General features: G+C 44.1%; 1 protein-coding gene across 1 annotated transcript; it reads right to left on the bottom strand.

Annotated features, from left to right (window-relative positions):
• Window positions 1-17747: 17747 nt before the first annotated feature.
• Window positions 17748-60105, bottom strand: SUSD6 (sushi domain containing 6; the record flags this gene model as incomplete). Its single annotated transcript, XM_084239629.1, has 5 exons — window positions 59932-60105; window positions 23422-23619; window positions 22283-22421; window positions 19672-20099; window positions 17748-17773 (listed from the first exon to the last, which is right to left on the bottom strand). The coding sequence occupies exons 1-5, from the start codon at window positions 60050-60052 to the stop codon at window positions 17748-17750; spliced, it is 912 nt and encodes a 303-aa protein (XP_084095755.1). The 5' UTR covers window positions 60053-60105.
• Window positions 60106-72089: the final 11984 nt, after the last annotated feature.

The following is a 72089-nucleotide window of genomic DNA, read 5'->3' as shown; positions in this document are numbered from 1 at the left end:
AAACTGCACCAAAGTGAGTTCAAACAATTCTGAGAATGTAAAGAACTGATTGTTGTTCCAATTAACATAGCCAAGAGCACTGTGTTCAGCCGGCTTTGTGACTTCGGTGTTGTAGGCAAAGTGTTCTCGAAGCTTCTGTGTATTTTAGGAAGATTCAGCAGTAACTGCAGCAATTGATTGGAACTTAGAACCACGAAAAAGTCCTTCCAGAGAGGAGCAGCATTATCCCTCAGTCCTGCTCCCGGGGTCTGCAGTCGCTGCTTTACGGCCTGCCATAAAATTGCTCTGGGCACAGTCAGCATCTTCCATACCTCTCCCTTCCCCCTAGAGGTTGTTGCCCCTCCTGTTCGGCAGCCCCTCCTAGCTTGTCCTTCTTGCGAGATGTTTCTGGATTGGTCTGACTCTCCCAACATTTCTGCCCTTCCTCCAACTGGTGTCCTGTTTTTGAGTGTCCATCCCTCTGTGCCCATCTCCAGGAGGAATTTTCATGTCATCCTCTAATTCCTTTCTCCTCATTTTTATCTGAAAAACCAGAAAAAGTGATGCCTACTCCATAGGCTTGTTGCAAGGATGTCCCTGCACATGGCGGGTGCTCAGCAAACGGCCAGTGACCACCAGGGGTTAGTCATGGGGGCCCCTGTAGACAATCTCCATCCCTGCCAATCCCTACTTTTCTTCAGCCCCTGCTCAGGTGGGATGAACTTCTGTTCCATTCTGGGGCTTTTTCTAAGGAACTTGGTGGGGAGGTACCAAAGAAGTGTTGGCAGGTGGTCATAGGTCCTCTAAGGGTGGAGGGGCTATTGGACCAGGGTTGTCCTCAAAAGAGCCCATCGGTGGAGTAGAGGAGACCAGTAATTAAAGGGGAATCACATTTTCAGTTTTATGATGTAACAGGCAATGAAATCCATAGGCATTTCGTGAGCCAATTCATACATACTGATTTATTGAGCATCTACTATGTGCACGTCACAGACATGCCCAAGACCACCTTTTGGGGACTGGCCCCTTCAAGCATCTTTCAGAAATACAACATGTGACCTTCTAATGCATCAGGAGCAGATCCAGACTCTACTAAAGCGTTCTGCCTCTCAGACCTCCACAAGGTAGGAGGGGGTGCCATCTCTCTCTCTGAGCTGGGGCAGTGTTGTCCTCTGAACACCCAGCACGCGGGTCTCAGCCGGAGCTATGTGTCTGAGCCTCCTCATCACCTGGACATCACCATCCATCTCCTTGCTGCGAAAATTTTCAAATACTCTCAAGAGTTAAAAGAATAGTACAAAAACATCTGTGTTCCTTCCACGTAAACAATTGTTAACAATTTGTCACATTGTCTTGATTGATTGGCTCTATGTGTGCGTGTGTGTCTCTGAACCATTTGAAGGTAATTTGCACCTTCATGAAACACCCCTAAACACATTAGCATGCATCTCCCAAACGTAAAGACACCCTCCTTTACAACCACTCACCATTATCACACTCAAGAAAATGAACATTTTCTTGAATGTTAATTCCATAATATCACTTCATAACCAGTCCATTTTCAAACCTCTAATTTCCCCCCAATTGTCTGAAAAAGCCCTTCTAGAATCGTCCCCACCCCCACCCCAGCTCAGGAACCCGCCCAGGGTTTTGGTGTTTGTGTCTCAAGTACCTCCAGCTCACCTCTCACCCTCACATGCCATCGTGAGTCTTCCCTGTTTTAGTTTCTGTGAAATAAAATATTGGACACTGATATTTAAATGAACACCAAAAGCACTTTCCAAAAACAAATTAGAATCTGGAGGTAGTCAAAGTTTTGCATTTTCTCTCTGGTTCTCTATGAAGTTGTACAACTAAATTGCAATGTGACTACAACTTTTTGAATGAATACATTCATTTTGAGATTTAGAGTTCTACAACCAAATTGGCAAGTCTTTTATGACACCCAAGAAATGCTAGAATAAATACATGAACGAATGAACCAAACAATTCGTTTGTTTCCCTGCTCTGGACTTATTATCTCTGGAAAAATGAAAGAAGATTCACAGGATCTAGTACAGATCTCACACCTGTTATTATAAGTTCCTACACACACACACACACACACACACACACACACACACACACACACTGGATATGGACCTCTCGGGTTTCACTGAAAAATCCCCATTTCTGTATCTCCGACCAGTTTTTCTTTCTGCCCTGGTAGCACTTGTAGAAACTAACTGCGAAGTGTGTTCTTAGTGCGCCGCCTGGTGGGAGAATGACATTGCATGCAGTCATCCCACATGAGTTCTCCAAAGGTCCTGGAACTGGTATTGCCCCACATTACTTATTATTTTTCAGTGACTGACCATAGTTTTATGATCTTAAACCCATTTCTTTTTTCCCCTATTTATTTATTTATTTATTTATTTATTTATTTGTTTGTTTGTTTGTTTGTTTGTTTGTTTTAAAATAAATTTTATTTTTATATTCACCATACAATTGCAACCCCCTTATTTTGACCCCAATCCCTCCCCTCCCCGCTCCCCACCCCCCACAGAGTGTCTCTGGTTCATAGTTGTTTGTTGATTTTGATTTTTACTTTCTTATAGTTATTCTTTTTCCTGGTCCCTTATTTAAGTTTTCTAGATTCCTGCTATGAGTGAGACCATCCGGTATTTTTCTTTTTCTTTCTGGCTTATTTCGCTGAGCATGATCCCTTCCAGCGCCATCCATGACCTTAAACCCATTTCTAACCTTCAAATTGTTTTAATTTTCATTTGGAAGAAGACCACGTGTCCAAGCAACAAATTATCCAAATGGAGCAAACAAAACCGAGTTTGGCATTCAAATGAAATAAACACACTGAAAATCCAAGCTGGCTCACGTTTATTATCATGCAGGGGACTGTTACGGTGTAGGGCAAGCAATAACTGACAAAACTTCAGGGAGAAATAAGTAAGTCGGTAATTGTAGTTTAAAATATTACCACACTCTTCTGTGGTCAAAGAACAATGTCAGGATCAGAGCAATACAATTAGTAAGAATAGTAAACAGCACTCTGTACCTAGAAAAAAGGCATACGCATTCATTTTGAGATTTGAAACAATAAACCATGAAAGAAGCCTCTACAAAATCCAAAGGATTCTTACGATTCAGTCTCTATTCTTTGATAACAAAGTAATATAGAGATATATTGCTGCACCAATAACAAAAGTAGAGTTTTAAAATCTTAGGACAGGTGAAGATCAATGAAATATTTGGAAGGATGGAAAAAATAACTTCAAAAATAAACCTCTAAAAGAATGGAAATGGAATTTTATGGCTACCCAAAAGGCCAAGGGAAAAATTGAGATAATAGAAAATTGATAACATTTTCAATCCAAAGAAGGTAGAAAAAAGTAAACAGAAAGGACAACAAAGAGATAGCACAAAATAAGGAAGTAGAAATAAGTCTAGATGTATTAATAATTACTTAAAAGGTAAACATAATAAACTCAGATATTAAAATAATTCATCAGATCAAAATCCTGCAAATCCAATAAAATGCTACTGATTAGAGAAGCCTCCAACAAAACCACCAAAAAATTTGAAAATTAAGAGATGAACAATATTTGCAGATGATGTGATAATATACATGGAAAACCCAAAAAACTCCACTAAAAACCATTGTTGGTGGGAATGTAAGCTGGCCCGGCCCCTGTGGGAAACTGTGGCTGTTTTTCAAAATATTAAAAATGAATCTACCATATGACCAAGCAATTCCTCTACATAGCTACCCAAAGTACCCAAAACTCTAATTCAAAGGGAAATATACACGCCTGTGTTTACTGCAGCATTATTTGCAACTATCAACAAAGAGATTCTCCTTAACTATGTTGATGCCCACAGCCACACTACAAGAGCCACACCTAGAGTCACACTGATTGGGTGTCTTGGAATTTATTACTACCAGACAGATTGTATACCTCAGTAAGAAGTACTACCAGCGGCTTGTTCTAGAAGTCATACCTGTGTTAAAGTAGTTGGGAGAAGTTTCAAGGCAACATGGTTTTATTCTACACTAGGTGCTACCAGAAAGTGGAAATGATTGAATATTTAATTTTTATCTAGGTGACTCTCTGGGCCCCTTTTTCATAATTAGTGCTAGTAATGATGACACTTAGAGCATGCTTTACGACCTCCTAGGTGGCCTTCCACCTACAGAATAATATTTATTTTTTTTAAAGATTTATTTATTTATGCATACAAGAACTGGGGTACAGGCCAGAAGAGCAAGGGAGGGAGGGAGTGAGAGGATTCACCAGAGACAGAGTGGGGAGCAGAACAGGCAGATCTATTGAAATACAGCGGGCGAGTCAGAAGAGGTCTGCTGCACCATGTGGGTCACCTCTCTGGCCAGGGATCGAACTCGTGCTGCAGTGGCTGTGGATTGCCTCATACTGTTGACGCTTAACCCCTTGCACCACCAGGGAGGCCCCCAGAATAATATTTAAAGCCAGGAGAATGACCCTCAAAGCTTTTCACCACAGAGGCACATTCTCCAGGCTTGTGTCACTTGGCAGTATGTTCCTGCCTGGACACTCTCTTTTCCAACCACATCAAACTCCCCCAAACATCACAACCTCTCCCACACATCTGGGCCATGGCTCATATTTTTAGCTCTGCGATGAAGGCCCTTTCCGCTTGTCATCTCTTTCCTGCCTGGCAAACGCCCAGGCATCAAGACCCAGCTCAGTGTCCCTTGCACTGCAAAGCTCCAGTCAATTGTTCTGCACCCTCAGCTGCACCCCCTGTGTCATCTCCTCATCACACCTGAAGGCCTCTCTCCTCTCTCTGGTCCTTCCTGCAACCTTCTTTCCTACTTCCATGAAACTCTGAGTCTCTGGGCCAGACTTCTGGGTGCAGAAATCAAGGATGAACCAGGAGGCCACAGATTAGCAAGGCTAATAGCGCCAAACATAAGACCGAAAGGACAGAGCAAGTAGACACTTTTCAGTTCTGTGAGCCCAGCCCCACAGTACAGGCCCAGCACTTTGCAAATACTTGGGAAACATCTGTTGGATGAAAAAAGTCTGTGTGGGCTGAACTGCAGCCCATGAACAAGCCCTATACCCTTTGGAAATAGGGTCTTTGCAGATGTAATTAAGTGCAGATGAAGTCATACTGGATGGGTGGATCTTGATCCAATGACTGGTGTCCTCAGAAACAGATGGACACCTGGACACAGGCACGGAGCAAAGACGACCAAGTGGAGACAGAAGCAGAAATTGGATTGAAGCATCTTTAACTCAAGGATTGTTGCCAACCACGCGCGCGCGCGCGCGCACACACACACACACACACACACACACACTCTCTCTCTCCCACCAGAGGCCACCGCCTCATCCCACACTAGATGGCGCTAGCGGGCTGAGCCATCCCACCTCCCTAGGCTCCGTCGGGGGCGGGTCGGGGTGGGGGTGCCTAAGGGGACTCCGTACAGGGAGTCACTCATGAACTGAGATCCCAAAGCCAAAGAAGAGGCGCCTACTTCTTTAAGTTCTTCCCAGGGGAAATGGTTTTTGTTCTGTCAGAGGGAGAAAATCGGATCCTCCCCTGCTAATTGCCCTGCCTATACCCATCTGCTATTCCTGCTCTGCAATCTCGGAGTTGGCGCAGCCCCGGGAAGGTAGCTTTCCCTCTGGGCCTCTGCTGCAGGAGAGTGGTGGTCCCGAGGCAGGGGAGAATCAGTCCCGTGGGGGAGAAGCTGATCCCCCAGGCCTTTGGGCCAAAGGAGTTTCCATTATGCTTTGGGGTGAGCTGCCACCAGCTTCGGTCCTCGCTGTGAAGATTGTTGCCTCAGCTCAGGGAGTGGCTGTGGGAGGGAATTCAGGGCCAGATCCACCGCTTTCCTGAGGATGCTATATTTGCAGCTCCCATTTTGACATCTCCCCTTAGCAATATCCCAGACATTTCCAATGGCTAATATCAGAGCCGGCATTTTTTTCTCCAGTCTTCCCGTCTCAGACAACCCAGTCCTGAGTCATTTTTGAGACTTCCCTTTTCTGCTATTCCCTATCCATGGCAAAGTTCTGAAGAGTCAGCCTCCAAAGTAAATTCCAGTTTATTATTTCCCTCACCCCCAACCCGCATTTCCCCTGACATCCTCTGGTCCAGGCCACCTCAGGTAGCCTAGGCCAAGCCTCACGACTCAAGCACATCAGCCCTCACTCGGACCTGCTGCATCCTCAGAATCTGCATTTCAGCCAGCTCCGGGGTAACTCATGTAACTGGGAGTTCTCAAGGCATGAGTTTACTCACTTCTCTACAGCCTCTCCCACCTTCCCCCACCCATCCCCAAGAGTAAGCACCCTTCTATCACAACACAATTCAATTGGTAACACCAAAGACTCCAAGAAAGAATTTTCATTTTCTCCCGGAAGGCAGATGACAGTAACAGTACTGTTGATTGACCTCAAGTAAGGCACTGCAGGGAGTTGTGTGTCCCTTCCCAGAAGGCAGATTACTAATTTGTAATTTCAGAAAAGATCAAGTAAATAGGCAGAATTCTTCATGAATATTCCCTCTCTGCCTAGGAAGCATGCATTTAGCTTTGGGGGAAATATTTAATTTGTTGAACAGATAATAATTTCTTTCTTCCCAATTCAAAGTACAAAGAGATGTACTTTGCAAATGACTTGCTCCTGTCACTCTCCCTCCCCAGAGGCACCCAGTGCTGTCCACGTCTGGAGGGACCCTGTGAGCATGGAAGAGCATGTGCAGCACACATTGCTGTTTCTCTCTTTTTTACACATCTGTTCTGTACTTTGTTCCATACATTGATGTGATCTGCAGATTGGCCCAGGCGATTTTATTCTCTTTATTTTTTTTTTTTTTCTGTATCCATTTTATGTTTCGGTGTATTTAAACAGCCATGTCGATCATTTAGGCTCTTTTCACACCTTGGCATTATTAGACAATCACAATGAATACTTTGTACACGTAAGATATCTCCCATATGAGTAAGGATATCTGTAGGAAAAATTCCTGAAAGTAGAATTTCCAGGTCAAATGTGCATTGTACTATTTTTAAATTTAAGTAAATGATTTTCATTTAGAAGCAATCACAAACACACAGAAAGATTCCTGAATCATTTGGGGGGCATGTTGCCCAATTCCATTCAAATAAATGTAGGAAATTGTGTTTCCTACAAAGACATTCTCTTGCATAACCATAGCAGAACCAACAAATCTGGAAACTGACACTGATACCTGATGGCCACCTAACACTCACTGACCTTTCAAGTCTTACCATCATTCCACCACATCTTTAGGGGTAAAGAGAAGCCATGACTTTTTTTTCTCTCCGGAACCAAAGGATTCCTGTCTTTACTTGACTTCATGACATTGACATTTTGGAGATTACAAGCCAGTTATTTTGTAAAATGTCCATTTGGGTTTTATCTCATTATTTTCATGATTAGATTTACGTTCCATTTTGGTGGAAATATCCTGGAAGTGATGCCAGTTCCCTTGTTACAACCTACCGGGTGGTATATGATTTTCATTTGTCCTTCTTGATTAAAGTACTGTCTCCCAGGCTTCTGTTTATCTACGTGGCCTATTTTATTCCGTGGGTTATACTCCACTGCCATTGCTATGTATTTTGATGCCCAGAATGTTCCTTATTTGGTCAGTGGGAGTTCTCTGGGCAGATACCCATCATCCTTTGGGCGCTCTCTGGCTTTCTGGCACAACAAAATGTTCCAGGCTCATCTTGGAATCTTCCTGCTTCAGCTCTGGAATCAGCTATTTCTCTAAGGAGCCCCAGTTCCTTTGAGTGGGAAATAGTATTTAAAAGACAAGATGTGAACTCTAGGTAATGTGGAGGTGTCACTGTCCCAAGACCTCTGGGAAGTAGTAGGCAGTATTTGTGTGTGTGGTGCATACACACATTATATATTACTTCAATATTTATTTATGTAGATCAAAACCCAAGAGGTAGTCATAGTAATGCCAGCAGTTCCAATCTGATACTGCAGGTCTGTTCTGTTTGTTTCATTTTGTTTCCCTTTCTGAACTTTAACTCCGCTCCCATTTAATGACTTTAGAATTGTTCAGTAGGAGAAAGGAAGAGGAACTACATTGTAATCTTGATGGTTGGTGCCAAATTACCTCCCATTAAGAATGTACTAATTTAGAAAAATACCGGATGGTCTCACTCATAGCAGGAATCTAGAAAACTTAAATAAGGGACCAGGAAAAAGAATAACTATAAGAAAGAAAATATCAAAATCAACAAACAACTATGAACCAGAGACACTCTATGAGGGGTGGGGGTGGGGAAAGGAGGGATTGGGGTCAAAATAAGGGGGTTGTAATTGTATGGGAAATATAAAAATAAAATTTAAATTAAAAAAATGAAAAAAATAGAATGTACTAATTTATACTGCCAGTAGATATTTTTGAGATTTTTCTTTTGCGCTTGGTTATTTTTGAATATTTCTAATGAAAAATTAGGGAACTTGATAAGGAAAGTGTGTTAGAGTTGGTTGTAACTATTCATTGGATTCTGCTGGATGGGCCTCAATTTCTGCCCTAAGGAGAACACTAAAAACATCTCTTATTGTTGGAATGACTGCCTGGCTGTTGCTGGCAGACACTTGCTTACAAGAGTGGGTTCTGTTGCCCTCCACAAACAGCAGGCAAATTGACCCTATCCTAGAGGCTTGAGCCATTCCTGTGACTTCTGAAGATGCTCTTGCAGGCAATAGGCAGAAGCAGGCGGTGGAGACCAGGAGGTCAGCGGTTCTCTGTGCTCTGCTTTTTCCTTTCTTTCTTTCTTTCTTTTTTATAATAAATTTTATTTTTATATTCCCCATACAATTGCAACCCCCTTATTTTTAAAGGGAACAGACCCTGAGGCAAGAGGTCTCTCTGGACAATTGTGCATGGGAGTCCTGAAAGCTCTTTCTTGTGATTAAAATAAAGATTTCATCATCCCAGAGGAGAAAGGTATTTCTAATTTTAGCAGATATTAAATCAATTCTATACAAGATTGAAATTGCCCATATCTGACCTCTTGGGTTAACTTGCATAAATGGCAACAATTGATGACTCATGATTCATCCTTTAATATGTTGGTACTTCTGCTCCTCTAGGTCTCAGGGCCTGATAAGTGCTCCTCTTCCCACTTCTCACCTGTGGCTCCACCTATAGCACTGACATTCAATCCATCCTTTCCACGCAAAACAAATGGACCTTCTCAGGGGAATATAGGCTCCCTCCAACGCCCTCCTTCCTCGCACACAGAATTCCTCCTCCCTTGGCTCGCTAGGCCCTTAGCTGATGCTCCACTTGAGCTTTGTTGTTTTTTCTTTAATTAAGTTCTGTCTTAAGTTTTAAGTAGTTGTTTAATTCCTTCTCCTCCATTAGTCTGCAAACTCTAAGAACAAAGACTGAGTCTTATTCACTCCTGCACCCCAGGAATAGTACCAAGTTTTGGGTAAAATGAATCCTAAAAAGGTTGTCAAATGAATTAGTGAATGAACGAACAAATGATTGGAGTAGAAGTGGGAATGGCCATCCCCCAAAGACTACAGCACCAAAAATTCCTCAAGTCAGTGGAGCCCAGGTTTCCAAAGGCTTCAAAAGACCACTCCAGAAGCCACAGCGGGCCCCATGCTCAGCGCCTTTGTGGTGAGCCATGGTCCTGCCTTCTTGTACCCTCATCACTCCAGATGCTTGGTCCCAGCCCCAGGAATCAGGTTGTCTTTGTTTGAGGCCTACTTTCTTCCCCGGTGAAGCTCCACTGTGGGGAAGCCCACGCCTGCAAACCTTCTATACTTGGCGCCAAGTAGAGAATCATCTGCTCCTCCAGGCTCAGGGACAGTTCAAGCTGCCTGGCTGGGCCACTGGGACTCCTACGGAGTCAAATTTCCTTTTCCAGGGACACTGGGTGTCATGGGGTAGTCACCATGTGCTGCAACACTCCTCGACCACCCAGGAGTGCCCAGGAGGTTGGGATGAAATTATACATACATATGCATTATTTAATTTATTTAATGATTTAGAGGGGGAATTGTAGCTTTGACTTTTTTTCTCAAACATGGATGTCTTACATGTCAAATTTGGACAATTTTCAATGTCTTTATTATATAGAGTAAGCAAACTTTTTAATTCGACTTAAGGGATAATGAAACAAATGTGAATCAAAACAATACCATTTTCTTTTAACCGGCATTTAAAAAATTTTTGCACATATTTTAAAACAATTCCCAATACTTGTGAGGTTGTGGGGAAATGAACACTGCCAGTGATAGTGTAACAGGGTGGTCCCCAGGAAAGGGGGAGGTTCCAGGTTCCCTGCCCCACCCAAGGAAGGGTGGAGCTGAGCAGGAAGAGAAGCTGAAGAAGAGACTGAGGAAGGAAGCAGGATGGAGCCAGGAGACCTGGAGGAGGCGCATGGAGCCTAGAGACACGTGAAGAAACTGCGCTTGTCTTTTGGTCATGGACTGGGTGACACAGATGTGGGTGAGACCCATGGGGAGGTGACAATGGCAGCTTTTATCTTGATGTTGATTTTGCTCTTTTCCTTCCGGGCTTGTCTGGTTGTTTGTGACCCTTTTCTGTGGGTCCCCACTGGAAGATGCTTTAGACTTGTGGCAGGCTTTGGGGCCTTGTTCTGGGCCGATCCCATATGGATGGAGTTTTACCCACGAGGGGATGGGTAACTTTGGGTGCTTCATTTAGAAACTAGACTCTTTTCCTTACCTGTATTGTTTCCTAGTTTTATTAAAGTTCCTTCCCATTAAAGTCTCCTATGTTTTGTGCTGATGCGGCGGATGGCAGAACCCATGTAGAATAGGCAGGTTTGCGGGGTTTGGGCTGCCCCTCTCCCTGTCCTATAACAATAGTATAATATGGAATAACTTTCTTGGTGGGCATTCTGAGGTTTATCAAAAGTCACTAAAATGTGGTTTTTTTCATTCAGCAGTTCCATTTCTAGTAATTAATCCAAAGGAAATAATTAAAAATGCTATAAGGCCATTGGTTGAGTTAAAAAAAAATTGGGAACAACCTTAAAGTCCAAATTACCAATACAATAGAAAGATGTACATGAATTGGAGAGGGGGAAGCGCAATCGATTATAAAGTTTAGAAATCCCAAACAACTATGGAAGTGACTTTTGGAGAGAGGTATGTATACAGAAAAGAACACTACCAGATGTAGTATTGTGGGTGAGTTTAACTTTCTTTAATTTTCTGAAATGAACATGTATTACTCTGACGTGCCTAAAGACTTTTAAGTCGTCTGGGTAGACCCACCTGAGAGATTGTTCCTACTTTCATTGTTTTCCAGGGATCAAAACTTTCCAAGCTGCGAGGCAGGAGCTGGGAAGCAGAGCAGGGCATTCCTTTTCTCTCCCCCACCCTTTTCCACCCCGAGGCCACCACTTCAAAGTCAGCCTTTCCCCAGCAGCCCTGCAGGGCTTGCAGGCTGTTACCTTTGTCCTCCCTCACCTGTCATCAAGGAAGTTACCCCAACCCCAAGCTTGACCCCACATTGTCAGTCTCTCTTTCCCGGATTCCTTACGTGCTGGGACATGTTTCTGCCTGGTAGTTTGGTTTCCGGAGACAAAGACAACTACACAGTCACTGAAAGACGCTAAAAGTCTTTGCTCTCTTTTTTTTCTTAGAGCAGAAACAATTCCTGCTGCTCTGTGAACGTTTTATCAGGCTCTGCATAACTTAAATGCCTGCTATTCCACCCCCAGGAGGGGTTGGAGCTGGGCACACTTTACTCTGTGAAAGTTGTTTTTAATCCCAGTGGAAAGTGTGCTGTTTCCATGCCTTGAAATTAGTTTTCTTCTACCTAAAAAAAGAAAATGATGCCCACTGGTTAGAACAGCCTCCAAGAGACAGAAGCAATGCAGTGAGCACCTTGAGAAGCAAGCAGTGTCTGGCGGGGTGGAGGCTCTGGAGAACTACTTGGCCTCACCTTGGATAAGCTAATGCAAATCTTTATGCATTTCCTTCTAGGTGGCACAGGGCTAGAGACTATTATGGCGCCCATCTACGGATTCCCTGAGTTTATACACACCTAATAAAGGGCATAGAATCTGCCTGCTACCTAGTGCTTTGAATCAGCGATTACCATTATCACTTTGAAAAGCTGGTAAAGTGCTCTTTCCTTCACCCTCTTGTCATTAATGGCAGTGATGTTTGCGTGGATTCTAAGAGGGCTGGTGCTGAGATTAAGACTGCGTAGCTGGTAGAGATGACTCCATAAGCTTTTCCCAACCAACACTGTATTAGAGAAACACATCATGACCATCCCTGCCAGTGCCCAGGGCCAGCGAAAGTGCACCTGGTTTTCTTATCCCAAAGTGTCCTGCACGTTCTTCTACAGGCTCTTACACCCACAAACTGAGAGCATGGCTAGCCTCTAGCCTGGCAGTGACCTCTTCACCTCTACCTTTTCATCTTTTTACCTCCCAGCTTTCTCCTTCCCAAAGTTTCCCTTCCATTTCCCTACCTCAGAGAATGGTGCTGCCATTTACTCACCTGGCTCAAGCTACCTTCTTCCTTACAAGACCGACAACTCCTTATGTTAGGGGGAAAGGATGTCCTAAAGCTAATTCCATACAGGCTTTGTGGACTCCACCCCCACCCCAGGCCAAAGCCAAAGACACTGGGAACTCCAAATCCCATCACCACCCAAGGGAAGGGGCTGGGACCTGAGGGTGGGGTTAAGCAGCCAGGTTGGTATAAAGCCAGACATGTGGGCTTTGGAGGGGTCCCCCATTTTGGCTCTCCGCCAGCTCGGAGCATCCGGCCAGCGCTGAGAGTGCCTTTGGGTTTCCAGGTCCTTGGATCGGGTAGGACGCATTAAAGACTTTATTTCCCTATTTTCTCCCTGAGTTGTACATTTTCCTTCTTTCCTTTTCCCTTGTAAATAAACCTTTTATTAACCTTTTGTGTGTGCCTGTAGTGGAGTATTCATAAGTCCCTTGTAAGCGCGCGGGTGAGGACCCACAGCCAGGAACCCGTTCAATATCGGGGCTGCCCTATAACACTTACACGGTCTCCAGGTACAGTATGTTTTACCGCCCCCCCCAAATGCATTCTTCAGAAGAGATGGAGCACGTCGCCCCCACCCCCATTTACTAAGCCATTCCTCACCTTCTTTCCTGTTGCCATCCCTCCTTGGCTCACCCTGAGCTACTCTCCTCTGGGCCCTGCCTCAGGCACTGGTGCTTGAGTTTCTCAAATTGCGCTTTCTGCTGCCTTTGTACCCACACGTAAGTAGCATTTTGTCCCCCAGCCTCACTGAACTGACCCTTCTCTTTTCAACTCTGTCGCCACACTGCCATCCCCGCCACACCTTACGCTTCCCTGTCCGTACCACCACTGCGCACCACTGGAACTGTGTGGCTTGCCAGCGTATTAGACATTCCACGCAGGCCCCAAACACAAGGTCTGTTCACTGCCGAATCCCAGCGTGAGCAAGTAGTTGGCACCCTGCACACACTTAAAGACAAGTGAGGGGATGCGTTTCCACTTCTGTCTGTGCTCTCCTTGCAGCACAGATCACCTCCCTGTCTCATCTGCTGCCGGGCACCCCCTCACAGAACAAGCGTGTCACCCCTTCATGCAGTCTTACCTACATATCTCCCTAAGCTAAAAGCCACAAGTTCTAGCAGGTCCCACATCACCGTGTTCAGCAAGTATATCTGGAACTAAGCTGCCAAGCCCGAGTACCACTTCCCTACGAGGCCTTTCTCTCTGAGGGGAAAAAAAAAGGCGAAGGATGTAGAAATGTTCCCAGCATATTCCATCCTCTGCAAGGTTCTGCAGAAACTTTATGGAAGGATCACATATCCCACAACTGCCTCCATAAGAATTTTTTTTTATTATTTAGAAATGCAGTTATATACATAGAATTAAAATTAAATTAAACTTTGTACAAATATTAAAATACTATCTTCACACCCACTGCAATGTACAGGATACCAAATACATATATAAAATAAAATAAAGCAAACCCAAATTGATTGACTGACATCCTGCACAGAGTCAATAATGCGTCGTTTTAAACCATTATATATGAGTACCATTCTGCAAAGGATTCCATAGTGGTGCGGTAAGAATTCAGGGCAGGTGTGGTGGGCCTCCACATAAGCCATGGCCATCTCTCCTCCCTGCCTGACAAGGCGAGTGTGTTACCACTGCATCCCCTCCAGCTAGCTCTGCTGCCTGGCAGAGGCTTCCACCTCGGGACATTTGTTCGCAATTCCACAAAGTTTCCCGCTGCAGATGAAGAGGTCCTGCTTCCCAGCACAGCTGAGCCAGCTGCCTTTCTTTCTGGGGAATCTGCTACTGTGCCACTCAGTCCACACATCTGTAAGCAAAATCCCATGCCCCTCCCAGGGCACCAGAAACAACTTTCCCTAAGCCAACAACTGCAAGTCTCAGCAGGTCCCACAAGCGCAGTTACCAGCCTCGCGGTCTTCAGCAAGCACATCTGGAACTAAGCCGCCAAGTACCACTTCCCTACTAGGCCCTCTCTCTTTAAGGGAAACCAAAGGCCAAGGATGTAGAAATGTTCGCAGCATATTCCATCCTCTCTGTAAGGACCAGCTCCCTGGGAATGGATGTGACATTATTGTGTGGGAAGCAAGTGGTTTGAGAGCAAAGCTGGGCGTGAGGTGGGGGGAGAAGGCCGAGTGACATCTCTCCCTGTGCCACCACTAATGAAGCAGGAAAAGTATACCTTTGTCTTGCCATCCAGCTTCTCCGCAGAACTTTCAAGTGGAAGGGATGGGGAGAGGAAGAGGAAAAGATGAATAGGGAAGACAACATTAGCTTAAGCTCCGTTTGCAAGTGGAGTGTTAGAATGCACGTTGAATTGCTTTATAAAACCAAAAGAACTCGAAGTGCCAGGACTCAGTCCATTCCACAGCTCACTCCAGTGAAATGGGAATACAGCACACCAGCTTCAGAAATGGCAGATGGAGCCTACCTACTGCAGTAAGGCATTGAAAGGGATGAGAATTTTACAAGTCGGTGGAATGTGACTATTACTTGCCAGGATATAAAACCTGCATTGGTTCAGCTCCCATGTGCAAAAATACACCTTTTTACTGCTCTTTGGTGCTGACCAAGTTCTCCTGGACAAGCCCTCTGCTGGAGCCCTCAGGGGGTTGCTGGGAAGAGAGGCTGTGGATAATTTTCCCACCTGCTTCAGATCCTCTGGCAGCCTCATTCGAAATAGGCCCCACCTCAAGGCAGCTGTGGAGTCCCTAATCCCTCCCAGAGGACAAAGCCCAGAAGCCCTAGAAACAGCAGCACATGGCTGACAGCTAAGTAAACTGCTTCAGGGAAAAGCAAACTAACTGTGAGAAGCCTACACAGAAGTCAGCAGCAACGGGAGGCCTGATTCTTGTACCCACAGGCCCAGGGGCCCCTGGGAGGTGGGCCTCATCAAAGCTACTGGGGATGAGGTGCAGTGGGGAGGCTCCAGACTTTTTTCTCTCCTAACAGGTAGGCAAGTCTGGGCTTGTGGCCCAGGAGTAATTTAAAGGGAGACTCGGTGGAAGGCTTCGTAAGGAAGGCTTTTCATTTTTTCAAAGGCCAAGCTGAATAAACTCAAAACGGAGAAAAATTATGATATACAAAAAGGGTAAGATCTTTCATTAAAATCATTCTAGAATAGAATTCAGATTTTAAAAGACTGGAAATAAAAGCTGCAAGTTCAGCAGTGAGACTGGCTCTGCCACCACTACTCTCTTTTGGGAGGAAGACAAGGGCACTGTGGTGGGAGGAGAGTCCATTTATGGTGAGGCAGTTTGGGGTCGTTAGTGACGCCCCTCCAGATGGGACCAGTGCCAGCAACCGCAGGAAACCGTCTTTTCTGAGGCCGAGGACACACACCCCACCCACATTTCCTCTTCCTCAGAGGCTCTTGTGTTCTAGTTCTAGCACCTTCACCAACCTGTTCCATCTCTAACCACACTTCCCTGGACTATGGGCACAGCACACAAGGGCTCCTGGGTGGGAAAGGGGAGACGTGGGAATGACCACAGGCACGCAGGCACTGCCCTTACCCTGAGAGGAAGGAAGACTACAGGAGGTGGCGAGAGGCCTGGATGAGCAGAGTAAAGTGCGTGTGTGAGAGTGGAGGCAGGAGGCTGAGAGGTCATTCCCCTCAATTTTTGAGGCCACCCACGCCAGGAGCTACCCTGTTAGGTCAGGTACTGAAAGTATATTGGGCTCTTTATTATTTTTACTACCCCAACCGAGAGGCTGGGGGAGGAGCAGGGGTGCCACCTGGGGTCAGCTTCAAGTTTCCAGCCCCAGTGCTCACAAAACAAAACATTCCTTAATGCTACATCCCTTGAAGATGGCAGCAGCCCTAGACTTGTCAGCCTTCTGCTGGAGCAGAAGCATTGGGAGTGCTGAGTCCACTCCTTCAACACCAGGGCCCCATTCTTCCACTGCAGGCCGACAAAGTTGGGGTGTATGCAAACTCTCAGGCCCTCACCAAGGAGCCAGGGAAGACCAGTTGTCTGTCAGCTGTGACATGTGGAAGGATGGCAGGGAGGGCAGATGCAGGAAAAGCAGCAGCACAGCAAGCAGCAGGCGGCTTCCTGGGCACAGGTACTAAGGCACGTGACTGTGGTGAGGAGGACCCCTAGGACTGAGCTGGAGCTGCTTCCAGCTGCCTGGGGGTTCAGTCTGTGACTCTCAGGCTCCCCTCCTCTCCACAAACCCAGAAGGGGGCAACATGCCCCAACTGCCAGTGACCAGAAGGGCATTCTGTAGCATCTCAGCAACTCTCCTGTCCCAGGATGATTCATTTCAGGTCACTATGGTCAGCAAGGCAGCCCAAGCTGCCCGGGATAAAACCCAGGAGGCAGCATGCAACTTCCCCTCATACTTCAGGGAAACAGCAAACACCAAGGCCAGGGAGGCTGATGTGGAAGAAGGAAGTGAGAGCTTGCGTATTAGGAGAACAATCATAATCAGCCACCTTTCCCTCTCTCAGAATCATCTGATGCTTCCTGGAAACTCAACAGGTTTAGGAGTCGGCACCCCTAAGCTAAACATCAGGTGCTGGGATGGCTCTGACATGATCTTCCACATCCTCTACCAAGGAAGGAAATGTACCACCAGTCTTAATCAAGGGCAAGCTAGGGACCCACACTCATGTCCCAATTAGAGCCACCCTAGGCTCCACAGCTTTTCACTTCTGGTTCTGCTCCTGCCAAGGGTGGTGGTACCAGACCTCAAAGAAAGCTGGCCAGACCCAGGCCTGGGCCCCCCGAGTGGCAGAGGCCAGCAGTGCAGCCACTAAGGCCTGTAGGACAGTAACAAGCCTTTGTGACAGGAAAACTGGACGTGGTTGGGGGAAGGCACAAGTAAACACAGCGGCTCTTAGGCCCACATAGGCTGGTGGGGGCTGCCACCCAAGAGCTGGCTGGAGGGGACCCAGAGGACTCAGGGAAAGGAATGGTTTGATCTAACACATTCAAATATGTCCCCAACACAGATGGGAAGACTGGGCCAGGAAAAAGCCTGTTCCTCCAGCTGTCCAGCAGGCAGATGGCGAAAAATCTTCCTTGAGTTTCCAGCAAGGTGGGCCTACAAGCCCTCTGAGATACAGAGATACACAGATACACAGGTGGCAGCTCAGGTATCCGGGCAGGGTGGCTGGAGTACAGGGTGCTCAAACCCACAGGGAGAGGCAGGAAAGGCAGAGAGGACCATCGCAGGGAGAAGAGAGGCTGATGACAATCCTCATGCTTCTTTCAACAGTGGGATATCTGCAGGAAGAGAAAAAAGGAAAGCCCAGTGGTTAATCCCATATGGGTCTCTTTGCGACACACCTGATCCCACTGCAGTTCGTGCAGTCTTTAATTTATTCTCTCCACCTTAGCTCTGCTGGTCATTTCTCTTATTTATTTTTTTTAATTTTTATTGTGTAGAAGAACTGGGTTGTAGGCCAGAGATACAGGAAGTGGAGGGGGGAGAAGAAAATTCACCAGAGACAGAGGGAGGAGCACAACAGGCAGACTGACTGAAATATATTGCTGAGAGGAGCAGTGGGCAAGATGGGAGAGGTCTGCTGCACCATATGTGGGTCAGCTCCCTGACCAGGGATCAAACTCAGGCAGTAGGGGTGATAGTGCTGAGACTTAACCCCTAGGCCACCAGGGATGCACCAGTTGCTTCTCTTTCTATCCTTAATCTCAGCCTAGAGGTTACTAAGCCTTGCAGAAGCACCCCCTCCTCTCTAAAGCCATCCTCCAACTATGCAGTATTGAATAAATCACTTCCCTCTCTAGGTCTCAATCTTCTCATGTATCATTGGGGCTAAACTGATGCCTCGAGTCCTGAATTCCTATGGTACTACTGTGACAGACTGCTAGCTCAGGCATGACTGGCAATAAATTTAATAACCTAAGTCTTGGTTTCTGGATCCTTCATTCTGACAATGAATCTATTATTTAGGCTCCATCTTCCCAAATAACCAACAATCCATGCAGAGGCACAAGATGGGCTCTCAAAACTGCCTGTTTAATACATGGAACAAAGCAAGGTAGCAAGGGGGAGAGAGGGAGGAGCAGGCATCATTTTGGTCCCTTAAGAAGACTAAGGGTTGAGATTTGTATTTGGAAACATGTTGACATGTGTGAACACAAAATATGTGTAGCTGGCTGCCTATGGGGTCACTGGCTTCCATTTTAAGCTTGTGTCAACTATTTAATGACCCCCTGCCAGATCTATATCCCACTAAGACAAAAGGTAGCACGTAGCTGATAACCAGGAAATTCTATAAACATGATCTGTATTAAAGAATTTACACCTTCTCTGCGTTTATATATTCTAAGCTTGGATATTTACTGTGCTCAGGATTCCTAGCAACATGAAGTTTGCTGTGGTTCTTTTAGGAGGGTTTGGTAAGTACAGAAGTCCTCATTGTCAAAAGAGCAGTATCTAGTCCGCAACCTGAATCACACTGGGATTTCATGCCAAGGTGTAGTTTCAAGTGAAAGAAGTAATATCCATGTTCCACCCTCCAGGCTCAGGCAAAGGCAGAGGTATCAGGAAATGGCAATTTTGTTCTGTGCTGGTTTGCCACAAAGGATCCAGACCCCATGGCACTTGTGGGGTTATAAATGCAGGCTTTGGAGCCAGATCCATCAGGTTTCAAATCCCAGTTCAGCCACTTCCTCAGGGGCTTGCCCTCTTTGAGCCTCAGATTTCTCATCTGTACAATGAGGACAGTAATAATATAATGCCTATATCTGTGCATACTCTGAGGTTAAAGTGAGATAATGCAAGAAAACCAACTAGTATAGGACCTGACATACTCCTATTTAAAAAGCAGTTAAATGCTCTTTCAGAAACATAAAGAGCATAATGAAAGGACAGAACCTAGCCCCTACTCCAACCAGCTTTCTGTCCTTTGATTTAGCACAGCTCTGTGGCCACAAATAAGTTTCAGAGACTCCAAAATTCACAGAAAATAGTGAAAAGTCTCCCTAGGGAGTCCAAAGCCCCACTGGAGCTCGAAGGGTAAAATCCTATCTTATGCTAGTAGTCCAGGTGTTATCTTTCTTTGCCCCCAAATATATCAATTATGAGTGAGGCTCATAGTCCTCACTCCCAGCAAGGATCCTGAGCAGCTAATAATTCATGATCAGCACAGGGCACTTACCATCTGTGTAGTCCTCCGACGTGAGGGATAAAAGGCTTTGTATGTCACTGTTCTCTGAATCTGGGGCTTCTTTGTGTGCCAGTCGGCTGTTCCCTGAACCGGCCACCCAGGAAGAGCTGGTTGCCTGATGCACCATCACAGTCTCTGAGCCTCGAGAGCCCCGAGCTTCAGATAGTCCAGACTGGCCTGGGGTCTCCTCCTCTCCACCTGCAGAGGAGCAGGCTCCCTGGTCCTGCAGCTGCTGCTCCCTCGGCACATGCCTCCCACTGGGCCCAGACCCTTCTGACAGCACAATTTGTACTCTGGGGTCAGCAGGTGGCACACAGTGACCAGAACTGCCATACACAGCTTCCTCATATGATGGTAGTGCAACCTGGACTCCATCCACCATGATGGAGATCTGGTCTCCAGATACGCCCTGGTCACGCCTGCAACCGGAGGAGGAAAAGAAAAAGGAAAAAGGAAACAAAGAGACAAATAAATGCCATAATATCAATAACACCAACCAATTTTGAGCAATACAAGGGCTTATATACTTAATCCCAGTGAATGCTTGACCTGAGTCCTTCTAGGTAGAGATTTGCCAAAAATGCAGATGAGACTCAGAGAAGTTATTTGCCCACAGTCACACAGCTGGTAAGGGAGGAAGCTGGGATGTGACACTGGTATAATACTGTAATATAAATTTTCCCAACTATCCAAAATAGATCCAAGTCAACTGCTGTCAAGTTTATCTGCATCTAGGGCCAAATTAAGGGTCATGTAGTACAGGTAGTTGTGCTGTCTCTTTCATCTCCTTTAATCTGGACAGCCCACTTAAGGTTTTCTTTCATGACGTTCACATTTTTTCCTACAGTTATGGTCAGCTATTTCCTACAATATCCTACAATTTGGACTTGTCTAATTGTTTCCTCAGGATTAGATCCAGGTCAACGTTTGCTGAGAGCACTGCACAGGTGATGCTATGTTCTCCTAGTGCACCACATCAGGAGACATATGGTCTACGGTTGGACCGTATTACCCCTAGACTGTGTTAGTACTTCTCAACTTCCTCATCTGTGTTTGCAGATTAAACCCGCACTATCTAATTCAAATGGTATACATGCTGTGAGGATCACATTAAGTGGTAATATAAAGAAGTGTTCAGAAGTTTCTGGAAGGAAGGGAAACGATGGCAAGATGACACAGAAAGCAGTGTGTATTCTGGCATATGCTTAACTTTTGCCAATCAAAATAAAACTTTTTTAAAAAGGAATACATACACACAGTACAAAATTTAAACAGGATCTATAGTGAAAACTAAATTTCCTTTCCACTCAAGTCAGGCAAAATTAGCAGGTAACTTTTAACAGTCTTACTAGTTCACTATAAGGGGGAAAACCTCCCTAATTCAGATGAAATGCCACGTAGATCAGCTTGACTTTTTGAAAACAGCGAATGCTTTAAAGTAAATATTCCTCTTCAATCCTTTTTATTGTACTGTTTAACAACTAAAAACAGCTGCTATCCTAGCCCCTCCCCCAAACAAAACAAAATACAAAGAAAAATCACATAGTACACAGAGATTGAATATAGCCTGCTCTTTATTTGTAAATTCCAAAGCAGGAGCATTTTATTTAAGGCAGAATAGTTTGTTCCCTCACGCCTCTGAACGACGACAGTGACTGATAAGGGCTGTGAATGAATATAAGATTTTCCTCAGAAAGAATGAGGAGCTGCCACAGCAACCTAAGCAATTGCAGAGGTCATGACAGCCTGGGAGAGAAGGACACACTAAGGTATCCACTCAGGGCCAGCGCACCCATTTGCCATCCCCCTCCCAACCTCACCCCTTCAGTCTGGGATGATGTGAGGCTAATGCACTCAACTGGAAAGTGACAAAGACAAACAAGAAAATCACTTCCTCTGATTCCAGTATGGTATAATGCAGAGGTCGCAGATCCCGTCTGCATGAAAACCACCGGGAAGTTTTATAAACACCACTAAAGCCAGGATCCCACTCGAAACCAAATAAATCTGATGTCTGCGGGTGGAGGCCCAGGTGCTGGTATTTGTTTTTAAGGCTCCACAGTGGTCTCTACGTGTAGCCAGGGTTGGGAAGCAGGGGGACAGAGCTGTGGCTCACAAACAAGAGTCTGCATCAGAATCACCTGGAGGGCTTGTGAAACCATTATCACTGGGTCTCAGCCCCAGAGTGTATTCCATTGGTCTGGGTGGAGTGTAAAATTCTGCATTCCTAGCAAATTTCCAGGGTGATGCTGCTACTGGAACCACACTTTGAGGACCAGGGAAAATGACATGGCTTTGGAGTTGGACAGATGTGAGGTCAAATCTCAACTCTGTCATCATCTAAAGGGATGGTCTTGAGTGAATGACTTTAACTTCTCTGAGCCTCAGTTTCCTTATCTGTACTGGTCCTGTGAATATTAATATACGCAAAAACAAGCACAGTGTCAGGCACATCCATAAGTTTAACACATGGAGGGCCCTCGACCCTCCCCCTGGACACACATAGATCAGCAGAAGCTAGTAGGCTCATTGGCAACTCTCTGCCAGTCAAAGGCCAGTTCCCCACAACTAAGTCTGCAGCACCTACTGCCATTGGGCTCACCTGCTGTGATGGAACGACTTCAGCTTTGGCTGCAGCAGCACAAACAGCACCACAAGGAGGAGAATGAGAGCCACGGAGCTGGCAGTGGAAGCCACTATGGAGAGTGTGGGAACTCCAAGTGATGTGTGCGCATCTTTGTCTGCAGAAACAAGTCATTGTCAGGAGTGTTTAGTACTGAAACATGTAGAACACGAGCTCCACAGTAGTTCTTGTCAAGGATCCTCTGCATGGCATCGTAAACAGGCGTGAAGCAGTCTGGGTGCTTTAGGACTGAATGAGCAGTGTGCTTTTACACACCACAGAAGGGGCCATTTCCCTCTCCCATTCCTGAATCTAAACTTCCCTTCACTTCAGGGCCTTAGAAGACCATCTGACACATAAACTCACCTACCCCTGGAGACCTTACCTTTATAAACCACTTGTGATCCTATTCTCAATAACAGGTTCATAAACATCCACCATCCCACCATCTTAAGTCCCACTCATGTTTCTCCCTGTGTGGGAGGAAAACTGATAAGAACTGAACTGTACTAATCCCCTGTTCTAAGACCCTGTAGCATTAATTATAAAACCTCAGGCTAGTCCCCACCCTTCTCTGGGATGTCACAGTCTGGAAGCCTAAGTGTAAGGCACAAAGATGGCTGTATGACACACTTTCCTGCAGGCCGCTGAACTTTCCTGTCATGCTCTACTGGGGAAGGCAGTGGGGGGGAGGCAGCAGCTGGATTGTAGTTCCATAATAAAACAGTCCATTTCCATTCAAGGAAAAAAAATAACATAAAAGAGCTACTATAGAAGGTGTTAACATCATGCTCATGTGTTAGCAGAACACAGCCAAAGGTCACTGCACTTGGTCAGGCAAACAAGAGATCCCAGGCATCAAAGGGACTTTACAAAACAGAAGTGGTGCCTTGATAAAGGCACCAAGCCCCTCAGTGATTCCCTTGAAAACACCGTTGGACACACACCAGCAACCCTACTGTCCTTCACAAAGACACAGATTCCCCGAAAGAAGGGAGGCTGTGGTCATCAAAAAGGAGCTATACTACCCCACAACACAGGGTGTTCTGGAGGAAGGGGGTGCCACTTCCCATGAATTAAAAGAAAGCAGAACTCCAACAGCAATTGGCCAAACTGACCCTCGTTGAGATGACAGCTGATCTCCATGGCTGGTTTCCATTCGCCATTCTTACAAGTCAGGTATTTGTAATCACCCTTCAACATGTAGCCTTCAGCACACAGGTACTCGATGACGCTGCCTGAGTTCAGGGGGTCTTTGCAGGGCCGGGGGTGGCAGATGTAGCCACCATTCTCTGGCTCCGGGGGCAGGGAACACACTGCAAAGACAGAAAGAGCAGAGATACAATGGTGAGGTTTCCCAGTGCGCATCTGTCAATGGCACAGCGGAGGACAGCTCTGAAGGCTTCAACCAGAAACACAGGAGCAAAGAGCCAGTTGCCTGCAAAGGCTGTTGGCCAATTCAGGTTGCCACTGTCAGAGAGAAACATGCTGATAGGAGCAGTTCAGCTGTTTGCAACATTTCTCCTTACTCCGCCCCGCCCCACCCCAACTGTCCAACTGTACCTCAGAACTATATCCATGGGTGAACAGTAAATTCTGACTAAAGTCTTGAACTTACAGACATCTAAAACGTATTATATTTCAATAAAACCTACTAAAACCCACAATGTATCAGTGAAAAGTAGTGAACTGCTGGTAACCTGCATGAGGAAAGCCTCCAGCATCAATACCAGAATGAACTCCATCAGATAACAATATGCCATCTGGGCCTCAGAGGCCCAGAGACTTCCCAAGTGCCCCGTGCACCTCCACTCCCTCACCAGAGCAGTAGTCACTGGTATCACCAACCTCTATGCCATAGTAAATCCCACATTTTTCATTCAGGCAGGACTGAATGTGTTTAAAAGCACCTTTACCTTCTGTCTTATGGCAGAGCCAAGTTCTGATTCTATTCCACCTGGGCTCTTTCCACCTTTAGACAGTGCTTCTATTACAGGGCAGCCCTGATATAAAACGGGGTACCTGACTGTGGGTCCTCACCCGCGCGCTTAAAAGGACTTATCAATGCTCTACTGCAGGCACACGCGAAAGGTTAATAAAGGTTTATTTACAAGGGGCAAATGAGGAAATGTACAACTCACGGAGAAAAGTGGGAGACAAAGTTTTAAATGCATCCTACCCGATCCGCCGATCTGGAATCCCAAATGGGCACCCTGAGAGCTGGCCGCGAGCCAGGAGCCGTGAAGCCAGGAGGCGAGCATGAGAGCGACCCCCAAGGCCCACATGTTTGATTTTTATACCACACCTGGCTGCTTAACTCCACCCTCAGGTCCCAGCCACCTTCCCTTTGGTGGTGACGGGATTTGTCTTTCCCAATGTCCTGATGGCTTTGGTCTGGAGTGGGGGTGGGGTCCATAATGCCTGCATGGGATTAGCTCAGGACATCCTTTCCCCCTAATACTTCACCTCCAGGAGCAGTATAAGAATCACAACTGTTGCCTTTTTTTCACTTCCTCTGACAACCTGGAGGGACTGGGCGCCAGACGACAGTGTCTCTGGACTGTCTGATAAGGTGCTTTCCCACTCAGAGGACGCCCACCACTCTCTCATGCAGATGTGCCCTTCCAGCCTCTCACCAAACACCACTTCCTTCAACCTACAAACTGCTATTAAGCAAGCTGACTGCCAGCCAAGCCAAGGGTTGGATGCCAAGTTAAAAGAGATGATGGTGCCCTGCCCTCAAGCTGCTTATCATTCAAACAGGGAAAAAAGACTGTATTTTTAAAAAGATTTAAACAAAACAAAGCTGGGGTAGGAGCCACAGGATCCAGGAATCTGGGCAGTTTTTCTGAAACTAGTAAATAGCCTATATAAGCCCCCTTGGTCCTAAGGACACACCTTCAGACTCTTCCCACACTACCCACCATCCCCAAAGTCTTGAACAGGAGAGAGAGAAATACCCACTCTGGTGCATCTTTAAACTCTGGCCAAGTAGTTCAAAGAGCTGGCCAGGCAAATTTCTAAAAACTCAACAAATTGCGTTACCCTTTACATATTCTCAGTTTTGTTCAGGGCAACAAGGTGCAAGAGACCCAGGCAGCTCCCCAGGGAAGGCAGGACCCCTTCACAGGTCCAAAGTGCTGGGAAAGATGCTCTGGGGAAAGAGCTGCTGATTGTGAAGTCACTCCTGCTTTGCTGAGTATTTCTGCCATAAAGCCCACATCTTCACGGACTCATTGACTGGGACCTTGCAGGTCACCCAACACTCATTTTTTATAAGTGAAAAAAGCAAGGCCTGTAAAGTGACTTGCAATTCAATTTCATTTCAATTCAACTAATATTTATTCATCACTGTGGAGGACCACTGCTATGCTCTGAAAAAGGTTAAAAAAGACAAGCATGGTTTCCAGTGCCTGTAGTTAAACAGGGACATGACAGTTAAGTACACACATAAAATATGGACACACAGTATAAAATCCAAAAAGTTAGAAGGATATGAAAAGTCCTTCACCTGTCCCCTAGTCACTGAATTCCTTTCCCAAAGGCAGTACTCCAGCTTCTTCAGTATTCTCCCAAAGATATCCTACATACAGAATATTCTGGTACATCTCAGAGAACGTGCTTGGTGGCACAAGAGAGGAATCTTGAAGCAGGAAAGATCACATTTTGTGTGTGGAAGACAAGGAAAGGCTCATGGAGGAAGTGGCATTTCAAATGGGGTTTTATTTCATCAGGATAGGACGTGGTAGTTCGAAGCAAATGCATCAAAGTAAGAAAATACAGGGTAAAGCCCAGAGAACATCAAGTAGCCCAGTTTAGCTGAACTGTACAGTCTAGTAAAGAAAACTTAACCCCACACACACACACAAATGAAGAGAAATGAAAGCATCCTGGAACCTGACTGCAACAGGTATTTATACCACATCCAAAGGAAAACGGGAGCCTTTGAGCAGTCATGAGAAGGGCAGAACTTGACAGAAAGAGTGGAAGTTGATAGAAGATGGAGCAGGTGTAGAGACAGCCTTTAAGAATATGTCAACAGTATAGCAACCCTAAGTGTGGCAAAATAAACTATACAAAAGCTCCTTCACATTTATCCATGAAGGTCATACAAAGGAAACAAAGGAATCAACTACATGGATTCAGCATTGCATTCTGCTCCAGGTCTAAAGAAGGACATAAGGAAGCTTGGGGGATGGGGGGAGGCAAGGTCATTTTAAAACACCAAGAATAGTAGGAAAAATACGGTCCTTCTGCCCAGTCAAAGAGCAGAATAAGAGAGTCTGGGCAAAGGGCAGAGATTCCAGAGGATCCTCTTGGTGAAACCTGTGTCAACAGGAAAGGGAAAAACACCAGAGAGCAAATAAATCATTTCACGACTTCTGGAAGTCTCTGTTTTGGGCAAGAAGTTGACTTAATCTGTGCATTAGGCTCACTCTGACAACCCCAGGTCCCCAAAGGGAGTTTCAAACTCTGTTCTTAACTCTGAGAGATGATAAACTCATCTGATTTGGCAAAGCTGCAAAATGTTAAAAAGAGATGGAGAAAACCAGAAGACAGTAATTTTACAGGAAAAAAAAATCAATTAATTCGCCATAGTTTGCTTCTCTGCTTTCCTTTAACTCCCACAGCCAGCGAGCAACAGGAGGCGGCAAGCAATTCTGCAGGCAGAGTGCCCTGTGGACAGTAGTCTCTCAGTGAAAGATGTCCAACCAATGGGTGAGGGAGCAGATGGAGAAGATGCAAAATGATCTCGCTGTGAGTCACTGCAGCCTAAAACCCTCGGAAGAAACCAACAAGAACACTTAACTAGCCCTTCTAAATGTTTTGCTTCTGTTTTGGGGAATCAGCCTTTTAGGGGGAAGAAGCAAATTAAAACAAAACAAACTTTTATAAGATTCCATAAAAAGCAAATCAAAACAAGCTCCAGGAAAGGCCCAGGGGTCATGTTCTGTTTAACAAACTGAACAAATACTTGGGCCTTTAAAAGGTGGTAACGGGGAACAGGGAGTGTGAAGACCAACTTGAGGAGGAGAACCAGACATTTAAATACCTAGTGCATTTTAAAAAGACTCAACAAAGGAGGTTCTGGCTGAGGAGAGTTATCGAGAAAACTCCACTCTTAAAACAGTGATTGCGGACTTAAGAAACTGCCAGCTCACAGGTTTAAAATAATGTAGTTTTAAACTAAAATCAGTGTGGCAGCATTCAGAAGAAGACAATGAGGCACAGAGAAATAAATACACAATGAAGGTATCAAAAGAAAGTATGACAGGAAGAAAAGCTTTCCTGGGAATTCAGGGAACAACCCAACCCAGCACACTGACACTGTCATAAGGGACAAAGCTGAAACAGTGCCGTGAATGTCCCTAGTGGTGGTAATTTCGTCAAGAAATTAGAATGGGTGGGGCTGTAAAGGTGTATGTGATAACACTATGCGCTCAAAAAGCTTACAATCTAAAGAGGACACAGACAAGCACCCAGTGAGCTGCAAAGTAAACCAAAGAAGGTGCTCATTTCTGTTATCCTGGGGTCTCCTTCTAGGCAGAGACACGTATTCATTCAAGCACTGCTGGTAACCAGAAGAAAGGAAGAGTCCGAGGCAAAGAAAAACAGCAAAAAATGAGGGAGGGAAGGAATAAATGGATGCCATGTCTAGCACAGCATTGCCCAAGAGAAATATAATACAGCCACAGAGGTTATTTTAAACATCAAAACGTGTTGAGATATTTTAGATTATCTTTTTTTAAGATTTATTTATTTATTTATACAAGCACTGGGTATAGTCGGAAGCGCAGGAGGGCGAGAGAATTCACCAGAGCCAGAGCAGAGAACAGAACAGGCAGACTGATGAAATACACTGCTGAGGGGAGCAGTGGGCGCGGCAGGAGAGGTCTGCGCGCCATGTGGGACCCTTGCCGGCGGCCGGGGATTGAACCGGTGTTGCAGAGGCAGCCGGCAGCTTTGCAGCCCAGCGCTCAACCGCTGTGCCACCGGGGAGGCCCTATTTTAGATTATTTTTTTCCTAAGTCTTTACACTTACAGCACATCTCTAGTCAGAATAACTGTATTTCAAGGTTCTCCATGGCCACTTGCAGCTGTGGCTGTTGTGCTGAACAGCACAGATCCTCAGTGGAGAACAAGTGTGTGTGGGAGGCACTGGAGGAGCCTGGAGATCTGAAAACAGTGGAAAGGGTTCAGAACTGTACCCTGGCTGGGGCTAAGAGGTGAGATGTGGAAAGAAGGTAGCACAGTTCTTTCAGGTTGATTTAAAAAGCACAGTTAATGTGCTTGCTCTCAAAACTCTTTCTTGATAGATGAAGGTCCAAGTTCTACTTTTAGCCCTCAATGGTTTGTTAGGAGCAGAGAGAGCCAGAGAAACAGCGGGGTGAAACAGAGAAAAAAAAGATACTCAAATGTTCATTTTTTGGACATAAGAAAGGGTGAATGATCACATCTTACGAGAGTGAGGAGGTTTTTTCTGAGGCCTCCTTAAAAAAATCTCTGTAAAAACAGCTCAGTAATTACTGACCACCTACTAAATGCCAAGCACTAGCCTAAGTACTTTACATGTACGACTTATTTAAACTTCACAAAATCCCTGTAAGAAACATGTTACAACACTATACAGATGAGCAAACTGATTAAGTGAAGTTAAGAAACTTGTTAGAGCCTCCCTAGTGGCGCAAGGGGTTAAGCGTCAGCACTATGAAGCTGTCTGCAGCTATTGCAGTACGAGTTCAAATCCCCGGCTGGCCAGGGAGCTGACCCACATGGTACAGCAGACCTCTCCTGTCTCGCCCACTGATCCCCTCACAGCAGTGTATTTCAGTGGATCCACCTGTTCTGCTCCCCACCCTGTCTCTGGTGAATCCTCTCACCTCCTACACCTCTGGCCTGCACACCAACTCTTGTATGCATAAATAAATAAATCTTTAAAAAAAAATTGTCAAAGGTCACCCAGCTAGTAAGGGGCACAGTTAGGATTTGAACCGAGGGAGGCTGACTTCCTACTCCATGGCACTGGGCAGTAACAGTGGACCCTTTTGGGTCTACTTCTCCGTCCATAGCTGTACTCAGGAAAGGGAGCCACAGAGAGGGAAGCCCAGTGACAAAGACAATCTGGCAGCTGCTGTGGACACTCGTCTCTATGCGGCTGAGTTTAGTTCACAGCACACTAAACCAGATGACCACTGAGGTCTCTTTCAGCAAATCTGCCTAAAGTTAGTCAGGTAGCTAGCTATTCCAGATTCATTCACGAAAGTTCAACAGCCACTGTGGTTTTTGAATTGAGCACAGGGTGTGAGAAGTTTGAGAAGCATCCTGTCTGCATAAGCAACTGCATCGGCTGGGGCAGATTCCTGACTAGGGCATGTGGTGGGAGCAGGGAAACAGGAAGGAGGAGTTCAATTACTCAAGAGATACCCAAGGCTGCTTCAGTTCCTGCTCTCCCAAGCTTTCTGCCTTCCTGACCCCCACTCAAACAGTCCACAATCTAAAACAAGCTTCACTGAGAAGGAAGAGACATTTCTCATGCCATTTACAACCTTCCTTGCCTCTAAGACAAACCTCCCCAGCAGGCAGACAGGAAGCCCATTGTGCAACCAGGATCCCTTTTCTCATGAGAACTTCTCACACTCTGAGGGGGGAGGGAGAACAGTAGGCATTAGCTCAAACCTCTCCCAGGGTGTGGCCCTGGGGCAGGGGAAAGGACTGGGAGAAACCACCTAGAGCTACCACCTGAAGCTCAGACTCCCAGCTGCAACTCCTGCAGGACCCCCGTGGTCATTTTCCTAGGAGAGGCCAGGGCCGAGCACTGCTCTGGTTGCGGAACCTGTCCATATTATTTTAGGTCTGAGCTGCTTGCTTACTCTCTCCAATCTCACAAGAGGGGAAATGCTTTCAGAGCCAACAAGGGGGAGGAATGTTTTCTTTATTGCACCCGGTCCCAAACATGAAAACTCTTGTCACTGGAAGCAGTCACCAAAGTCCTTAGTCATTCAGAAAGAACTGCTGTTTCTCTCCTCTGACCTGAAAGCACATGCGTCACCTGGAACCCCACCCATCTTTCAAGATGTAGTTCCAAGGTCGCCTGCTCCGACACTACACCAAAGAGAACTATCAGAGAAGTACCCAACCCACAGTGAGCCTTGAAGCAACAACAGCCAGGTTAGTACTGATCTGACGACCCTGTGCGGGCTTGGGCAGATCCTCTTGTTTCTCAGTTCCCTCATATATAAAAATGGGGTTACTAAAGGTATCTACCTCACAGGGTTGCTATGCAGATTAATCACAATCATGCTGGTAAAGCACCCAGTATTTGGATCTGTTATACAAGAAGTGGTCAGTGGGCCTCCCTGGTGGAACAGGAGGTTGGGCACCACACTATGAAGCAATCCACAGCCTCTGCAGCATGAGTTCCATCCCCGGCCAGCCAGGGAGAAACCCACACGGCGAAGCAGACCTCTCCTGCTTCTCCCGCTGCTCCGCTCAGCAGTGTATTTCGATCAACCCGCCTGTTCTGTTCCCCGCTCTGAGCCTGCTGAATCCTCTCACCCCACCCCCTCCCCCACACCTCTGGCTTGTACCCTGTAAATAAATAAATCTTTAAAACAACAACAACAAAAAAGATGTGGTCAGTAACAATAGTTTAATTTTTCCTCTGTGTTCCCATACATCTTCTTTACCCCTCTCTATTGTCTCTAACTACTTTCTCAAACGTCCATTCTTCCCCCATCTCTCCACTAACCCCACCCACCCACCTAAGCTTAGCACAAACGTTTGCTCTACTCATTTTATAACCCCTATTCTTGGCATAGACTCTGGTAGATAGTAAATAGCTAGTAGAAAATGGATTTGCCTTGTAAAATTTTGCCCACATTTCAAATTAGGTATTGATATGTATGTATGTATGTGGATTTCTGGGCTTTTGATTCTGTTCCCTGTTATTTTTGTTTGTTTTATTTTTTGCTTTAGCTATTCAAGGGTCTTTCACGATTCATATAAATTACTTTCTCCCCCTAGTTCCTTGAATAACATCATCGGAATTCTAATAGGGATTGAATTAAATTTATGTATTACTTTTGGTAAAGTAGTCATTCTGACTGTATTAATTCTTCCTGTTCATGAATATGGAATACGTTTCCATCTCTTTATGTCTTGTTCTGTATCTTTTAGTAGTGTCTTACGATTTTTGCTGTATAAATCCTTCATATCTCCTTAGTTAATTTCTAGATATTTAACTCTTCAGAAGAGTCAAGTACAGGTTAGAGCAAAGAAAATCACTGTGCATAGCACATCTTATGTCTCATGTCATATCCAACTGTGAAAATATACTCCTAACCTAATAGGATATGGTCACCAAAGGGCAAAGCATGGTCTTAGGTGTCAGACAGAACAATCTGGGTTTGACCTACAGACGTGATCTGCAACCTTGTCAACTGCCTGAGCTCTTCTGAACCTTACTCCAAACAGCCATACCCATCTCTACGAAGTGTTTGCGAGGACTACTAAAACTGCGAACCTAAAAGTATCTTGCATCAGCCTGGCACATATCAGGCATTGATAAATTTTTCACATAGAAAACTAACCCTTACCTCTGCTTTTAGAATGGAGGAGGGCAAAGACTTTGGCAAAAGAAAAAAAATGGGACTGTTTCAGAAACTTCTGGATATCTGGAGAGGAGATTGGCAGAGCAGGGATAGATCTTGCTTTGTCTCTCCTTGCTCTAGCTCAGTAAAATATACCAGTCCCTTCCCCACTTCCTTTCTAGAAGACAAAGGGCTACTCTTGACTGACATATGCACTCTACATAGCATGCTACCCTTTCATCTCCTCTTGTTCTCACAGCCAGGGGCACAGGGTAACAGGCTGACCCCTGCTCGTGTCCTGCAAAAAGACCATTCTTTTTCACCCTACTGCTCCAGGCCTGGGTCACTCGGGGTCTGAAGGCCCCCATCCAGTGCAGTGATACAGAGCAGAGCCTAGGTAGCTGTACCATAATCACACTCCCATGATGGTGGGTAGAGCTAGGAAGCACAGACCTAAGGAGTCTGGCTATTCCATGTGTATTAACAAATATTACTATGTGCTTGAGAGTAGTAGTTAAGGGTTAAGAGAAAGCAGACAATGTTTATTTTTTTTCTCATCAGCACTGCTACTTCCTGGTCTCATGTCCTCCACCCTATCATACCCTATCATTCTAACTAAGCATGTGTGTTTGTTCCCTGCCACCTACCCCCTCCCCACACACAGACACACAATTCCCCACCTCCAGGAGGATGCCTGCTGGTCATCAGGATTAGAAGGCTCAGGTCAGCTGCTTAAGGCACTGTCCAAACTCAGAAGGGTAATGATGAAGGATAATAATTAACTTAGGAGTCTGGCTTGAAGTTTAAAACAGAGTTGGACTCTTGGGTACAAAGGTCAGAGCTGTGGTTTCATTTCTAATTCTAACATCAAATGGTAAGGCCTAATCCAAGCCCAGTGCCATGTACGCAGAGGAGAGAGGAAGCCTCCGAAAACACTGAAAACAAATGTAATGATCTCCATTGTCCAATAGGGTAGAAGTGATGAAGAGAATTAACATTTATTATGAGACATTACATTGGGCACTCTTGCCCTATGAGAAAGATGGGATCAAAATTAGTTCAGAGGAAAGAAGACTGAAAAATTTAGTAATGGCCTGAGGGTTACAACAGCTACTAAATATTAGAGTCTGGATTCAAACTTTAGTTTACCTTCTATTATAGGGAAGTTCCTTGATTACAGATGCCACTAGAAAATTTTACACCAAGAGCTACAAAAGTATAGTATGGGGGTGGAAAACATCTAGACAAAAGTTACAATAATTCCTGTTTACAGAAGAATGTGGACTGGTGAGTTTACTTGAGCCCAGAGAAGCCAGTTCCTATCTCAAGTGGGGCCACATTTTTCCAGGAAAGGCAGGGGAGCAAGACAGACAGTTTCCTTCACTAATCTCTGAGCACTGCAAACAATAGAGCTATTTAAGGGTCACAAGAAACAACTCTGCAAGTGGGAGAAGGTATGTCTTCCATGAGAAATATGTGAAAAGAAAGTTGCCATTAATGCAGAATGGGCTGCCTTTCTACTCAAAGCTCAGGATTGCTGGGGTGTCTCTGTCGAAGCATGAAATAAACAACTGCTGCCATGTACTACCCAACAGTGAGTCAGAGAGCTTTCTGCTTCCACCAGTTGCTTCACAGGCATATGTAACTGCAAAGAGTGAAAGGAAATAACTGGTAAACTTCAATTACAGATGGTGGGAGAAATCTGCTGAGGTGATGTCCTAAAACACCTGCCTAAAACTAGCCAAACACCAGTAACTGAGGAATAAAAGTTTGAACGTCTTATCTGAAGAAAGAGATGTGATTGCGTCTCCTTGTGACAAGAAGGTATAACTCTCAGACCACAAGTCTAAGCAGGCATGAAGTGAGCCCTGCACATTCTGGGGTGCTTGCATCAGGCCTGGAGCAATAAAAGGAAAAGTTTTGGGGTGAGACCAGGGAAATGGAAGTTTTCAGGGTTGCAGGCCTTTTCTTTATCACCTCTGAACCAACAAGTACAGAACACTGTGACAAATGAACATGGGTAGATAAAGCCAAAAATGACCAAGTCTCACATGCCACCAGAAGAAAAGCAGCTGGTCTTTCTTGGCTTCCTCTGTTCCTCCTAGAAGGGGAATGTCACCCTGTGCTACCATCAGCTGACCAAGAGCAGTGAGGAGATGAATAAACCCAGGGGACTTTTTTTTACTTTTCTACCATTTGAGTGTTTCTACAGTTCTGGACCATATGGGTTTAGGAAGGTCAGTCAAAGGGTTGTGCTCCACAGAACACTCCTGCAGATTTCTCTCGGCCTCCCAGATAGCAGGGAACCTCTCACCTCCTGTGAATCCATCCTACAAGTTTTTTTCTGAGGAAGTTATACATAAGCCTTTGAAAAGGGTTTTTTAAAACAACAGGAATCCATGCAAACCTGCCACAATGTCTAATCAGGGTGCCTGGCCCTCAAACTACTTTACCACATGTCTGGAATCACTGCCTCCCACACACATTTGAGTCTGGCCTGTATATTTATCAGCCTGGTTCCAGCATACTGTCTCCTTGATCATTAAAACACAGTGACCTCAATACACTGACTAGTGAGACTTAGGCCTGACCAAGGCTGACGGGGTAGAGTCTCACAGTGAGGTCGATGCTCCTGTCTTCTCCCCTGGCTTCTCTCAGTCTGTGGACCCTTGACTTTGGCAAGCCACTCGTCAGTGACCTGAGTATGAGATATCCCCAGAAGATATCCCCACACATTCTGTACATCAGAAGATAATTTGCGTCCAAATGTGTTGCACAGGTAGCACAGAAAACATCTTTTAATTCTCTATCTTCCAAGAAGTGGGTGTAAAAAAAAAAGTTCATTAACCTTTGTCCAGAAGAGAGTAAAAAACATTTACAAGTGTTGATTCTTATACTCTCTTGTTTCGCTTTCCTTATAGGAAATCCTTTGTTAATTCAACAAATATCTACTGCACACGTTCTATGTGCCTGGTTGGTACTAGAAATTCAAGAGCAAGTAATATATGGTTCTTTCCCTAAGGAGATTTTATTTTCTTTGGGGATAAAGATAATGAGCTCCAGCCAGGTTATAATAATAGTAAAATCTACCCTATCTCCCAGGGTTCATTTGAAAGATTACATTTTTCCATTCATTCTTTCAAAGTTTTTGGGAGGTACCGAAGTGCTGTCGCAGGCAATGGGGGAAGAAGGGCAAGAAAATGAAAAATACACAGGCCCTACTCTCTGGAAGTTTACTATCTAATAAATGATCATAAAAGACACATGGTAGAAATCAATATGGGCTACAACAGGAAGTTCTGAAGACGATGAATCCAATGGGAAAAAGTCAGAAATGATGGAAGAAATGGTCGTTTCTTTAGGGGGAAGTAGGACTGTAGTCATGGGATAAAAGCTTTGACTGTGGGGTTGTGACTGGCAGGGGGAGATGGCAGGGGGGGTATCAGGCATGAGCAAAGGCGGAGAAAGATAAGGTAGGGTGTACACGGAAAGCAATAAATATTTCCAAGGTTTACCAGGAGATAGGAGGAAACTTAGAAAATCAGACTGACACCAGAAGAGGGAGGGCCTTGAATACAGGATTAGGAAATGAAAACTCTTTCATAAAATGAGACTTTTAAAGAGCCCTTCTGATATTATTCATAACAAAATGAGTTGCTGCTCCACAGTACTAATTCAACTGAAGAAGCCAGTCATACAATATTTGCCTGTGTACTCTGGAAACTATTTTCCAATGGAACTATGTGTGCTGGTATGGTGGAGTGCAGACAGGGAGAGGATGGGGCGAAAGCCATATGAATTTTCCAGTGCAGATTCATCATGCTTCTTGAATTTGCCTTGGTGGGGTGGTGGAGGAAAGAACAGGAGGGACTGGGACAGACAAAAGGAATACAAAGGTATCTTGTGGTCAATGTCTTTCCCAGGGCTCGCTCACATGGCGGCAGATGGTCTATCCCTAGAGGACTGGGTCTCAGAAAGCAGCTGCTCCCAGGTCCTGGCTCTAACAGCTGGGGCCACAGGACCTCTTTGCACAAGCTGAATGCCAGAAATCAATGGCTCTCATTGTGCCTGCATGCATGAGCTCTCATGTCCAGACTCATGCTCCACGCCTGCCTAGAACAGAGGACTGGGAAAAATAACACTACACACTCTGAAAGACTGCACTTGCAAATTAAAGAAAAGATACAGTATTATAAAGTCCAATTCTATTTAAATTACCTTGACTTTGCTAGGAAACTATTGAGATGCTAATTATTTGAAAGAAAAAGAACCTGCTCACAAAAGGGTCAAGCAGGGGAGGGGCAGAGTACAGGTCATAATCAGAAAATCACTAGGTGCCTCTGCTTCCTACACAATGTATGGAAGGGTCTGGCTCCACCATACCAAGAAAAAACAGGCAATGATGTTTCATGTACTAGAAAACGGGATAAAAATCCACAAAACCATGTGTGTGTATACACAGATGAGTATAAGTGTATGATTACATAATTAGGCACATTAAAGTATTTATACTGCTGAGACTAAAAGCCCTTACACTCATAGGCATTCCACCAAAGTTGAAAGGGGAAAAAAGAAAACTGAAAATAAAGCATCTAATTGCAATCTTCCACAAAGCCAGACATCCCCAGCTGGTGCCACAGCTGAATTCTCTTAATTAACATGTTTTAATGGCAAGTATGAAAGACACTGTATGCTTATCAACTCCATGCCATGGCCAGCCAGGCATGGGGGGAGCCTAAAATACTGCTATCATTAAAGTCTTCTCTCTATTATAATGGTACCCTGCTGTGGGAGGTTTGGTTGTTTTTTCTTTAAAACTTAGCTGCTGAAAGCACATACCCACAGCTCTATATCCACAAAGTTGGGGACAGAGACTGGGGAATATGAAAAAGTTCAGTCTATCTAGGAGATACTTTATTTTTTTTGGTTTTCTCTTTTTCAACCCAAACTTGGGGCTTACCAAGTAAAGAAGGCTAGCAATATTTGAGCTACCTAGTGTTTTAAATGGGAGCCCTACCTTAAAGTCTTGGTTAATATTTAAATGGAAAGATGGCAAATTAGCACATAAATGAGTACATAACATAGGCGTTAAGGCAATAGATCAAGAGAGTAGCTCAAAGAGGAACGTATTCTAGAGCACAGACTCTCACAGTTCTGGAAAGGCCTTTAACACTTATAAAATGGTCTGTTTTGTATGATTCTTAGAACAAGGTTACAGGTGGTCCCCCATTTCTCTGAAAAGGGCACCCAAAATCAAATAATAGATTTACATATTATAAGGAAATCATATTTTCTCAGGAAGTCAAACAAGATCATAAAATGCCTAATTATACACTCTTTATATAGAGTCTTGAATAATATAATTTGGATATTTTATATATTATCCCTTAATTCTGTGTATATTTTACTATTCACAATTGAGTGGGACTGCTGATTTACTGTCAGGGAGTGTTCAACAGCTATTGAGTCCCCACTTCTGGCACATTCCGCTGAATTTTGAAATCTTTTCTTTAGAAAAACTAACTTTCTTGTAGCTATCATAAGCAATGCCATTTTTCCATTTCTAACTCATCTTTACAAAATTCAGGTGCAGAAACTCAAGCTACCACTCCATCATACATGGCTGTACAGACTGAACCAGCAACACGGATGAGTGCTGCAGGCTGGCAGGCAGCCACACCTCACTACCTCTCAAGAGGTTCTTTTCGGACACAGAAACATCAATTCCAAAGAGCGCCTGCACCCCTATGTTTATAGCAGCACTGTTTACAATAGCTAAGCTTTGGAAACAACCCAAATGCCCAAAAATAGATGACTGGATCAAGAAGATGTGGTACATATACACCATGGAATATTACTCCGCATTCAAAAAAGATCAACACATGCAATTTGCAGCAACATGGATGGCGCTGGAAGGGATCATGCTCAGTGAAATAAGCCAGAAAGAAAAAGAAAAATATTGGATGGTCTCACTCATAGCAGGAATCTAGAAAACTTAAATAAGGGACAGGAAAAAGAATAACTATAAGAAAGTGAAAATCAAAATCAACAAACAACTATGAACCAGAGACACTCTATGGGGGGTGGGGAGTGAGGAGGGGAGGGATTGGGGTCAAAATAAGGGGGTTGCAATTGTATGGGGAATATAAAAATAAAATTTATAATTAAAAAAAAAAGAGGTTCTTCCTCAGCTGCTGCACAAAAGTCCAAATTCATTACACAAAGGCGACTGAGGGTGTTGATTTACAATGTACCAGAGTACAGGTTGTTCCTAAGACAAAGAGGTTTAAAAGCTGACAGCTCAGCACTGCTTCAGAACTACCTCAGGAGATAATGAATTTGGATTCCTTGCTCCCTTAGTCCCCTAGCCCCAAAGGCCCAGAATTATTTTGATGAGTGCAAAGAAAATACATTCTTAGGTAGTCGCAGATACAAATGAGGGAGCTGTCTAGGAGGAAGGATCTCTGGCACACAGCAACACACACCTGCACTGAACGAAGAGCCAGGTCTCATCCAGTGCTCAGACGTTTGCACTGTGAGGGAAGTTAAGCCAGTCAGCACCTGCCATAGGCCTGGTACTCAGGATGACAGCTCACTCTGGGTTTCCTGGTCCTCTATGCCTTGTTGATGGAAAAGGCTTGTCACACATGCAATCGGGGAACCTTTAGAGTCTTTACAGAATCCTCCAGCAAAACCTTCAGTGGGATAAAAGCACAAGAGTTCCTTCTCCAATCAAGAGCAATTTGTCCTATGGGAAACAGACTGATTGTACCTCCCATACGCTGTACAAGTCTTCTAGGGCTAGTCCATTAGAACTTGCAGTTATTCTGCAAAACCAGACAAAACCACACATCCCAAAAGGGCTTGGAAGTTGCAAAGTAACTGATTCTGAACTCTGGGCCTGATGTTTTCACCCTCAACCCGTCCCCTCAATCTTCCTATCTAGCCTCATTTCTCAGAGGGACAAAGTAAACCAATGCGTACACCGCTGGGCCTTCTGTGGCTGTGGGCAGAGGCACTGGAAGTCAACTCCTGTTTTAGGGACCACCCTGTTACTCAACCATAACAAATGATTTCAATAGTTATCTACTAGTAATCCAGAATAAAGTATTTGGGGCCTCACGGCTTTCACATGAAGAGGCAAAGAGCTCGGGTTTTTAAAGGCAATAACATGACGTGAAAGAGTCAACACTCTAAGCTAAGTGTTCCTGCTCCTTCCTAGCACGTCTGCTGCAAGGGCCCCAAGCCCCTTGGTGGAGAAAGCTAAGGCTGGCAGCAGAGTGTCTGCAGGACTGCACCCTGGCCTAGGCTAGGAAGAGCCCAAGGAATCTCACTTCCCAGGACTGCAAACCTGAGCTTGGGGGTGGGTCAGCAGGGTGTGGCAGGCCCAGCCAAGGCACAGGAGCTAGTAGAAATTGTCATTTATTTTCTGACTTAGGAGAACTGGGCAATAACTTCTTTGGCAGTTATTTACTTTTCCCTCTTTCTACCGGAAATTGATAGATCTTGCGATAAGCATAACAAGGTTATGTTTTTTGTTCTCACTGATAGAATCTTTTTTCAATAAAAATTTATTTTCCTAATTTCCATTTTTCACCAAGAACAACTACTAGTAGTTTTTGACTGATTCTCTTTGATTTTACTTACAATTCAAAGTTATCCAATTTCCTTATTTAAAATTGTTAAACAGGTGCAGGGCACAGGGGAAAGGTAATAGTACTCAGAAATGTCAAGGGTTTGGGAAACAGCACTCTTACTACTGATTAGGTATGAGGTGACTTATGTCATTTGGACCTAAGCAATAATCCTGGCATTCCAACATGACCAGCTGAAGGCCTGGAACCTGCTGTTTCTGGGCCCACTGGCCAACCAGGGGACATCACCTCCACACCAAGTAGGGATGGTTAAAGCTTTACCCAGGGAAGCACCAATAGCTGGTCCAACTCAGTCTACAACAACTTCATGGCCCGAGTTGCTGTACCCTACCAGGGGGCACTGCAGAGGGTCAAGGCCAAAGGCGCCATGAGACTACGCTCACACAAGCAGAAGAAACCTTCTACCAGGCCATTCTTCCCTCCCAGTACCAACAACATGAATCCCTTCCAAGAACCGTGGAGGGACATACTCCAGTTTACTGTGACAGACTAATGTACTTCCCCCAAAACCACATTTTTCCTAATGATGTTTTAAGAATCTTCAAAAAATTGCCAATATCTTTCTATAAGTCTAAATGTTTCTGTTGACTATCCAAGGTTCTTCTCAATTTGGCTTGTCCCATTTCTCTAAAATCAAATCCCATTGGTTTCACCTCAGCCCAGTCTTCTGGCTCTTCTCAATCCATCTTCCTCTCCTTTCAATATCCTCCATTCTCCCCTCCATCAACTCAAACCCAGTCCATAATGCAAAGCCTAATCTGAGTATTCTCTTCTATAGGAAATTCTTTCCTCTGAAATAAATCAACCATAGTTATACAATCTAATCACAGCTATATATTATTTTGTTAAGCAGTGCTACATGTGAGTTGGTCCTGTCTCTCCAGGTACCATGAGCTCTTCAAGAAGGCGGAGCATTCACCTTCACCATTCTGGGCACATCTGAGGCACTGGACAAAATATTTGATGGAACCTGTATATGGAAGGGCTGATATCTCTTTATAACATGGACTGGTCTAAATAAATGCCTAAGAAGACCCCACCTCTTGCTTTCCGGCTCTCTCCTTCCCACACTCTGTTTTTAGACCCAGTCCTGGCAAATTCTGAAACTTCTTCCCAAAGACAGTAGCGTTTCAGCTTGCATCAAAACATCAAAGAAAGGATTTCACAACACCCCCACATCCCTTCAGGCTCCAAAGCTATTCAAGGGCACCCTGTTTAAACAAGAGATGCAGTATATTTTTGGGAAATGATGAAACAACTTCCCATAAGAGGAAAGTAAAAATTCCCCAAGAGCAAAAAGGCTTCTTGGAAAACAAATAGAACAGCCTCCCTGCCAGAGCAGAGAGAAAGGATTTGACATCCAGGCTCTTCATCCTTGGCAAAGGAGCCTGTTGTGCTGGGAACAGGAGAGATTTGAGCTGCAGTGGGGGGAAAAGAAGCAAATCCTGAGGGCCAGATTAGTACTTTCAGATCTGAAAGTCCAACATCATGCTTCATTTGATACTGCAGAAGGTACTTCTGGGGAGCTCCCCACCTTCCCTTTCTCTCACACACCCTAAACAACAGATGTGATCCTAAAGACAGTGTGACTATGATCATATTTTACAAATACCAGGAAACTGTTATTTAAAAACAAGTGCACAGTAACTCCTCTGGTCGATGTCAAAACCCTTTGTAATAACCACACTCTTTTTTTTTTTTTTTGAAGGGAGGGGCCCGTAATTTTGTTTTCATATATTTGACTATAAGGATTGTTTTCTCACATATTCCAAGAGAGCCTGTGTTTCAGGGGTGGCAGCATGGGCTAAGGAGGGTAGAAGGAGAGAATTCAAATCACTTTGTTTGATTCCCCAAGGCTTATCTAGCTACTCATTTCCCTTTAAAAACTACTACTAATCAAAAAAATATTACAGCAACATGAGCAGTACTTTTCAAGTAAGAAGAAAGAAAAGCATCACCCATAAGGTAAACCACTTGAATCCACGTCCAAATAAAAGCCTAATGTTTCCATAGCTAGTAACACACCCTTTATAAGTGTTCTGACCTCACCTCTTTAGCATAAGCCCCTTCTCCTGAACTGAGTCCATATCCATCTTGCCTGTGTGGACAGACTAGAAGGCAGCGTATGCAGCAGATCAGGCCTGAGCTTTGCCTGCATCCGCAACATGAACCAAGACAACCCCTTTTGCTGTCTCACTTTCCCCATCTCCCTAGTGACCATTCTCAAGAACCAATGAAAGGACCTTAAGAAGCTAACAAGATCAATAACTCTTTCAGATGTAATAAAGATGTGAAAAGTTCCAGCCATCTGACTTGAGTGGCCCCCCTCATCCCACACAGAGCCTTCCCTTTCCCTGGCCCCCACGCCTCAGCCCTCTCATTGCAGGTCACTCAGGTCTGTAGTCTAAGAAGAAGGATGTCTTTTTCTCAGCACCATGTGGATTCTTGTGATAAAGTTATTTCAGAAAGTAAAAGTTAACCTACCTAAGCTGCATCTCTAACAGTTTTCCAGGGTTCATGATATTTTATTTCCTAAGCTGCAGAAGGGAGTGCAGGATGGTGGGTGTGGCTAAATAGGAAAACTAGCACCATCCACAATTCTTTCTGTGAAGAGGGCCTCGCTGCCAGCAGCACAGGTACAACTTTTTAAATGGGTTAATTTAAAATAAGTCAATTTATCATTTTTTCAAAAAAAGCAATAACTGAATTGGTGGTGAGGAAAACAAGGGTCTAGATGTTTCTGTCTGTTCAGTTTATTCCCTCCCTGCAGGCAAGAGATGCTGAACTTACTAGGATGTTGGACAATTTATTAGGGTGTCTATATCACAGTTCCTTTACCACAAAAATGAAATCCCCTTGTTTTGCAGTTATTAACATTACGGGGGCAAATCCTGTAAACACAGTTTATGAGGAAGGAACATACAGGGTAGGGATGGAGATGTAGCAACTGTCCCCTAACAAAGACTAATAGAAGACAAATGAAACAAAGACTAATAGAAATTAACTCTGTCTTTAATTGGAAAGGGTGAGTCAGTGGGGAGACTAAGAATGAAAAAAGCAATTATCCTCCCAGAATTCATACTTGTTGAGTTCTGCGGGGGCTGAGAGTCAAACAGGCTCTCCCTAGCAAATGGTGAACAACTTTGAGAAAGAGGAAACAGCACAAGCATGACATTGGGGGGATATGTCACGGTGAATTATGGGAATGATAAAATGCCTGGTGAAGTTTCAGGACAGGGAGGTGGTCACAGGGCTGGAAAGATGATGCAAGTACAGACGAGAAATATGTTGCTAAGCAGTATAGACCTTACTATAAGCCTTATAGTGAATCCTGAGTTTTTCTTTAAAGAGTTAGAGATTTTGAGTTACTCTGACAGAAGGATAGAAGACAGATTTGAAGGGAAGGAAGTAGGCAAGACACTAGAGAGAGAGAAACCAATAAAAGTCTAGCAAGAGATAATGAGGCCTTAGAAGTCGGCAGACTTATTTTTTTCTTGGAAGGGGCCATCGTTTTTACCTCTGACTGTGGTTAATCTGCTGGCAGCCTGCCTACCCACCCATACCAGCACAATCAGGAAGAAAAGTGCTGTTGCTTCTTTGCTAACAGAAAGCCAACTGTCCAGTGAAAACTGAGGACTTTGGAGAGGAGATATACTTCCAGAATCCCTATTACTGGTGAGTTCTGGTCCTCTGGACAATAAGCTGCAGAGAACTAATGAACACAATGATCCAAAAAGAATGTGCATCATTTTAAGAAGAGAAAGCTGTAGTGTGCAAAAATGCTAGATTACCTTGAACCCCCATCCAAATAACTTTTTAAAAAATCTATCATAAGGGGCCTCCCACGTGGCGCAGTGGTTGAACGCTGGGTTGCGAAGCTGCCCACAGCCTCTGCAGTGCCGGTTCAATCCCCGGCTGCTCCCCGGCCACCGGAGGAGGGTCCCACATGGCGCGCAGACCTCTCCTGCCGCCCGCTGCTCCCCTCAGCAGTGTACCTCGGTCCTTCTGCCTGCTCTGCTCCCTGCTCTGGCTCTGGTGAATTCGCTCACCCTCCCGCGCTTCTGACTGTACCCAGTGCTTGTATAAATAAATAAATAAATCTTTAAAAAAAAAATCTATCATAAGGACAGATGTGGAAAGTTTACATTTAGGATATATAAATATTTTTGAGAAGGTGCAAAATTCATTTTATTTTTATTTTTTTAAAGATTTTATATATTTATGCATACAAGAACTGGGGTAAAAACAGGCCAGAGATGTGGAGGGTGAGAGGATTCACAAGAGACAGAGTGGGGAACAGTACACGTAGACTGACTGAAACACACTGCTGCGGGGAGCAATGGGCAAGACTGGAGAGGTCTGCTTCGCGATGTGGGTTGCTCCCTGGCTGCCCGGGGATTGAACTCATGCTACAGAGGCTGTGGTTTGCTTCATAGTGCAGTGCTTAACCCCTTCCACCACCAGGGAGGCCCCAGAAGGTATAAAATTTAAAAACAATTTATGGGGGCTGAAGGGGCCTGAAAAATGGCAGACACCACCCATGAAAATACATTCTAAAATTTCTAGAATATAGGAGCCACCTTTATGAAATTGGAATAGGAAAGAATTTCTTAAATAAGGCAAAGGAAACTCATTCTAGAAATAAATATATTAATAGGGGTCTCGCTAGGTCTCCGCGATACCACCGTTGCAGCTTGCTGTGACAGTCTGAGTTCCATCCCCAGCCAGGGAGCTAACTAACCCACATGGCACAGCAGACCTCTCCTGTCTTGCCCACTGCTCCCCTCAGCAGTGTATTTCAGTGGATCTGCCTGTTCTGCTCCCCACTCTGTCTCTGGTGAATCCTCTTAACCCCCTGAACCTCTGGCCTACACCCCAGTTCTTCTACACAAAAATAAAATTTTTTTTTAAAAAGTAAACAATAAAGCTAACACTGTAATGCTAAGTGAAAAAAAGAGGCTATGAAAGATTACATACATTTTAAAAACATGAAACAATATTCTATATTGCTTAGAAACTCATGTATAAGTATTCAAAACTTGTACATATAATGTACAAAAATATGTAAATACATATTTACAAAAATATGTAAATACATAAGCACGTGAAAACAAACATAGCTGAAAAGATACACATCAACTTAGGATACTGGCTACCTCTGGAGGAAATGATCTGAAGCAAGATATTAAATCTGGGTAGCAAGTAGCCAGCTATAACATTAGTCTGTAATTTTTCAATGCTTGAAAGTTTTCATTGAAAATCTGAAAATGAGGTAACAGATTTAAAGTGGCTATTACCTGGGCAATACTGCATACTTAAATATTCATTCATTTTCACCTATTGTGCTAAATAATACCCCCCAAAAAAAAGTATATCATTTCTCAACAGAGTATTTGGTAACTAATAATATTCACAATCGGCCTGGGTTTCATTTGGTCCCAAAAGACAGACAGAAAGCATAAGATCTACCAAGACTGACAAATCCCATGGAAGACATGAGATTACCTTTTCCAGGGCTCTCAATGTACACTACCCTGGATCCCAGACCTGTTTCCACCCTCCAACTGACTGACCCCTCACCTTTCAAAATACACTCATATGAAAAACTAAGCTACTAAACAACATCTATAAAAATACTTTTCCTAACAGTCAGAGTAGCACACAATAGCTCCAAGCACAGACGTTGTTTTAAAGGTACTCAGTCTCAGTGGACCCATCTGCCTTCAAGTCAAGGGAGCAGCCACACAGAAGCATTCACTGTCAGTCACAATACAGCATTTAATACCCACCCCTCCCACTCCTCTTCACAGTCACCTCAGCACTCTTACTCCTCAGCAGATGGACCACTGTAGTGTTGGGAACCAAGTCTCTGATTCCTAACACTTCCTGCTGCAACATGGAATGCACGAGCATTCCCACAGATTGCAATGTCTCTCAAAGGGTAGACCACCTCTGGCTCATGCAACAGGACTATAGGGGCTGCTTATAGGTTAAAGAGTTCTGCCTCTGGAAGGAGACAAATGAACCCTAAGTCTTGGCTTCTTCTCTTCAGAGAGGAGAACTGGAAGGTTGGGAGATTCTCATACTAACAACAAACTTCAAGAAAACATATTGCTTGGCTGTACCGCAAACTGACTGAATCGTTCTTTGGGAGTGTGGGGTTGTAAGGGCAGGACTGGACACAGTGCAGGTTTTCTAGGATCCCATGCAGACCAGGTAAAGGAGGAGCCAGAGTCCCCTGTGGTTTTTGCAGGTCTTTTATTGGCATTTACCCAGTACACAGCAGGCAGGGGTGCTGGGGGGCCTCCCAGCCCCCAGCAAGTCTTCACTCTATCTGGGCTCTCCGGCATTCTCTCTGCTTCTCTGCTCTTCTGTTCGTTCTGCTGCTTCTCTGCTTCTGCTGGCATCCCTGTGACGCCGCCCTTAAAAGCCTAGTCTTAGCCCACATGAATCCCATCTACCTAGGCCCACACCCTACTCCAGGTGCCCGCTATCAGGCATGCATTCAGGACGGCAAGGATCCATCATCTATCCTGATGGCGGGAGGGCAGAAAAGCCTGACATTTTTCCTTACCCTACAGGGGTGCATGAGTCTGATTTTAAAAACACAGTAAAGCTGGAGAAGCATCAACCCAGAGGATGTTTTCTAAGTCTGATGAAGGAACCAAACATCACCATCTTCTCTGTATCCAGCCAAATACTGAAATGCCCCATCCCAGTTCTCCCTTGGCTTGGTTACTGCCTTCCCTCCAGGTCCAGCGTAAGTTTCTGCTCTTCTGGAAGTTTCCTGGATGATGTCTGAATCGATTCTCTTCTTTCCAAAAGCATTCAGTATCTGAACCACTCAAGGGGAATGAAGATGTTCTGGGTCTTATCTTTTCTCCCAATTATACTGAGAGGTCCTAAGCTCCAGGCAGAGAACCCAGCGCATGCTTAACTGCTTTTTAACACTTAAGTCGTTGACATAATGTGAAAAAAAAAATGGCATGAGGAAGTCAGAGTTAAAAACAAAACACACACATACACACACCCAAGTAGGCGTGAACTAAAGCACAGCAACAGTCTCGGTTTCTGGAAGTAGAGTCAAAGCTGATCATTAAAATCATCATAGTATCCAGCTGCCTTAGATTAAAGAAATGCAGTTGGGAGGAAATTAGAAACAGTAAGGATTTTCAATGACTGCTAACAGGAAGCTGTTCAGAAGGGAGGAAATTAATGGAATCATCAAGTTCGATGATTTCACTTAAAATGAATTAAAATTAACATCAATCTTTCCCTGTTTCAAAGAAGACCTTGGGCTAGTCAGTGCTTGAGCTGCCTGAGAGCAGCCCAGGCAGGATCAGAGGACTAACTGACAATTAACCAAGGCAGGAAAAACTGCGCTTTGTACCCACCAACCCCAGGCTGAAGAGATAGGCCAGAAAATGGTTAGAGGCAGGACATGCTAATTCTCTCCAAGTCTAGAAACCTGCCAACACAAAGAGCAGGAAGTAAGGACAGACAACAGGGTCAAACTCAATCTGAAGACTATCAAACGCTCCTAGAATAATGAACATTCTGTAACTTGCAGTTACCCTAGATAAAGTGGGCAGAAAAGGGAAAAAAGAACTCTGGACATGTTCCTAACACAGGGTTTAACTAGGGTCATTTTGGATCTCCTTGAGCAAACCCCAACCCCTAACACACTCAACCTATAAAGACTGATAGCTAGTTCTGCCAGATTAAAGTGAGTAAAAGGAGGTGAAGGAAAAGGGATGAGACTGAGATAGGAGGGAGGAGAGCAAAGAAGGAAAGTTACACAAAGATTCTTAAGGGAGAAACTGAAAGAAAGGAAAAGAGGCACACAGATACTACTCTACTCTGTCCAGCAAATATTGACACAGGCCTACCATGAACACTGACAGGCAGTGTAGAATGTGGAATAATAACCCTGAGCATGCTGGAAACAAACTGATTAGGTGGCCTGTGAAAACTTGCAGTTGAATGTGATGATCTGGTGTAAAGGGACCAGAACAAAAGGATGCTAAATCATTCCTCTCTAAGCACAGGTTTTATGGAAGCAACATAACTTCCACTGGGACAGCAATTTGCTACACAAGCCAGCCTCCCAGGGATTTTTACGCACATTCAAATCAGAGATCCAATGGTGCAACTAGTCTATAAGGTTCAGCCTGCTAGTTTTGCTCACAAGTATGTGACTTCTGACTGGCACACCTGAATGACTCAATAATTTCAAGCCTTGAGGTCCATATGGCTGCCATTAGAGGAAAGAAAAACTTCCCAACTCAGTGCATCCTTCTACTTCCTTGTGCACGAAAGCACGTAAGCTGAAGATGAAATTGTCCTTTAAGTCTTAACCAGAAGGGGCCTCCCCGGTGGTGCAGCGGTTGAGCGCTGGGTTGCGAAGCTGCCCGCGGCCTCTGCGGCGCCGGTTCGATCCCCGGCTGCTCCCCGGCCACCGGAGGAGGGTCCCACATGGCGCGCAGACCTCTCCTGCCGCCCGCTGCTCCCCTCAGCAGTGTACTTCAGTCCTTCTGCCTGCTCTGCTCCCCGCTCTGGCTCTGGTGAATTCTCTCACCCTCCCGTGCTTCTGACTGTACCCAGTGCATGTATAAACAAAACAAACAAACAAACCAGCAAACAAATAAATAAAGCATGCCTCTATTAAAAAAAAAAAAAAAAGTCTTAACCAGAAGCAGGAAAGCACAATCTTAGGGATAAATGTACTAATGACCCTGAAGGGCCTTACCCAGTAATGTGAACAAAAAAAGAATAGGCTCTTGGCTGGAGAGACCAGTTTTCAGAAGGGCCAAAGGTAGGCCAAAGGGCCTAGGCCTCCCTCTCTCTGAAAATGGGATTGACATGAGCCAATCTGTCCAGATACCTCGGCCCTGATGTAGGCTGGAGTATTTGTTCTGCAGTAAATTTGTCTGGGCCAGACACAGAGGTTCCTGAACCCACCTCCATGGTGTTCCACCATGGAACCTGCAAAATCCAATAAGCACCTATTGTGGATCTACCTGACACCGGGTCACACTGACGGAGTGGTGGGTTTGCAATGCTGTGTGACAGGAAATTGGCACTGTGATAAAGAATCCAGCCACCTCAGTTACCACTAACCACAGCAAAACAGAATTAAGAACCCTGACAGTTCACTCTCTGTTTGCCTGTGTCCCAAACCTACTCTAATTGCCCTGCTTCTCTACCTTATACCAAGCCCTCATTCCCAACAGAAACTCTGGCTTTGCAGGACAATGAATGTTGGATTTGTAGGCCTTTCAAGATTCTGACTGCCCTGACATTACCAGTTCCTGTGGAAAAAAAAAATTTTTGATGGCCCTACTTACTCTCTTTTCACTGTATCTCAGGAATGCGGCATAATCATTATTGGGTTGTCAGAAAAATCAAAACGTATTTTTTTCTGTTTTTCAAACAAAAATGCATCATGACTTTTCCAACAACCCAATATTTGGTGGCTCAAGTTTTAGATGTAAATTCCACAGATTTGAGATTCAAACTCATGATTTAGCTCCTACTAGAAATTTAAGTTTCTTCCTATATATAAAGGGGGCTATTAAATGCCAGCCTCTTGTCCAGGGATGGATAAAGCGTTGATCCATTAGTGTCAATTGTTTTGTACAATTCAAGAAAAGAGATGTTAAAATAAGAGCATTATAATAATCTTTTACATTGAAACAGATTTTTATTATTTACCCAACACTTTCAGATAGATCTCATTTAATCATATTATTCACAATCTTTTTTTTTTTTTAAATAGAGGCATGTTTTATTTATTTATTTGTTTGTTTGTTTTTTGGTTTTTTTTTTGTTAATACATGCACTGGGTACAGTCAGAGCGCGGGAGGGTGAGAGAATTCACAGAGCCAGAGCGGGGAGCAGAGCAGGCAGAAGGACCGAAGTACACTGCTGAGGGGAGCGGTGGGCGGCAGGAGAGGTCTGCGCGCCATGCGGGACCCTCCTCCGGTGGCCAGGGAGCAGCCGGGGATCAAACCGGCGCTGCAGAGGCCGTGGGCAGCTTCGCAACCCAGCGCTCAACCGCTGCGCCACCGGGGAGGCCCTTATTCACAATCTTAATTACTCTTGCAAGGCCAGGATCTGCCATTACTGGTCAGAATTTCTGAATGCTAGAAGATCCTAAAGATTTGCTTCTAAACTGCCTAACAACAAGGTACTGAGAACAACAGGAAGAACAGGTTCCTTTGCTGAAGGTCAGTCTGAAGAAAATGGAGACACATCTCTGTTGAAAGTCACAATTCTCTGCCCCGACACACACACACACACACACACACACACACACACACACACACACACACACACACACACCCCTCATCTTAAGGTCTCCAATTATCCCAGCCTATTCAAAATATCGAGTTCCTGAAATTATCTGAATGCCCCAATACAACTGTTCCTCCATTCTTCTTCCTTCCCCAGTCAGGAGCCTCCCACACTCTTCAGCCTCCTCATGGAATCTGTGACTAGAGCTAAGACCCACATGGGACCCCTGAGGCAGAGGATGACAGGGAAGCTCTGGGGGGCCCTGTTCTGAGTAACCCCTCCTCTCAGGTAGCTGGAAAGGCCTCACTTAGTCACTTCCTGTTCCTGTGGACAAAGCAGAGGCCAACTGCCATTCTCATCCCCAATCTCCTCCCACAACTTGTACCAAAACCACACCCTCCTCCAGTCCCTCTATTTCCCTGTGTAGACTCACTCAATCCTTAATCCATTAACTGGTGTTTGTTTTTAATTTTTATATTTTTTTTAAAGATTTATTTATTTATACAAGAGCTGGGGTACAGGCCAGAGGCTTGGGAGGGTGAGAGAATTCACCAGAGACAGAGCAGGGAACAGAACATGCAGACTGACGAAATACACTGCTGAGGGGAGCAGTGGGTGAGATAGGAGAGGTCTGCCGCACCATGTGGGCTGCCCCCCGGCTGGCCAGGAATTGAACCTGCGTTGAGGAGGCTGCAGACAGCTTCACAGTGCTGCGCTCAACCCGCTGCACCACCAGGGAGGCCCTGTTTTTTCTTTAACTCGTAGATCCAACACCCAACTTGTTCCTCCTCCTCATTTTCCTCCTTCCTTTTCCCTACTCAACTCTGACAAAGCATCTGCCTCCACCTGCAGTACGTCACCCCAAACTGTTTTTGGTGATGTTCAGCCCAAATCTCTGCATTCTCAGCTGAGGCTGACTTTATTTTTCTCTTTTGAAACCAATTTTCAAACAGACAGGTCTTTGTCCCTGCCTACAAAACCAAGAGCTAAGATTGACAGACATGTGTATAGGAGAAGACCTCAAAGATCAAAGACTTTTGTGTGAAGGGTATAAAGCTGAGAAACACACAACCTACTGAAGTTAACAGCTAACTTCATGGGCCACTAGCCAGCAATTCTGAGCAACCACACATGGTTACAAAAGCCTCAGTGCGGCTGCACTGGCTCACCACTTGGTCCTTGCAATCTGGTCTCCAAAGCAATGTGATCGACAAAGCAGCAGAAGCATCCAAGCTTCCTCTCCTATCTGCCCCTGCACCATGCTGTGCTGAGACCAGTGCTCAGTAAACACTGACAGGCACTCCTGCCCACTCAGTCCTGTCTGGTGTGTGACAATTCCAAGGATATTCTCTTGTGCCTCCTACAAGTGCCAGAGTCAACAAGGTCAAACTGTCAGAACTCAAGCCAATGACAATAACACAGGTCCTGCCCTCTCCCAAGGAGACATGTGTCTACTACACGTGAAGAACTGATGGCTAGGCCCTTTATATTTCATAAAATGTCACTTATCACACAGAATAGCAAAGGTTATAGCAGAATTTTTTAACACTGTTTGTACTTGGTCATAAGAAACACATTTCCCCTCCTGGGATGAAACATCTAAAATACTTCTGTGAATTTAAAAAAGAAAGAAAAAAAAAAAAAACTTTGTAGAAAAGAAATCTTTAAGAGAATCTGTTTATTTTCCCCTGCATTACTCCCAAAACTTTTAAATGATTAAATAACTGTATTTTCAAAGTTGTGACTGCAGGTAAAGCTAACAAATCACAAAAGTTAAACACCTCTGGGATGAATGAATCTAGGTAGAAAAAAGCTCTTAAAAGAAAAAGGTTGTAGGGACTCCCTGGTGGTGAAGGCGGTTGAGCGCAGCGCTGTGGAGCTGTCCACAGCCTCCGCAGTGCTGGTTCGATCCCCACCAGCCTTGGAGCAACCCACATGGTGAGCAGACCACTCCTATCTTGCCTACAGCTCCCCTCAACAGTGTATTTCGTCAGTTTGCCTGTTCTGTTCCCTGCTCTGTCTCTGGTGAATCCTCTCACCCTCATGCGCATCTGGCCTGTACTCCAGTTCTTATATACATTAAAAAAAAAAATCTTTAAAAAAAAAAAGAAAAAGACAGAGGTTGTCAAATATAGCATAAAAAAGAAGGAGGAGGCTAAGAAGTACCAAGTGGAAAGAAGGTAACAGACTTTTTAAGTTGTATTCTCCATATGTGCTTAGAAATCTTTTCAAAGTAATCCTCCATTACAGAACAGTGCTGGGGAAATGAAATGCCTTTAGAACAGTGCTGGGGAAATGATACTTGGCAGTCTTAAATTTGTGAGGCTTTAAAAAATGACTCCAAAATTTCCTCACAAATAGCAATTTTGAGGAATCCCAGCTTTGAAATGCCAACAATATGACCTCAGAGAAGAGAATGGCTTCCTTTGAGAGTACCTCATTGACCCATAGGCACCAACATCACAAAGAGGCATTACCACTCTTTTTCTACTTGTCCTCATGTGGTATTTGAGAATTAGGGAGTTATGAATACTTCAGGAACACCAGGGATCTAATAACTCATTCAGTGTGTTAAATTGAATCAAACAGAATCCAAGTGATTCAGAGGAAAGGAGCACCTTCCAATTCTGAGTCTGTCTGAACTAATTACTACAGTGTCAGAAGTGCAGACTACTATCAATTGGTGCTAGAATCTGATCTTTGTTTTTGGTTTTTTTTTTTTTTTAGATTTATTTATTTATTTTATACAAGAACTGGGGTACAGGTCAGAAGCACGGAAGGGTGAGAGAATTCACCAGAGAGAGCAGGGAGCAGAGCAGGCAGACGGACCGAAGACACTGCTGAAGGGAGCAGCGGGCGAGGCAGGAGAGGTCTGCTGCACTATGTGGGGTTCTCCCTGGCCAGCGGAGAATCGAACCGGCGCTGCAGAGGCTGCGAACAGCTTCACAGCGCAGCGCTCAACCCACTGCGCCACCGGGGAGGCCCTAGAATCTGATCTTTAGACCTGCAGATAACTTCTTTATTTTCTAAGCAAAGTCCTAAGTGTTTACACATAATATCCTAATCCTTGCAACAATTTTATGAAGTGGGCACTGTATCATCCCTATTCCAAGGAAACACTGACAGTGAGAGATCAGGAAAATTATCCAAGGAGACAGAGGTAGCATCTGTCTCCAGGCAATCTGACTCCAGAGTTCATGCTCTTAATCAGACTGTAACTCTCTAAAAAAACAAGGCACAGAGTTGAAGTATAATGACACATAGATGTTGAACTGAGCTGAATTAGTAACTCTGATGGCACCATTAAGAGCTGCAGGTGGCATTTGCTAGTATTTTAAGGCATTTATGAATTGAATCCCATTCAACTAGATAAGAGACAGCTATGTGAAAAAATTCTAAGGACAATCCCTTTTTTAAAAAGATTTATTTTTATTTATGCATGCATGCAAGAACTGGGGTACAGGCCAGAGGTGCAGGGAATGAGAGGGTTCACCAAGGACAGAGAGGGGAGCAGAACAGGTGGATCTCCTGAAATACACTGCTGAAGGGAGCAGCGGGTGAGACGGGAGAGGTCTGCCGCGCCATGTGGGTCAGCTCCCTGGCTGGGGATCGAACTCATGCTCCAGTGGCTGGTGATAGCTTGACAGTGCTGAGACTTTAACCCCATGCACTACCTGGGAGGCCGAGGACAATCCTCTTTTTAATAGGAAGTTATAATCTCACCCTCATCTTCCTTATGATTTCAGATTTCACATTTATCTTGGTTTAATTAAGATGAGGTAGGTGAACAGGACTGGGAGGAGTCACCAATTGGTACCCCTCTCATTGACAATGCACTACTGAAAGGTTTCTATAAATGCTGCTATCCCTCTGGGCCCCAAAGCTAAACATGATGCAGGCAGCGGCCACACCAGCACAAGTTGCCTGAAATGGGAGGGCCACTCGCACCTTCTGCAGACTCACACTTCTGAGTGACATTGAGGAAAGGACTCTCGCATTGGGTAAGAGGTGAAAAAGAGTTCATCTAGGGGCCTGGTGGCACAAGGGGTCAATTCTCAGCACTATCAAGCTATCCGCAGCCACTGCAGCATGAGTTCGATCCCCAGCCAGGGAACTGACCCACATAGTGCAGCAGACCTCTCGTCTCGCCTGCTGCTCCCCTTAGCAGTGCATTACAGTAGATGCACCTGTTCTGCTCACCGCTCTGTCTCTGGTGAACACACACACACACACACACACACACACCCCACACCCCCTGCACCTCTGGCCTATACCGCAGCTCTTGTATGCATAAATAAATGGAATAAATTTTTTAAAAAGAAAAGAGTTCACCTACAAACCTACTAAAAATAACTCAAGACTCTAAGTGGTAATCCTAATTTTTATTTGTACCTTGTGATCCTTTTTGCAGAAACAGTTGGGTAGGTAAGAAGTATAACCTCCAAGCTTACAAGTTAGGCCAGGGTAGTGGGGCACCTTTGCTTAGCATGCAGAATTTGTGTATTATGAGGGCTTTAACCCAACTGAGCTCCACTTAAGTGCCCCAGAAGTAGATTCCTGGTTTCTTCTGTTCAAAAGTTACAGTACAAGGCTGGCACCATGTGTTTGCAATGTTCTAAACATCACATAACAATTAGCCTGCAGAGGATAATTTCTCAATCTTTTCGTGATGCCAGGGTTCAAAAGCCCTATAATGACCTATCCAGTCTCCTACCACAACCCCCGAGTCTTTTTATAGTCACAGGTAATTACACCACAGAGAGATTACATCACTTTGTCAGCAGTGTTTGCAGCTGACAGGAAGATGCTCTGCGGATGTTTTGGGAACTACATCCTCATTTAGCAAACAATTTGCTGTGGTCCCCATTGTTTCTTTCCAAGAATAGAACCACCTTGGCAAACCTTGTGCCTAAACTTGGAACTGAACAACCAAGAGCCATTGTAGATGAGAACAGAAACAACCAGAGGGAAACATGTTAACTCAGAGTTGACTCCTGTGTCCTTTACCCAGGGAAGAAAACACAGATGGTATCTTTCTTCCTTTCAAAATAATCATCTGAAGGTTGATTTGAGTGTTCTAGTAGGGTACACAAGTCTCAAAGAAGCCTGCCCCTCAGCACAGGTATTGTGGTTCTCAGCAGACATGGACAAGACAAACTGGGCACAAATCCCAGCCTGCTTTACCACCTTCAACAATCTATCTCTAAGCAGGTTATCAGGCTTCTCTCTGCCTCAGTTTCTCATTTGGAAAATGGTTATATAACCATTTAGCTTGTAGGCATTCTGAGAGTCTTAAATGATAACACAGAACCTGACATATAAATGACACTCTATCTGCATCAATTTCCTGCCTGTCCTCTCTTTTCAGCTCAGGGTACATTATCTCTGCCTCCAGGTCCCTTTACAGATGGTGAGGTGAGCCAGGGTCACCTGCCAACATCTCTCTGCCATAGCAATGTTAAGGGCCAAAGCCACATCATCCCACTGAGAGCCTGGTTCTCAATATTTTCCATCTTGAATGAACATTAACTGCCTGGCTTTCTGACTGTTTTGTAGAAATGCAGATGGCTGCTTTCCCTGCCATTTTAAAATTGCTTTAGGTGCTTGTGTGATGTTCAACATGACCTGAAGTGTTATGGCAACATTCTAAGGAAAGAGAAAAAAATCAGAAACAAGTAAATTACTGCGTTTTTCAGGAAATATGCTCAGGAAAGGAGCTGAAAATCAAAAGCTTTTTATATGAGTTAGCAAGCCAGTAGTATCAAACTACACAATTCTCAAAAGATGAGCATTCTGGAAGACTAAGGGGATTTCTTAAACAACCAATGCCTCCTCATCTAGCAAGGTTTAACATTACTTCCCAGATCCTTATGCCCAAGCCAAAGTGGCTCTGCATCTTCAGTTTTGTTTTTTAAAGACAGTACAGGATGTCATCTGTATAAAATCTCCTGCCCAGCATGACTCAACAGTTGGTCACATACCAACTCTGTTGTTATTATTTGGGAATAACACCACCCATTTTATATGACAAGTGACCTCCAATCATTTTTATTAGTCTATACAACACCAGCCTAGCATTCTTAAGGACCTTGTTTCTGTTTTATAGGAGACACAAAAGAGGTCAAGTGATTGGCTTAAGGTCATATACATTTCATATGATCTCAGGTAAAGTGAAGGGGCTATGATTTGCAAGAAGCTGTTACAGTTGGAATCCTGATTCTTTTCTAGCCCAGGAAGAAAGGCAAATTGGGTAGAATAAGCATAGATTTTTTTTTAATATTATTTTATTTTATTTTATTTTTTAAGATTTATTTATTTATACAAGCACTGGGTAGTCAGAAGCGCGGGAGGATGAGAGAATTCACCAGAGCCAGAGCGGGGAACAGAACGGGCAGACAGACGAAATACACTGCTGAGGGGAGCAGCGGGCGGCAGGAGAGGTCTGCTGCGCCATGTGGGACCCTCGTCCATTTGCCGGGGATCGAACCGGCGCTGCAGAGGCTGCGGGCAGATTCGCAACCCAGCACTCAACCGCTGCACCACTGGGGAGGCCCAATAAGCACAGATTTTTAATTCTGGTCTTCCCCACAAGGTGTGACCTGGTGTGAAGAATAAGAAATGCTTCCTTTTGCCCCTCTTAAAAAGGAAATTTTCAACAAATTCTCCCCATGACTACTAAAGGAATGAACAAGGGGGAAGCTGGACCCAATGTCTCTCTGACACCTCTATTTAACTCTGAATCCTAAGAAAAGAAACCAGGAGGGAACGTTTAACCCCAAACATGGCACAAATGAATTCTCTGGTGCCTCTTTATACTTGATTCTTTTCTTTTACTTGAGCAATTATGACAAAGACTAGGGGTGACTGTTATATTTATGAAGAGACTGCAGATGAATTGTCCCTCTGAGGGCAATTCTTGCCTATATCCAATAAGACTCACAGTCATGAATTTGCACTGACACACAGCATATTCACATTCTACTAGAGCTCACTGGATAACAAGGTTGGATATTTTATAAACGCTTGCTTTTTAAATGCCTCTAGAATAGGTGATGGGTACAGCTATGGGAGAAGGTAAGAAATGCAGGAAGAAGAAGGAGCTTTTCCAAAACTGAATTGCCTTTCTTTGACTTCACAGTATCTGCGAGTCTTGGTTTCTTGGCAAGCTAATTTGTCACACTGCTTATAGCACGCACAACCGTACAGGTGTGCTCTGGGCAGGCCAAGGCATGGGTACCTCCTTCCTCCGGAAGCCACTGGAGAGAGAGGGATAAACACTGACAGCAATTCGGTGCTCTAGATCTAAGTAACAGTGAAATCCCGTCCCCTACCTGTGCCGGTAAACATTTCTCTACATATGGAGAATAGGAAATACTTAGGGATTGGGGGTGGCTAGGAAGGAGGATTCTTTGCAGATGGGGAGGGAAAAAGGCAACGGAGCCAACTCTCCCATCCTGGTCTGAGCCTACACCACAGACATACATTTTCCACACTGGAGAACAATAATCCCTTTATCCAGCCAGTCTGGAACAATTGGGCCCTGATAATTGATTACAGACCTTGAATGGAAAGTTGGGAAGGTGTGGGTACAGCTGGAAAATGGGCAGGAGGATGGGAGGAGACAGAAGTGGAGCCCTTAAAAGGAGAGTGGGGGTAGGTGTGATGAAACTAAATCAGTTAAGAAACAGAAGGCAGATGCTCTGCCACTAATACTACCATGGAACATGCCCTGACAACTTCTTCAGAAAAGGCTTGGAAGAAGCTGGTCATGGTAGTAGAACAGGCACTAGGCCATCTTCTGGTCATAGCCTTACAATTAGCTGGTCCTTAAGACCCTGGGCAAGTGCACAACCTCTGAAGTCCAACCTAGCTCTGACCAGTCCTTCCTTCCTGCTCCAATAATCATTCTACTCAAACACATGCTTACTGAGCACATTTATTCTAGCTGACCTCTTCTACAAAGGGTCAAACATTTTAAAGCAAATATTTCAGGCAGGGGTAGGGCCCATGGTCTAAATCACAAGTACTCAATACTGCCATTGTAGAACAAAACCAACCACAGACAATATATACATGAATGAATATTACTATGATCCAATAAAATATAATTTATGGACAATGAAATCTAAGTCTCATATAATGTTTACATATCACAAAATAAAATTCTTTTGATTTTTTCCTCAATGCTTTAAAAATATAAAAACCATTCTTAGCTTGCAGGCTCTACAAAAGCAGGGAGGACCTAGTCTGTGGACCAGTTTGCCAACTCCTGCTCCAGAGTTACAGTGGTGAACAAGACTAGATCTCTATTGTCACTGGTTCTGTGACTACTACGTTACCTCTTCTAGAGGTCTCCTCTCGATTTAATCGCCCTATGAACGCAGGCCCTGGTTCATCTTGTTGCACACACTGTAGTTCAGCTTTATTTTGCTTTGAAACCTCGTAACTAAGATGCCTCATGTAACTATGATGGCCCACCATCAGTGGCTTTTTTTGGCTGTGTCAGGGGCTCCTCACAGCCAAGGAAGGTATTAGGTATATGGGAAAGGTTTGTGCTAAGTGTCAGAATGGGGTGAGGTAGATGCAGCAGAAGAGGTATCTGTATGTGGGTTGTGAGAAAGGTTATGATAAAACAACAACAAAATCAGTGATTGTTGCTCCCAACATTCAGGGGAAAAAGTATTAGATGAGATTGCACCATTATATATGTGTTGGGTAATGGGGTAGGAACTGACAGAGAGGGAGTGAAAGAGAGAGCACGGAGCTATGGAGACTCTAAAAGCAACAAAATAGGGGCGTCCCTGGTGCCTAGCGGTTAAGACTCAGCACTATCACCACTATGGCTTGAATTCGATCCCCGGCCTATGGCACAGCAGACCTCTCCTATCTCACCCGCTGTTCCCCTCAGCAATGCATTTCAGTAAATCCACCTGTTCTGCTCCCCACTCTGTTCACTCACCCCCTACACCTCTGTCCTACACCACTGTTCTTCTATGCAAAACAAACGAACAAACAAACAAAAAAAACCCACACAGCTCTAAGCCCCTTCCAAGTCCCATTCCAGAATCTAGCTGCATCCCTCTCGAAGGGAGAATATCCAAAGAAAACTGCCATAAACGTGTATCTAATGAGGTCTGGTAAGGGCATCATTACTGATAAGCCCAATCATACTGAGATCCTTACAGGTAATTGCAGATACAGAAGAAGGTCCTACAGCAACACCCAGAAGTCTATAGTATGCCCTTTCTAAAAATGATGCCAGGGCTAGGGGACCACAGGAAGAGACCTACAAAGGTGGTCAGAGCACTGTTGAAAGCAACCAGGATCATACAAACTCAAAAAAGTTCACTGCTATATTTCTAATGCCTGTTAAAGCTCTTCCAGCTCACCATCTTCAATCAGAAAGTCCTTGGAATCATGAAAGTATATATTGAGGGTTACATATATGATCATAAAATCTATCTGGGTCAACCCCTTCATTTTACAAAAGGAAAAACTGACCCATAGAATGGCTAAGTGGCTTCTCCAAAAATCACAGAGTTTATGGTGTCAGGGACCACTTCCTGCTTTCACTAAATTACAACACCTCAAATTCTATACTCATTCTGAGAAAAGCACAAATAATTGTGCTACCCCAGAAAATCTTCACAACCACTCTATGAGGCAGGTACTATTATCCTATTCTATAGCTGAGAAAACTGAGGTTTGCAAAAGTAAAGAGGCTTGTTCAGAGTCACAGAGCCAGCAAGTAGGACTGGGCTCTAGGCACAGGCAGTTTGATTCGAAAGCCTGCAAATCACACTCTAAATCCTATACCTCTATCCCTAATGACAAGGCTGGGGGCAGCAGGGAGTAATGTCATCACCAGCGGGTTCCTTATACAGCCCTCCTCAGGCTGATTCATTTGGCCCCTTGCTGCTGCACCCCCAGGACTAGCTCCTTACTACCATCCCCGCGCCCCGCCCCCAACCACCAACTTGCTTTCCCTGCAACTGCCTACTAGATAGAGTCCCCAGTCCCAGCCTTTGGAAGAGACCATGGCATTTTTTTTTCCCTTCTTACACACAGATGACGAGCCAATACTTACCTGAGGCAAGTCCGTCTCCAAGGAGGGTGCTAAGGATCACCAGTGGAAAGAATAATCCATGTCCCACAGAGGCCAAGGCAAGCAAGGAGATGCTCTTTGGTATTATCCTGCCATGGCACATCTTTTATCCGTCCAGGTTATTTTGAAAAGAAAAAAATTCAAAAGCCAGAAGAATTCTGAAGTCAGCCAGGGGCAGATTCACCTATAAAAAACAAACAATAATATAAGTAAAAACTTTAACCACAAATTAGAAGTAGGTGCCGGGCAAGGAAGCTATTACTCACATACAAAGTTGAAAGAATTCTAGCAAATGAATTCCTTGCTGCCAGGAGAAGACACATGCACCTAAGTGGCTTTCCGACTCCTCCTTGGGGAAATGCCAAGGCCTGCAACAAGGTGCCCGCAAGATCAGGGAACCAGATCCTTCCAATAGGACCAGGAGAGAGTGCTGGCTCACCTGGAGTCTGTGAGGCCCCACAAAGCTCTCAGAAATTGCCCCAGCTCTGCTTGCCTGCCTCTGAGGCCCTAGCAGAGAGGAAGAGAGGCAGCTGTTGACACAGAGCTGCTACACCCTTGAGTCAGGCTTTGTCTTTGCCACTTGGACTCTAAGCAAGTTCAACTATCCAAAAGGAAAAAAAAAATAGAGAACACGTGTCTTAAAGGGAGAAATACACCGCCTAGAGAAGGAATGCAGCTGAGGGAGCCAAGGGCCCCCGGCTTGGCCAGCTAAACCACCAAAGGCTGGATGAGCCCCTGAGTATCTTACTCTGACTCCATAGTCATGAATCTCAAAAATGGACTAATTAATTAAGGCTCACCCAACACCTGTGATCCCAGAGGCCACTTGTTGGCTATTCCAGACAATGACTGGGGCGGGGGAAAGACTGTAATTGTTAATTAGCCCCCGCCCCAACCCTCACTTTAGTTCAAAGATTTCAGAAGAGTGGCAACCACTATCTTAAAAAAAAAAAAAAAAAAAACAACAACTCAGGGGTCAGATTTTTAAGGATTTTTGTCTACATTCCTTCAGGAAGTAGGTGGCTTGATGATACATTATGTGGGCCTATTATATTTGTTAACTCTTGATTTCATTTGTCCTAGGTTTATAACAGCTATTCTAAATAATAAGATCACACTTCCCTTTTAATTTCTACACACATCCTTCTCTACTAATAAGGTTTTATAAACACAGATGAGGGAATCTGCCATCTACTGGCCTAATAAAGGCTGCCCTGGAGATTCTGCCTGGGAGATTAACCAGACCTAATTTGTGTCTGAAGCTTCCATTTCTACCTATATTACCCTTTTAAAGAGGGTTACTTCAAACAGCAGCATGAGTTGTCTCAGTCCAGAGGAAAAACAACTATGAGGGTCTCGATGAACATGAGCCAAAGATTCAAGAACAAAGCTAGTCACTAGGTCCTCATCCTTGTAGTTGTCACCGAAACAGTTTTCTGTCCAAAGCTTTCACCCAGACTCCACCCTGAGTCTTTACAGCTGTAGAACAGGGAGAGGTTCATGGAGAGGTATAGCGGTGGATCTGTGAGTGACCCAAAACAGCACATAAAACTGCATGTGCAGAGATGTATGGAATGTATATAACTTTATGTGGCTAGAAAAAGTGGAGTCAGAATGTTAGAATCCAAAGGCGTTTCCTCTATTATGAACTTATGGTCAGTTATAGAATCCTCTCAGCCTCAGTTTCCTCATCTGTATAAGGGGGACAGTATAACTCTACTTTCATGGGAGATCTAGTAAGGATTAGTATCAGACAAAGGCACTTGGCACAGTGCCTGGCACTTTATGAGTCCTCAGCAAACACTGACAGCTGGTGCTGTTGTCATTATTAATAAGATCAGATCTGTAGGAATCTTAGAGGTCATCAAATTCCACTTCCTCATTTGATAGATGCCGTAACCAAGGTGTGACGAAGTCAAAAGATATGTCCGGGCCACCAGTCAGTTAGCAATGGTCCTTTGGTGTTTTAGATGCAGCCACAGCAGGTAACCCTACCAGACAGTCATTATCCCCTTAAGGCAACAACAACCAGCAGATTATCAAGAATGACACTTGCATGTGCCACATCACAGCACGTGCAAAACAAATATTTCAGTGGTGAATGGATGAGGCCAGATGAGAGCAAGGGTTTAGGTGTTCCAGGGGAGGCAATCAGGGAAGAGTACCAGGAGAGATGTTAAGCGTGCTGATCAAGGATGTGTACAGCACCAGACTCAAGAGGATCAGAACAAGGGGAGCACAGTACTTCCAGCAGAGACTAGGCTAAGGCATTTAAACTTTACCCTAAAAACCACCTGGAGCTTACAAGAATTATAAACAGGTTAGTTAAAAGACCAAATTCATTCAGAAGATGAACCTGAAAGGGATTTTAGAGGATGGATGAAGCTGAAGGGTGGTGGCCAAATGGTAAGCATCTTAAATTTCTTATTTTATAATTAACTTGGAACTCTTTAGAGAGCACTTAATAATATCTGTCTCAAACATCCACATTCTCTAGCAATACTACTTTCAGAATATGTCCCCAGAAATCACACATGTGTAATAAAAGATACGCAGGATAGTCACTGCATGACTTGTGATGGCAAGAGATCAAAGGGAGACTAGTTAAATAAGTTCTCAAATATTCATATAACACCATGCAGTGGTTTAAAAAGAACTGGGCAATTCAGTCTTTACTAATAATGAGTAACTTCCAAAATTAGTACTTGAAGACCATTTGTGCATGTATTTTTAAAGGACACAGACACACACAACATACACTTCTTTCCGGATGCACTCAAAATTTCTGAAATGATGCACAAGATCAAGAAACTGGTCTTTAGGGAGGGGAGCTGAGTGGTTAACAGGGAAGGAGGGAGTGGCAAATCTGGTAAAGGGTATCAACTGTATCAAGGTAGATGAAAACTGGACATTCAGTGGTGATCTGTAGCTTGTACAGTTACTGAACTATAATCCTGTATACCTGAAACCTCTGTATAGTTGTGAACCAGTTACTTCAACGAAAATTTTAAAGACAGGGAACTCCCCTTGAATGTTATACTTTGTTACCTATCAAATAGATAAAATATAAAATTAATGTAAGCAGGGGTTCCTATATATTACATTTCTCTTCCATCAACAAATTGACATGAAAATAAACCTGACTACTCCCTCTACCAGGAATATAGTCAGTTTCAGGGCTCAGCACAAGGTCACCTCTGAGAGGAATTCTGACACTTTACACCATGCCCACCTCCAGTAGATTTAATCCCCTTCTTATTCCCAAAGGGCCTGGGTTCCTTGCTGTAACTGCACCTCTACCAGGTTTTTATAGGTATTTGTTTATCCATCTCCCCTCACTAGGCTCAATGTTCCTTGAAGGCAGAGACTATAAATTACTCAACTTGGAATCTTCAACAGCTAACACAGGTCCTAGCACCTGACAGGCAGGTAGCAAATGTTTGCCAACCTCATGCATACTGTTGGGAGGTGCCAAAATGGAACTGAAAAGAAGAGGTGCATATGTGAGCTCCAGTTTTTGTTTTGTCTTGAAACAACTGGCTCCTCTCTTACTGCTTAAGCAGGTAACTGAGCCAAGGGAACAGTTGCACCATGAAGCCTAAAACCAAACCAAGTGCAGAACAGACAGGGTGGTAATGGTGGTAGTGAGTGCATCAAAGGAAAGGGAAAAGATGAATGGAGTGCAGTTAATGCAGTGCTTGCATGCAAGGCTGGGCTTTAGAAATAGTATCAAGAAAAGTGAATCCCCCTAGCCCCAGGGTACTGCCCATAATGGGAGAACCCAGCTATTGTGGAGATGGGGCCATACTCTGCATCTAATCATTTTAAGAAAGAATCTGCTTTGAATACAGAATAAAAAATAAGATAAAACATAGCCTGTCATTGAATTGTGACTTTAGACCAAGGGAAAAACATTTCAGTACAGATTAAGACTAGGTATTCATTATTTTAAAAGAAATATGTATAGCAGAAAACTGAAAAAAAAAAAAGGAAAACCATTTCACTTTAGTATACCTTTGGTATGTTAGTGACCACTTCCTCTAAGTAAAAAAAAACAGGTGTAACAAAGAAGAGGTGGATGCCAGGGCTGGGGGAGGGGGGAATGCTGACTGTTTAATGCGTACAGTTTTAGTTTTGCCAGCTGGAGAGTTATGGAGATGAATGGTAGTGATGGCTGCACAAAATTATGAGTATGCTTAATACCACTGAAATGTGCACCTAAAAATGATTAAGACGGCCAAATTTTATATGTATTTTACCACCACAAAAAATATATGATTAAAGAAGGACCTCCATCTAAGCCTCATTTTCAAAATCAGCACTCATCCTTACAGGGAATATAACATCTAAACTTACAGGTAAGAGGAGAGGATCTGGAACTACTAGTTAGTCCCACCTCTGCCACCAACCAACTGGCAGATTATAAAGGTTCTCTGGCTTCCATGTAAAAAGGGCTCTAAGGTCTCTCAGCCACAGAATTCTCTGAGGTCCAAGTTTCTCATTGCATAACCTATCTCCTTCCTTCAGAAGTCACCTTCCCCCACCAGGAATCATGGAAAATCTGGGTGAGCAGGAATCATGGAAAATCTGCACCCACCCTTCTGATTTCCTTTCTTGGGACTAGTGTTATTCACCAATAGCATCTGGTAGAAGGCAATCTCATGAGCTATCCTGTCAAGCCCTCAGGGAAAGGTCTGGCCTTTCCCACCTCTGTGAACTCAGAGCAACAAAAGCTGGGTGACTGGGCTCTGTTGAATGTGATAACATGACTACCCATTCCCAAGAGGAAGAACACGGGTCCTTAAGTCATGGCTTTGATCTTGAGAAAGCCACTTACCTCATCTCTGCCTCTGTTTTCTCATCTGACAAATGGGGCTGGTTGCTAGCTTTGGATAGATATCTCACCAGTCTGAGGTGAGGCTCAAAAGAGACAAATTATGAGGAACTACTCTGGAGACTGGAATGAGTCAGGTTCTTTTTATTTACAGTCCTAGCCCAGACGCCAAGAGAGCAGAAAGATGATACAAGCAGGGCAGGCTTCTGGTGTTAAGGAGAATCTGGAACAGGAGCCCAAAGTTCACCAAGTGTGCTTGACTACCCAAAGTTTGCTTGCTTTCTGTTGCCATAGATGCTTCTTTTTAAACAAAGAATCTGCTAAGATTAAAGGTGACCTAGGAGTCACCTTCAAAAATGGCTCACAGTCTAGGGAGGCAGCAGCAGTAGGTTGGGCCAGCCAGGTAATAACCAGGACATCCTTTCCCCAAGCTATCTCAGAGTCCATGTGCCTGGCTGCCTTGGCATTCCTCTGAAATGTTACAGTTCTGCTGGAAGGGTAGGGTCATTACTGTCTCCTGAGCTCTTCTCTGGAGATGAAAGGGTTCTGATTCAGTCAAGCTTGGCTTCCAGATGCTAGGTGGATTTCTCTACCGTTCTGTGAGATCAGCTTTAGTTTACATGTAATTTTTGGGACAGATTATAAACTATGGTCCATCTCTCCATTAGATGGATAAGTAAAACCAACATAAATCTTCTTGTCTCATAGTATGGAAAGAGGATAGTAGTGGCAGTGTCTAGAACAAAAGTTTGTTCCTTTGATTAGCAGTCTTTACACCAATCTCGGATATAGCCAAGAGATGAGGAGGACAACAGTTCAAGAAGTCTGAACTGAATTCAACCAGTTCATTACATTTCAAAGTAGAAAGATAAGAAGTCCTGACTCTTTGAAGTCCAAAGCCCCAGAGGGGTTGATAAGAGAAGTACCACAGCTAAGGAAGCCTTCCCTTCCCCAGCCTTTGCTTCCCCATCAGTTTCCTCTGTACTCCCACTCACTCTGAAATTGCTGGGTCACAGCATCAAAAGAAATCTAAACATTTATCAGATCTTAATGCTTCCCCTTCTTCCCCTCAAAATGACAAAATATTGTTACTTCTGGATAGCTTCAGTTTAGTTTCTCCCCTGTGGATAAAAGGCTCCTTCCAGTCTTGCTAACCTCTATATATCCTCTTTCTTTTACGCCACTAGCATCTGAGGGCTTCATAGAAGGCTCACCTTGTGCTACTGGACTTTGAGATCCTTTAGAGCCACAATGTCATCTTGCCCATTTCTTTTTAATATCTAGCTTTTTTTTTTTTTGCTTATTGTACTTCAAAATTAATACAATTCTAAGAAAAATTTTTTTTATTTTTATAAATTTTATTTTTATATTCCCCATACAATTGCAACCCCCTTATTTTGACCCCAAACCCTCCTTTCCCAGCCCCTCACCCCCCATAGTGTGTCTCTGGTTCATAGTTGTTTGCTGATTTTGATTTTTTCTTTCTTATAGTTATTCTTTTTCCTGGTCCCTTATTTAAGTTTTCTAGATTCCTGCTATGAGGAGACCATCCGGTATTTTTCTTTTTCTTTCTGGCTTATTTCGCTGAGCATGATCCCTTCCAGTGCCATCCATGTTGCTGCAAATTGTATGTGTTTATCTTTTCTGATTGCTGAGTAATATTCCATAGTGTATATGTACCACATCTTCTTGATCCAGTCATCTATTTTTGGGCATTTGGGTTGTTTCCAAAGCTTAGCTATTGTAAATAGTGCTGCTTAATATCTAGCTTTTTAACACAAAAGTCACTAACATCAAGCTCTTGTTGAAATTCACTTCCAACTCGCAAAAATCATCTTCAGTTTTCTTTATAAGTCACCTAAGCAAGGTACAATAGGTGTTAAAGGTGTTTTTTAATTGCTTTGCTATTCCTTACACCCTTGTCCTGTTCCCCCAAAACCTCTCATTCACATGCACTGGTTGTCATGCTTGCCTCCTACTCTACTGTTCAGGCTTCAGACAGCAGAGCCAGCAAAAACAGTATATCCCATCCCTAAGCTTCTTTTAACAGTCTCCAACATCTTTCTTCTAGAGCAAGCGGGGTGACTATAGTATGGCTAGAACTTGAATGCAAGAAATAATCCTCAGTTCCAGACCCACCAAGGAACAGTGGCTAGGCCCCAGTCAAGTCAATCATTCTTCCTGGTGCTCAGGGGTGGGCCCAGATGATCCCCAAATGCCCTTTCAGTTCTAAGGAATCTGGAATGTCTTCTAGGGAATAGGAGGGGCCCAGAAGTATTTCCTTTCAAAACATAAATGAACAAAACTTCTGACTGGAAGGAAGGTGTTAAATCCATTCTTTTTGTTCTGGATAAGCAGTCCTTTCTATATCTCCCTAGGCCTATTCTAGAATCTCTCCCTCTGTACTGCAGCAAACTCGAGACTTCACTTTCCCATTTAGAACGTAATCAATTCATCAGCACATTTGTATAGGCCATCCGTACACAGTGTTCCTAAAGTACTTTCCAAAAATAACAAATGTCTAACAAAAACCCCAGCTTCCACATACACAAGAATTGCTGCAGAGGCCCAGAGAGAAAGAGAAAAGATGTAAAAGAGAAGGACATATGAAAACAAGACAGACCCATTCAAGATCGAATACTGGAGAGAGAACACATAGTGCCTGTAAGCAGGAACTTGCCTCAGGCCATAAATTTCCAGCCCTGATGCCTAGAAAACACTGCTTTTCCAGTTCCAGCTTCACAACTACCTGAGGAACTGAACCAGGATAAATCATTTTGCCTTCCTATAACTGTCCTCACCAGTTATGTGAAATAGTTCAATTAAGTATCTCTCAAGGAGGTGAAGATCATGGAAGGACCAGAATCTCAGTCTGCTTGGATACTATCACTTAGGTGGTCCAGGGCAAGTTATTTTCAGCTCTCCATCTGTAAACTGCATTAACAATACCCACCAAACTGGGCTGTTGTGAGGTGAAAATGAGATAAAAGTGAAGGAGATCGGATGGCACTCAAATTAGTGTTGGCTAAGGCCCTTCCTGCTCTTACAGGCTGTGACTGTGCTCCATTTAGACTCCCAAAGGGCATTGTTTTGGGTTGGAAACATATGCCCTGAGACTAGGCTCAACACACAAAGTTAGCTTAGTTAAAAGAACCATGAAGTTCTAAAAACACTTTTTCAAAGCACTTAGCATTCCTTCTCTCCAAATTAAATAATTATGCATGTGACTATATTAAAGTAATGTTTGTGTCTAGGTGGACCTAGAAGGTGTCTAGTCTGAATATTTTGTACAGAAGGATGAAGGCATGGACTTAACATGTGTTTTTCTCTATGTGTATACATACACATATACATACACAATATACGCATTACATATAACACACACACATTCCGTACCTCATTGAATAGGTATCTATATCCCTATTTTACAGATAAATGGAATCCAAGGGGCCTAGAAATCTTTCCTCCTCCAGCTTTCCCACTGCAAAGGGCTCCCTCCTCTTTTGTTGTCCAAATACAAGGTCAAGCTTACTTACACCTCTTACGGGGAAACTCATCACTCTTAAGGGAAACTCATCAATTCAGCCCACAAGCATGAAAGGCTCTCCTGAATCCACAACAACTGCCTGGATCAAGAATGAGACAACCAATTACATCACTTTCAGGGCCCACTCACAGTTATTTAACTCTTCTATGCTACACTTACTGCTGATAGTAAATTCCTGCAGAGACCACTAGCTCTGCCTCTTTCTGTGCCCCAAAGTACTCAACATTTACTTGTTCACTGAAGGGGAGAAAAAAAAATAAACCCAAAAGACAGAATCTGTATAGGAAATACAGGTGGCAAAGTGGCAGCAGATAGAAAACAAGAGGAAGGAAAAATCCTGAAATTTTGACCAGGTAACAAAAACAGATACTTGGTAGAAGTAGCTGTAATTGGTTCCTAGATCCCAGAGGCATACTTTATGTAAGACATCTTGGTTCCCATCAGAGCTGAGTGAAGCAAGCCTCAATAGCCACTTTGCAAATCAGTCTGGGAAGTTGATTTGCTAAATCTGACTTTTCAAGGCTCTGGTTTTGCTATACTGCAATTCAAGAAATATCTACTGGCTGTCTTCAGTGAAAGCTTGGGTGATCAGAGATGAAGTAGGATATATTCTTCCTCTCAAGGAATTCACTATCTATGTTAAGAGAAATTACACATATATCTGTAGTATACTGAAAGTGTTACCAGGGCCAAATTAAAGGGGTTTTTTTTTGTTTTGTTTTTTAGACCTGTAAGATCTCTGAGGAGATGCAAAACAAAACTTCAGATTGGGAGTGGTGGGGGTGGTAAAAGAGAAAGCTGTGAGCAGGACCTTGAAGATCATGTACATATCTAGTGAGCTCTTAGGACAGTTTTGCATGCTAACTGTTAAAGAAAGAAAATGAACAATTCCTCAAAGGAGAGCAGATAATGAGAAAAAAAAATAGTGATAATTTTGTATGCCAAGACCCACAGTATGCTGCTGTCTGTTAACAAAAAATAAGTATCTTTACATATACTTTCACTGAAGGGATACTTGGGTGCTAGATTTTGGTTTCTGAAGCATTCATAGCTGTGTAGGACATACCTCCTTCAGGTCAAAAATAGCAAACCCAAGAGAACTGGCTGATGCAGTTATGTTTAGTTTTTACCATCTCCGTGGATCACTTTCCAAAGGTCCCCAAGTGGGATGGTATAAACAGGTCTGTGTCACTTCCTGGTTCTCAGGCCTTCTGCTATTCCCAGTCAGTCTGGGAAGGCTGCCTATTTAAAAATAAACACTAAAAACTTACCCCAAGCCCCAACCTTAAACCACCCTTTCGTATATTTCATTCAATTTCATTGAAATTAAAGAGTTGAGCAAGAAATGAGACAAAAGTGACCACAGAGAATGAATCCTTAAATTTAAAAATATATTGAGTTCAAGGTCAGGAGATTTAGATTCTATTCAAAAGTCTGCCTTTAGCTGAAAAACCTGACCTTGCGCATGCAAGATGCTTCATATCTGTGCAAAGCTGCTTTAGCATAGTGTACCCCAATAGTTATCCAATCATTCTGGACCTCAGTTTCCTTGTGAGTAGCTATAAAACCACACTAACAGTTGGATCTCATAGGGCTATCATAAGTATTATATGGGGGAAATGCATGTAAAGAATTCAGTGTAGTGCTTGGCACTTAGTGAGTCATCAAAAAGAGCAATTATTAAAGTTATCATCACCTATCATTATTTTCATCATTATCTGAAAAATGTAAGAGTTGAGCTATGTGATCACTACTGAAGAGCTTCTCTGGTTCCAAAATCCTATGATTCTTTAGGTCATTTCCTCATTTTTCTCTTTTTTTAAGAGACTAGACAGAAGGAAAGGGAGATAAATTTGGCTAAGCATGACAGTTATGAACATATCCTCAGCATTTGTTAGACACAGGAGGATAAAACCATGAAATCCATCAGTGAGTAAAAAGGAGCAGATTACTCTCCCTAATAGAAAAGCATTCTCTATTCCTTGCATTAAACCCATAGTATGTAACAAATCCACCCACAATACTCTGCCTGTATTAACACTCAATTAACACTCTTCAAGAACAATGCCTTCTTGGGGCAGTGTAATCTAACTTCACATACTTCATCTTTAACTGTATTTTCCCAGCAGTTCCTTAATGCAACCCTAAAAGGGACCAGTGGTCAATTCACCAGTTTGTAAGCCTCTTCCTTAATATAAGTTCAATGTGACAAAAACTCTAAAAGCTTTTCCCAAAAGGGCCTTTGGACACCCAGAGGTATTCAGCTTTACTAAGGTCAAGGTATTATGTGTTTATAATTAAACTATAATTAAGTTCAGATAAACAAGACAAAGGTTTTCTTTATTCATTCACTGCCGGTGATATGCCAAATGCTATAGAAGATGCCCAAAACTAACAGGATGAAATGAGCGAGAACAATAAAGGATAATGCCTAGGGTTTTGGCTTAAGTGACTAGATAGTAGAAGCTACCACAGGAGAAAGCACAAGCACACAAGCAGATTTTGGTGGGGAATGTAATAAATTTAGTTCAGATTATTCTTGGATATGTTGAATTGTAGGTGCTTGAAGGATATTCACGTAGAAAGATCAAACAGGCAAATTGAAAGTGAGTGTTAGGACTTCCCTGGTGGTGTAGGGGTTAAAGACAGCACTATTAAGCTACTGCGAGCCACTGCAGTACAAGCTCCATCCCAGCCTGTCAGGGAGCAACCTACATGGCAGGGCAGACCTCTCCTGCCTCTCCCGCTGCTCCCCTCAGCAGTATATTTCCTTAGATCTGCCTATTCTGCTCCCCACTCTCTCTGGTGAATCCTCTCACCCCCACCCCCACCCCACCACACCTCTGGCTTGCACCCCAGTTCTTATATGCATAAATAAATCTTTTAAAAAAAAGTGTGTGTGAAACACTATAGAGCACTCTGAGCTTGGGATGTAATCATGGAGTTATCAGTCTGTAAGTGATGGTTGGAACCATGTAAAAATGATGAGGACAAGAGCTGAGTGAGAAGAGAGTCAAACACAGAATCTTGGGGCTAACACTAGCTTTTTAAAAGGTAATCAAGGAAGGAGAAAGACACTCAAGAAAGTATAAGCAAACTGGGAGCCTATGTATAACAGATGTCAAGGGAGAGCCAGAGAAATCCAAGGAGGATGTGAGGGGGGTTTGCAAATTGAAGCAAAGATCCAGTAAGATGAAGACTTAAAAATGCCCATCTAGCAGGCAGGAGGCCAGTGATGACCTCATCAAGAGCAGTTGCACTGGAGTGGTGAGGGCAGATCACATTGACTTAAACAGGAAATCAAAGTGAGAAAGCAGACATTGTAAGGACAGAACTACTGTGAGGGAAAGGTTAAGAAAAGAAAGGGGGGAGGGTCTCCTTGGTGGTGTAGGAGTTAAAGTCTCAGCACTATCAAGCTATCACCATCCACTGCAGCATGAGTTCGATCCCTGGCTAGGGAGTTAACCCACATGGCACAGCAGATCTCTCCTATCTTGCCCGCTGGTCCCCTGCTCCCCTGAGCAGTGTATTTCAGTAGATTTGCCTTCTCTGCTCCCCACTCTGTCTCTGGAGAATCCTCTCACCCCCCCCCACACACACACACGTTGGACCCACACCCCAGTTCTTGTATGCAAATAAATAAAAATAAATCTTAAAAAAAAAAAAGAAGGGAGAAGACTGGATAGTGGCAAGAGGGGATTTGTATGCCACATGTTGTACCTATTTTTTTTGGGGGGGCATAGAAGAACTAGAATGTAG

The sequence above is a fragment of the Talpa europaea genome (assembly GCF_964194135.1).
Source record: "Talpa europaea genome assembly, chromosome: 8".
In the NCBI taxonomy this organism is placed as follows: Eukaryota; Metazoa; Chordata; class Mammalia; order Eulipotyphla; family Talpidae; genus Talpa; species Talpa europaea.
This window is presented reverse-complemented; position numbering and strand designations above follow the sequence as displayed.